This window comes from Diospyros lotus, chromosome 15, assembly GCF_014633365.1.
Source record: "Diospyros lotus cultivar Yz01 chromosome 15, ASM1463336v1, whole genome shotgun sequence".
NCBI lineage: Eukaryota > Viridiplantae > Streptophyta > Magnoliopsida > Ericales > Ebenaceae > Diospyros > Diospyros lotus.
The window spans coordinates 11578757-11650845 of record NC_068352.1 but is presented as its reverse complement, the minus strand read 5'-3'; the positions used below and the strand labels follow the sequence as shown (position 1 = coordinate 11650845).

The 72089-nt window shown below is 39.9% G+C and overlaps 2 protein-coding genes across 5 annotated transcripts; one reads left to right on the top strand and one right to left on the bottom strand.

The window, feature by feature from the left end:
- Window positions 1–31228: 31228 nt before the first annotated feature.
- On the bottom strand, window positions 31229–31684 carry LOC127791574 (uncharacterized). The gene has a single exon (XM_052321555.1). The coding sequence runs from the start codon at window positions 31682–31684 to the stop codon at window positions 31229–31231; it is 456 nt and encodes a 151-aa protein (XP_052177515.1).
- A 6922-nt stretch (window positions 31685–38606) lies between these two features.
- Window positions 38607–47124, top strand: LOC127792067 (uncharacterized). Of its 4 annotated transcripts, XM_052322392.1 has the most exons (5): window positions 38607–38931; window positions 39029–39124; window positions 39916–40350; window positions 40855–42007; window positions 43699–47124. In XM_052322392.1, exons 3-5 carry the CDS (start codon window positions 40151–40153, stop codon window positions 46645–46647), a joined length of 4302 nt encoding a protein of 1433 aa, XP_052178352.1. In that variant the 5' UTR covers window positions 38607–38931; window positions 39029–39124; window positions 39916–40150; the 3' UTR covers window positions 46648–47124. The 4 variants fall into 4 exon arrangements, with proteins under 4 accessions (XP_052178352.1, XP_052178353.1, XP_052178354.1 ...); XM_052322393.1 differs by lacking the exon at window positions 39029–39124 and having other exon boundaries at window positions 38607–38784; XM_052322394.1 differs by lacking the exon at window positions 39029–39124 and having other exon boundaries at window positions 38607–38816.
- Window positions 47125–72089: the final 24965 nt, after the last annotated feature.

Here is a 72089-nt window from a genome sequence, read left to right as displayed (position 1 = left end):
TTTTCTCTCAAGATTCTGACTTAAGCATCGGAGGGTTTACGCGGGGACCCCACCCGCATCCTAACGGTGCTCTCATTTTGTAGGCCACTCGGTCACCAAGGTCACTCGGTCACCAAGGCCACTCTTCACCCTCAGGTCACTCGGTCACCAAGGCCACTCGTCACCCTCAGGTCACTCGGTCGTCAAGGCCACTCGTCACCCCCAGGTCATTCGATCATCAAGGCCACTCGTCACCCTCAGGTCACTCGGTCACCAAGGCCACTCGTCACCCTCAGGTCACTCGGTCACCAAGGCCACTCGGTTATTTTGGGTCACCTGATCATTTTGGGCCACCAGATCATCAGCCCTATCAGACTATCAGATCTGGATCTTTATCAGATCCAATTGCTTGTCCAGATTTTCATCAGCAAAAATACGACTCCCAAGACTCTTGCGTCTCTCCTCAATTAAAAATAGATTGTTGTATTTTGGCAACAACATCAACACATCACACTTGAGAGACATAATTAATTTCCTTCCCATTTAATTTAATGGGACTAATTTCCACCATCACATGAGAGACCACTTGAAAGACATAAATCCCTCATTTTCCATTTAAATACATCACACCATTTCCAAGCATTAATGGGTGACCATTTTCCCATTTTCCATTTCATTTATTTAATTCACCATAATTTCAAACATTAATGGTGACTATTTTCCCATTTCATTTGGATTTTCTTTAATCCAACACCATAATGCCTCTCATTAAATGCTTGAAAGACCAATTATCCTTTCTTTTTGCATTTAATTTAATCATTCTCCAACTCATAAATCCATATATATATATACATGCTCCCACATTTCTAATATATATGATTTCTCTCAAATTTTCAAGATTATGCCAAGTGTCACTCTAAGACACAAACTTGGCTTCCAATTCTTGATCTTGGTCATCCATGTGGCAATACCACATTTATTCACTAACTTAGGGAAAATATAATTATTCTTCCTCAAATAATTCTATATCCACTATTTTCCCTATTTTCCATAATTAAATTCCTTTATGGAATTAAATTCCAAAATTCCCAAATACTCCTTGAATTTATTAATCCCATATATCTCCACATAAACACAACATTGGGATTTAATTCACTTATACACCCAATTCCACATAGGAATTATTTTTAATTTATCAAAATACCCTTTTATTGGATTTCTCTACCCAAATTACCAAAATACCCTTCTCATGGGCATTCCCAATCTCAAGGATCCATCACCTTCTCAAGGGCATTTTTGGAAGTTTTCTTACTTCCTTTCCTATTCTCTTAACACTGGTTACACCAGGTGTTACAATTTCTCACCTTTACCTCGAGCTATTCCCATCTCAGGCCTTTGCTTAGGCTTTTGGCCCTCCGACTCTCGAGGACATTCATTAACCGAATACCACTTTGGCATGCCGCCAAATCGCACCACTGGTCGCTGGTCATGCCTACTACAACAATGTTCATCTCCTGATAGATTTCCTCTACCTCGAAGCATCGTTTTGCATTCCACTTTCCATTTTCCCATCAACCAAAACAAACACTCGCTAACATTGCATCATTGATCAGTCTACCACAATTTTAAACCGATCATACACGGCAACGTTTCCCACTACCAATCACACATGGCCACGATTTTATGCTAGTCCAACCAGCAACGTCTTAGCACTGATCATCCACAGCAATGTCATTTCTAATGCCCATAAGACACTCTGACGCCCATTCCACCGTGGCATACCGCCATTAATCACATGCATGCATAGCTTGAGTTGATCTTCATGGAAACTTCTCATTACCGATCAACTAACCATGCTAGCACTACATGGGAAGCAACCATTTGGCCCATCCAGCCAAATTCGACCATTTCATACATGGTCTACTACCTTGCTTAACCGACTTTCATTTATCGATATGATTAAGCATAATCGACATACCCAACACCATGCCAGGCAATTTTACATTTCAACCATACATGCACTACCCGAGTCCACCTCGAGTTTAGCGATGCACGTACCATTACATTTTCACCTCGAGCTTAACCATGCTCTAGCCACAACCTTCTCCCAACCAAGAGTTCTTCGCATAAGCACACAGAGATACTTAGGCCTTTCTTACTAGCCGATACTACTCGCTAGTAAGGGTCTCATATCCATACTAGGGAACTCTTCATTGAGCAACCCTTTCAATTCTTCAACCAATTTTAGCTTTCACAATCATGTCCCACGCTAGGCCGTACCTTGGCTGTTAAACCCTACCACAAGTCAGGGATCCTACCATTGCGCTTAAGAGCGTGGAACCATTAACTGGCCCTCGTCATTGCCATATGCACAATCACTTAATGCATTGCACTTGTAGGATGACTCGTGCCTTTGGTCCCATACCATAACAAGCTAACATGGTTATATGCCCACCCTTATAGCGATTTTTTGGCCAAATTCACTCACCCAGCTTCAATTTCATTGGTACTTTTCAAATCCCACCATTTCTCGACAGAGCCTCTTACTCTAGAGGCACAAAACTTTTCATCCATCTTAAATCAATTTTATTCTCAATTCGCAATAGACACCTAACTTAAACCATGCATAATGGTTCCTCTTGTCCTCCTCTACAAGGACAATACCATGACAACAATGAATTTCCTTCCACAGTCATTGCATCTCAACTCTCACATGTTAACTTAACCCACACAACCTTAATCTTGGATTAGCTTTTCCCTACCACTTTGTCATTTCTCGTATGGCTTACTAATCCCCTAAAGAACTCCAACTTCTCCTAGATTCTTCTTATATCTTCTGCTTCAATTAGCTCACTTCACTCGGTGAGCAACCACATTGGCTCTAATGCCACAACAGCTCCACTAGCTGATTTCCTTTCACAACCATTAACCTTTAGCCACGAGGTTAATTTCCCATTAATTGGCCCTACACTAGGGCATCCCCCTAGCTGTATCAATCACAGCTATCAGGTGATCTCATCACCTAAACATCATTCCTGGGAACCAATCTCGTCCCATAAGCTCTTCTTTTGAGCTCTCGTCACCCGATGGCGACATCTCGAATTCGCCCTCAACTTTCATCTAACCAACTCGATTAGCTTTAGTCGAATCGCTCGGCTCACAACTAACACAACCTTCCTTCATGCACTACACCTGTAATCATCGACTATCGCTTGATTTAAGCTCCACCCACTAGAAATCACCCCTGTCATTTCTATGGAATTCACACTTACACTCGATGTCGTAGGACTCACCTTGTAATACTCGAAAATTATTTGAGGTTATAAATCGTATTTGATGAAGGGTATAAAAGGAATTTTTGGAATACTGAAGCTGTAGGGTACACTATCATGGTTTTAAGCGATCGAATTGACCAGAAGGAGTACCCTGGACTCTAGATAGACATGAAAAATGTAATGGTATCAACAGGTAATTCAAGGAATGATTTTAGGTATTAAAAGAAATTGGATTGGAAACAATTTTTGGTACAGCTATCGATCGGGCTGAGAAAACTCAATCAAAGTAGGGATCATTCAGAAAGTCAACAGAGCGTGTTAAGGACCAATATCTTATGTGTAGAACAACCCTTAAGCAATTTTGGGTTAAAATGGATGGATTTAAGGTCAAAATGAGTAACCGAGCCAAAGTGTAATTTTCTAATTTTACCTGAAAGAGGTCAAAACGGTAATTTTTCAGGAATTTCAAGGGAGAAATGAGAAGTGCTAAACTTGTGGGACTTAGTGGTATATTTGGATTTATCAGGGGTGTTATGGAGAGGGCAGAAATATCAATTGAAGAAACTAGGGGGTTAAAGTGCAATAAAATGAAAATAGAGGTGTGAACGCAGCAAGCCAAAGTCAGTCGCCGCCTTCCACTCACATGGTGTAACACCCGGTGTAACCGGTGTTAAGAGAATAGGAAAAGAAGTAAGTATACTTCCAAAAATGCCCTTGAGGAAGTGATGATCCTTGAGATTGAGAATGCCCATGAGAAGGGTATTTCGGTAATTTGGATAGAGAAATCCAATAAAGGGGTATTTTGGTAAATTAAAAATAATTCCTATGAAGAATTAGGTGTGTAAGTGAATAAAAGTCCCAATTTGGTATTTATGTGGAGATATATGGGATTAATAAATTCACAAAGAGTAATTGGGAATTTTGGAATTTAATTCCATAAAGGAAATTTAATTTTGAAATAGCGAAAATGGTGGATATTAAATTATTTGAGGAGAATAATTATATTTTCCCTAAGTTGTGAATTAATGTGGTAATGCCACTTGGAGAGATGAGATTAAACTTGGAAGCCAAGGTTAGTGTCTTGTTGTGACACTTGGCATTTTGTGGTTCAAGTATAATTGGGTGAATTAAATAAATGCAAAAGTTATGATAATTGGTCTTGTAAGCATTTAATGAGAGGCATAATTATATGGATTAAAGTAAATCCAAAAGAAAATGGTAAATGGTCACCATTAATGCCTTGAAAAATATGAGGGATTTATTTAAATGAGAAAGAAAGTATTATGTCTTTCAAGTGGTCTCTCATGTGATGGTTATGAAAATAGTCTCGTTTAAGTAAATGAGAAATAAATGAAAAATGCAAGTGATCTAAGGGCTTAGATGCATTCTTGAGAAGTAGAATGAATCCAAAGGTGAGGATTCAAAGAGAAGAAATGGCATGGATTGCCAAATATTAAGAGATGAGTGGTTGAGATTAAATCTTTCAAAAGCACTTGGATTGTGCTTTAAATTGAAGGTTGAGATCTTCTCTTATAAAGTGAATAAAATCCAATGAATGAGAGTAATCAAGACCAAAGCACATGGATTGTGCTTTCTTGTGTGGTTGGGATTTTCTTTCAAAAAGCAAATGGAAATCAAGGGCTAAGATCAAGTCTTGAAATTGAGATTTCAAGACAAGAGTAGTATTTAAAGGGAAAGTAAGCCCTTATCTCAAGTTTTGCCATTTCAAAGAGAGAAAGAAAATGAGAGGAAGGAAGAGTTGTCTTCCAAGGAGAAGAAAGGGAGAAAATGAAAGAATGGAGAAGAAAGGAAGATCAAATCAAGGTAAGTTCCATTCTTCTCTTCTCTACTTAGTGATCTTATATGCAAGGAAAGTGAGTTTTTGTTTTAATGCCATCCTAGATGGGAGAAGAGAATGGGGAAGCTCTCTTGAGAAGAAGATTTAAAGCTTCAAAGAGAAGATTGTTAAGGTAAGGGATGGCCCCAAGTGGTGGAGGCCTTGTATTGCATTGTAAGTAGGTTGCATAAGTCTTTATGTATCTTTTTGCATGCTTTACTTGTTCATGAGACCTATGGCCATGGGGGGGGGGGGGGGGGTGGGAAAGAAGTGGTAGGTTGATGCCTCAAACCATGTTGGGTTGTGAGGATGGAATGACCTAACCATACTTGCATGCATTTGTTATTACATAGACTTGTTATGCTTGTATTTACTTTGCATATGCACCCTTACTGAGCTTTTGAGCTCATGAGGTTTTATCCTCCCCTTGTAGGTTGTTCTTATGCCAAAGAAGAAAAGGGAATGTGTTGGAAGCTTGTGGTTGAAGCTCATGGTGTATCATTTTATTTTTGTTGTAAAGCTAAGGTTATGGCTTGAGAAGCCTAGGTTTGTGATGTTCAATTTGTGGTTTAATGGCTTAGGGAAGCCTATTATTGGTAAGTGCTTCATGTGATGTATGTTAAGGGTTGCAAGGGCTTGTGAAGGCCTAGAACCATGAATGTAATTTATTTTGGAATAAATTGTGAGTTTGGAGAAAAGAATTTTTGTTGTAAAAAATAGGCTTGGAAATTGGAAATGTGGAAATTTTCAATGCATTTTTTTTGGAGTGGAATTTCTGGAAAATTTGGGGTTTTATAGCCCAAAGAAAAGAAAAAAAAAAGAAGAGAAAAAGAGGGAAACCAGCAGCTGGAAGCTGCTGGAAATCAGCAGCAGCAGGCTGCAACCTGCGCGCGGGCTGGGCCGCGCGCGGGTGGCCGTGCCTGCACGCGGGCAGGCGCGCACGCAGGCGGCCGCGCCCGCGTGCGGGCGGGCACGGGCGGCCGCCCTGCATGCGCTGCCAGCCCGCGCAGCCAGCGCCCAGCGGGGCCCCGCGTGGGCCCCGGGCGTGCCAGTGGGCCCCGCCGGCGAATTTTTTTTAAAAAATTGGAATTTTGGGAGAAATTGGGGCATTTCTAAATCGATTTTGGGCCCCGGAGGAATTTTCAAAGCAAATGGATTTTCGGGCATTTTTGGAGAAAACACCGAAATTTTGGAAAATTGAAAATGATGAGTTTTTCCTCCAAAATTGGTGATCCATCAATGGATTGGTTTAAATGGTGATTTTTTTTGGAGCCCGGTAAAATTCTTCGATGAAAAAGAATTAACGAGAAAATGGCGATTGGGCGCCTGAAGGAGATTTTCCTTATAGCCAATGCAGTGTGGCTAAAGGCCAATTCTACTAGCGAATCCTGGGATTCCGCGAAGGGAAGGTCGAGCCTAGTTCCCACCTAGGGTGTTTCGTCTTGAAACATGGCCCACCCTTCGCCAAAGGCCGAGCAGGTGGACAATTCGGGTGATTGTTCACGAGTAACACCCGTAAGTGGGAGCGGGGCGTTACACATGGTCACCATTTTCGGCGATGGGATGGTCGAGGGTGGCTTGGGGGAGGTTGTATACGGCGGTAGGAGGCTTAGGGACCAAGCCAGGTCCAGTGATTGGCTGAGAGAAGGTCGATTTTTGGGTATAAATAGGGGCCAAGGGTTTCGAGTTTTTGGCATCAAATTGGCCTCGATTTTGAATGTGTTTGAGGGATTTGATAAGGGGGTTTTGATCATTGCATCAAGGAGAAGACTTTGGGAGCATTTTAAAGCATTTTGGTGTTCATTTAGTGGCAATTCGAGCAAGGCCGAAAAATGCGAGACAGTCCGCCACTGCCGACGTGCAACTCTACTTTCGGGGCACTTTCTGGTGGTGTTTCGGCCTGTAACCGATGCCATTAGGATCGACTCTTCAAGGGCTTTAAGGGGGTACCCTTTTCATGGCCATCAGAGCATTCATCGACAGTCAAAAAATTGAAGAAGACGGTGGCGCGTGGCTGCACACGCCAGCTTTCATGCACAGCCACGCCAGGGCGCATGGATAGGGGTATTTTGGTAATTTTTCTTCCAGTATTTTTATTGATTTATTTTAGGATTTATCATTTGAAAAAATTGGGAAAGAAGGTTGAGGAGATAATTATTTTAGAATTATCGAGGTGAAAATTGGGAGAAAACAAAGAAAAAATGTGGAAAAATGAAGGAAAATGGATTTTGATGCTTCCTTAATTAAATATGGTGTTTAGGGTGTATCGTGGCTCAAGGTTGAGTATAAGTTCTGTTAGTTCTATATAATGGCAAGTATATTCCAAGAGGGGGGTTGAATTGGGATTTGGGTAAATTTTTCAATAACGTGAAAACTTTGGCTTGCAGGATACTATGTTTTGAAACTTGAGGAAGTATGTTTCGAAACAAACCTTTCTATTAAGTATGTTTCAGAATATAGATGAGTATGTTTCGAAATCAAACTTACTGGCAAGTATGCTTCGAAACCTACTAAGGTGTGTTTCAAAATAGTGCTCACTAATTTGCAAAAAATAAAACTCCTTTAGATTTTCAAAAATGATTCTTTTAGACAAATTGACCATGAATAACAACAAGTAGGAACGAGAAATCAAGTACACGCAAGATTTATAGTGGTTCGGCACTTGCCTACTCCACCACCTTCAAGCTTACCCACTTGAAAGATTTGCAAACCACAATCACTTTTACTAGCGATCAATGACACCAAGGGTTTTACCACGGTTCACCCTAAAACCTTACACACTGAGTTTTAACGGGCTCAAATCAAACCTTACAATAAGATAAATAATATTTATCTTTTACAACCCAATAATTTTGAATATAATTAAAACACCTTACCAAATAGTTATAGCAAACCTATTGGTATGGAATGAGGAGAGCTTGAAGAAGTGAGAGCTTTGGATTTGACTTGCTTCTCCTGTTAGTACCACAATGCACACCAAGGAATGATTGAAAGGAACTTCTTTGAGAGTTCGTTAGAAAAGCTTTGTTCACTTGTGCTTGTGGAAAAAAATCTCTCGTAGATGTGTAAAAATTGTTTATACTTGGGAGATGAGAGCCTTCTAGTCTTCAAAGAGCTGATATATATATAATAAACAGATACACTTTTGGCTAATTATAACCGTTAGAGACAAGATAAGAAAGTAGGTTTTGAAATATACTTATAAGGTTTCGAAATAACACATTTTTACACAGAGGTTTCGAAACACACATAACATGTTTCGAAACATACAGCCTTTATAGCTAAACATGCACCAAGAGACAACATAAGTGGAAGACTTCTCTTTAAAAAACCAAATGATTTGGTTTTATTCTCCACTTAAAAACATATATGAGATTTGAACATCAGGGTATGGGTATAATTTCAAAAATAGATTATTAAAATAACTTTTCATATAACGTGCAAAGACATGACAGATTTTTTAAATTCTTCTGACAGAGACAAATGTTTCAAAATATGAAAAGTAGGTTTTGAAACATACTTCAGAAAGATGTTTCAAAACATGTTGAACAAGGATACACTACTGACAGAGGTTTCAAAATATACTAAATAGGTTTCGAAACATAAGCTTAGATTTCAAATAGATTTCGAAATACATCATATAGATTAAGCAAGGCTTGAACCCCTTTTTAATATACATCTTGAAACAAGTTTAGAAACATGGCAGACTGATGTTTCGAAGCATGGAAACTATGTTTCGAAACATGATGCATAAAATTGAATTTCTTCAATCATATTGAAGAGCATTTCGAATAAAAACATTACAGAACTATGTTTCGAAACATATAAACATAGTTTCGAAACAAGATATGATAAAAAAATGGATTTTTAAAATATTTGACCTTTAGCGCCAAAACACTAATCATACATGTTTCGAAATATGAGATTTTCATATGGTTTTTCATCGAACACATTTTCTCATATACCAAAAAATATGATACAACAAGTTCAAGTGTTTGTGATTTAGCACACAAATCGAAGCAATACACGAGGATCAAGGCAATCCGAATCGGTCGAGGTGAGTTTTCGCCTACAAAACTTGACTTATTGTGAGTGTTCTACCTGGAAACTTAGTTTTAAGTTGTGAGTGGTTCTCCCCCAAACTTGTTTACTGTGGGTGTTTTACCCTAAAAACTTGGTGTTTGTTTTATCTAAAAGTGTTGTGAATTCATGCAAAATAGTTTTGTTGCATGCAAACTATAACCGGTGACAGTTAGTTTTATGAGGGAGGTTTGTCCCTAAATGTTTCAAATTTGAGCATTGCATTTTACAAAACTGTTGTTTATATGATGCTTTGAATTGTGAAATGTGGCATTGTCTTGCATTTTGTGTGTTCGCATGGAATGCCAGCCTAAGATATTGTCTGGATAGTGTAGCCATAATTCTCTAAGGGCGTGACAGAATAATAAGGGTATCTTATGCTAATGTGCATGCCAGGATAGGCGCCTTGGTTTTCGTGCTGGGCCATTTGGTCAAGGAAGTTGTACTAGGATGACTAGGTGGTCCATATTGTGTTATTTATGTGGGATGTCATCCTAAGATGTTGTCTGGATAGTGTAGCCATAATTCTCCAAGGGCGTGACGAAATAGTAGGGGTATCTTGTGTTGGTGAGTATGCTGGGATAGCCGCCTTGGTTTTCGTGCCAGGCCATTTGGTCAGGGAAATTGCAATAGGATGATTAGGTGTTCCATGTGAAATTTCGGAGTTGGGATTGTGTGGTGATTCTTTGATGCTTAGAGTGGGAACGTAATCTCCGACCTAAATGTGGTGAGTGTTGGAAATGTATGCCCTAAAGACACGTTTTGTTTAATTTATGGTAATGATGTTTCTTTTATTCAGTTTATGGCACATATATTATTTGCATTTAATTGTTGGAAAGGTGTCCATGCTATTAAGTAAGTGATTCATGTGATGGGTCGTTCTTCACAGTTAGGCATGAATCATGGGTACTTAATAAGCAAGAAAATATAACTCTTGATCTTTTGATAGAACTGGGCATTCTATCATGATAAGATCATTGTGCAATAGATCCTAATGGAGGATGGCTTGCCTTAGCCAGTAAACAGTCCGTTTACTCTAATTGTACAAGCGCATTTGGAATGCGTAGAGTGGACCTGTGATAGAAGCTAATGACAAAGTGCTAATTATCATGGAGCTAGCCTATCACTGCTACTACGTGGACGAGTACTCTAATACTTGAGTATTAGTTGGTGGTCTAGTGAACCTAGAGCTATATTCTTAGATTCATTGCAGGTGAGGTCTATCAAAGATCAATATCCTTTTGAGTTGGGAGTATGGTTTCTAATTAGCTAAGACAGACTAATACAAGATAGTTTCTGTGATTCACCCCCTTGTGATTGTCCAAGAATAATCGAGTAATCCAGGGCCCTGGGAACGTGACTTATGAGTGTGTGCTTCTGGGTAGCTCCCAATGATAAGCAAGTACATTCGAGTAGTCACGGATTATTGGACTAGTGATCTAAGGATGGTAGAAGTCATTTAGAAAGGTGTTAGTACAATATTCCTTTCTAAATGATGGGTGTTACGCAGAGGGGTATTTTCGTCATTACACTAGTAGGTCAAAGACATGGCATATGCAAAATTATTCGTGGGGTCAGTGTTACCATATGGTGATAGTTGGAACACTTAGAATGACAAAATATAGCTACTAGGTAGCAGGGATATTTTGGTCATTTTAGTAGCCGTGAATAATTTGTCTTTTGGTCCCCGGGGTAGCTCGATGTAACTCATGTATTTTTAATACATTTGGCTTGTTGGATGAATTACATTAAGAGAGAATTATTTTATTTAGAATGGTCCATTGGGCTAAAATAAAATAATAGTTCATAAGGGTTTTAATTAATTAATTGGGCTAACCCAATTAGGAAATTAATTAAAAGATTTGGCCCATTAGGGTTTGGCCCACTAGGGTTTTAACCCTAGGGTTCTCCCTATATATATCTCTCTTTAGTTGTTTTTTAATCTATGTTGTTTTTCATTCTTCTTCACCGAAGAGAGGCCACGAGTTCGAGTCATACTCCGGAAGATCGAAAGGGGGCGTTTGTGTTCTGATGCGACGGAGCCGAAGGCTAGCAGGGCAGCCGTCGTCTCCTCCACACGAAGAAGCACCCATCGCTCCATTCCGTCCGGTAATCCGCCGAAAAAGTAAGTCTCCTAGACTCTAACCAATACGAGGATCGTTTTATTTTTAAAACGCTTCCGTTGCATGCTTTTGATCCTCGTTCATGATCCTTCAGTGAGATGGGTTCCTGCATTGATGTGACCCTCATGGGCCGAAAGTTGGTAATGATTGTTCCCGAGATGTTGGAGAGATGCGTTGCCTTTCCCCTCTTAAGCTATAATCGTGTCGTGTTGATGTGTTGGTATGGTGGCATAGCTTTTAGAGAGATTGCTCTTTTCCCATGGTAGGGTTAAGCGCTTGGGATTCTCTTGGGCTAGGGCTTACCGGGTGTATTGGTATTTCATGTCTTGCATTCATTCATGAAAAATGTGTTTTTGAACTTCACTTAGATGATTCATCATCTAATATGGACTTTGTCCCTAGAATATTCAAACGTTTTAGGTGAAGGCAACGGTGTGAAGGGAAAAGGGATTGCCGAGGAGTGACGGCGTTTAATGGATAGTTTACTTTATGTCATTTTCAATTATGTTGTTAATTTTGATGACGTCATGTAACCGTTAGTTTGACTTTATATTATGAATAAAGTGGCTTCGATTGTGTCTATTGAGGTTTCGATCTAGCTACCACTTTTGAGATGATGTACCTGTCTTAGTTTATTTATCACTCGGTGTTGATATACTGAGAAGGTGCAACAGGATCTTTGGGAACAGTTTTTGTGTTGGGTTTCCGTTGTTTAGAAAAAAAATATCCCCGGAATCTTACTTTACCTAACGCCCTAGGAAGGCGGGGTGTTACACACCTTCCTACTTAGGCACTTGCTATCATGCTAGTTTTCCCCGGGTGATCCATCCTGTTAGAGTTGTAGTGCCTTAGGAAGTTCATCCAATGTTGTTGCCCCATGTTCAACTTTTCTTGGGAGAACATCTCAAGTTCTACCCCGACCACATTTCAACACTACCATCTATAACCTACACTCCCTCAAGCGGCACAATTTTGCCCTATCTAGCCATCTTCTATAACCTTGGATCTCTTTCTCAAAATTCGCCTGGTCTAGCCACCAGGACCCGGTAAACCTTTATATTAAAGGCATACATGACAATCAACAAGGCTTTACATCACAGTTCTTGAGCCTCACACTCCCATCATTGCCATCAGGTGCTACTACCTAGCAACTGATCATGTGTCATCAACTGGAAACCCATCCAGTGCTACATGAGGATACTTCCTCATTTTCGCATTGACACATTCAAGACTAACACTAGACTGTGTAATTGTGAGCCTTCACGGATTCCGAACCATGCCTTAGCCACGTGTTCAGCCTGCCACAACTCACATCACAGGATTAGAGATCCCCTTACTTGAAACCTTCGCACGCTTCAGTATTCTCATCTCATGGTTGGCTTCCATCTCGTAAGTCTCACCCTCCACGGCACTTACTTAACATTCTGGAGCCATTTACCAACCCCATCGATCAACCCATCTTCCCGCATTACCGTAAGGTCACACTGGGTCCATCATCCCAATTTACTAGATCAATTTCAATCAAATTTAACCACAATTGTGTTAGCATCCTTTAGCAAGGGAGCATTGCCATGCATCTTGTTATCACACCACCAGATATCACCCAATCGATTCACAAACCTTCTAACTGCCATGACAAATTAAAGGCACTTCCACGATACTTTAACCCTCACGAAAATTTAGGTCTAGCCCAGACATAACCTACAGCACACCTCAGGTCTTCGGTGTCTAATCATCTCCACCCCAAATAGGTTACTCCACATAGAGGGCTACAGTCCCTCATGTGAACTAATCGTCTGTATCTAGTGGTCCCTAGTGTTAGACTCATCACTGGTAGGCATCAACTGTAGAGTTATTCCCACGCTAGACCCGTTTCTTTTCCACGGGTTTCTTTCTCAAAAATCTCGAGACTCTACAACACCTGAACAATCCCCAACCGTTTCGTCACTGTTATACCGAAATAAAGGGCTTAACCCCCACTTGGGTGTAACGCCCTAACAGCTCTTATTACTCACAGCTATGTTATGGGACTGACCACACCTTTCATCACCCCTATCGTGCATCTCACAGATCTTCAGTCCTTGACCATCTGCATAATCACTATGTTGCCCTATGCTTTAGGCGAGCCAACACCTAGTCATCATTACCGTGTTGCTCCCATACACTGGTCCAACACTGGTTCCCCATCGTGTTGCCCTATGCTTCAAAGAGTTAACACCTAGTCATCAATACTGTGTTGCTCCCTTACACTGGCCCAACAACAATTCCTAACAGCATGGCTCAGGTCCACTACTGATTTGCTTCTCACCCGTAGTATGGCTCCAAGCCTTCTGATCCCACCTCTGATATCAAACCCGACGTGGCTACCCCACCACACTTGTAGCCATTATCCCCACCAAGCTTCCTACTCAGCAACTAATCCATCGGAACATTACTGCATTCCGTGATTCCTCCATAGGACTACTCTAGATGTCATATCTTTTGTAGGAGACTATCAGTCTCACCTAACCAAATTTGCTAAGGTGCTACTTCAAATCTTCGGCATCTGATTGTCACCTGCAGTTCACTAAGTTGCTCTGGCCCATGGGCCACCTGCCCTCGTCGCGAGCCAACTTATTAGTCCTCTTCCACATGGTCTATAGCATCAGATCCGTCATGATGAGCCTTGCACCCGTAGTATTATGCTATTATAAAGCCTTCGCGAGCTATGATGGTTCCATCACCCTCGACCAAAAACAACCTCAAGCTTACCCCATGAGCCTCGCTCCTCAAGACTCTACATCTCTTGCCACCTAAGAGAATTTCATACCACTCCAACTCTTGAGGCCTCATGATCTTACCCCATAAGATCATACCTCACGGCTTCCAATCAACCTTTGAAAGTTCCAATTTTCCATAACAATGGATCCAAGTCCATCATGATTCACTTCACCACCCAGCTCATCCCAGAGCTTAATTGTCAACGATCCCTCAATCCACAATCGACAAGCTGAACCTACCTCAAGTTCTAGCACCCATAACCCAAGGCACCCACCATTACTCTCCGGGTGAATCGAGACCTCCCGTCTCTCCTTACACACCCACGAATGCATTCAGTCACTATGCCCAGCTCAGCCTTCCAACACACCTCACTCGGGCTTCCATGACTTGGAATTAAAAACCCGGGGCCTCTACATCACTCACCACGCCCTTGCCCACTCAGCATCTGAAGTTGGCATTTTCGGTGCACGCATAGCCCATGGATGTCCTGTTGCCACAAACTCATTACCCTCGGCCCACATACCCGTTCATACCTCTCATTGGGTGACCTCCTCGTCTTCCCAACAAGGGTCTCATGACCTTCGGCGTCATCCCAGACCCCAAGCATCACAATGAGAGTCTAATCACCTCTCATCTCTCGACCTTAGGCGTCCCGCCTGACCCCAAGCGTCACCATGAGAGTTTAATTAGCCCCTTATCCATTAATCACATGAACAGTCACTTAGCCTTTCACAACTAGGACTTCTAATCCAATGGCTCCCACATGCATATCAACGCATGCCCAACTCCTTTATCCCTAATTTGGATTCCCCTGGATTCCAGCTTAACCCACTAGGGATTTTCCATCTCATTAACACGCCCGCTAGGGTCCATTTGCCACACACCTATCCTTCTTTAGGATAAATCTCGTTTCATCACGAAACCAACTAAGGTCCACCCATACCCTAAGCACATCCCCTTTGGAATCGCCATAACAATACGATCACCTTGTACCATATACATTTATGATGCATACCTCACACTCGACTCCCCCCTCCCGAAGTCCTTCCGAAAGCTACTAATGTCATGCCTACCCTGGCCATGACATGAATATGCATTATATGCACACTCCTTTCCTGGAACTCGTCACACAACCCGTTGACAACTCCTTTCCTTGAGCTTCGAGCTAATTTCCACTTTAGCTCACTCTATCTCAAGCACACAACCCTTATCACACCACCTCTAAGGGAACAACTCTATTCCCTCATACCTGCTTGCCTATCTCCCCAACATAGGGATGCTCTACTAATCCCTTCCTGGATTAGCTATACCTCGGGCTCTCCTTGCCCCTTCATTACTCTTATAATGACTCAGTTTCGTGTCCCCACATGAGCCTTAACACTTCAATCACAAGGAACTCTCATCCTTAGAACGCTTCATATTCCCCCAAATTTTCACATTCGGGTTCTTGACACCAACACCCATACTTGGGCTTTTGATTCTTCTTTGCTCGACCTGTATACCTCTTACGGAATATCATCTCGACCCATAATATTTTCCTATTCCTATAGCAGGAATATTCGAGCACTCCATTCACATTACCGTAGACCTCAATGCCTCGACCTAACTCTTAGGGTCCTCGAACATGTGATCCTACTTCCAAGGTCTTCAAGTCAACCTTCTTCCATTTTATGCCAAGCATCCTTCACTCGGCATTCTAACCACCACTCTGATACCAACTGTGATGCCCCGCTGGCCAGCGATTGTCGAACCGCTCCAGAATTAGAGATCTATGAATCTCTTCTCTAGTTTGCAGCAAAGTGCACCCTAGGTCATCTCTCACAAGGAGCCTCACCTTCTTCTACCAACAAGGAGAACCAATACAAATAACAGTTTGTTTGGGGGGGGGGGGGGTTTTGACAGAAAACTAATTAACAAAACAGAAAGATAAAGATGATGAAAAATCAGTAAAAGATATGCAACCGGCTGTGTATTTGTCTCCTATGTGGAATCTTCCTTGTCCAACCTATATGTCTTGGCTTGCTAGATGTTTTGATCTCCGGAAAACAAACTCAAAGCATCCCCAACAACCGTCCAAGGATTAGAATGATTGGAAATAACAAAATGAATGCAGAAATCTCTTGCAAACAAAATGCAACCATTCACTCTCTATTCAACCTATCCGGACCTATGCAAGAACAACCGTTCAAGCACACAATATTCATTTCCGAGATGTTATACCAACCGGCTATAACATTCTGTTCTCTTAAGCATTTAACAGAAAGTGAAACCATGCAAGTTCACACAAACCTGCCATGAACTCCATGCATTCACAAATCTGCTCAAACTAAACCAAATAGAAATGAATAAGAAACAAACAACAAACCAGATTCTTGTAGCTCATCCGGGACTCAAATTCCACATGGATTCAAGACACACAACCGGTTACAAAATGTTCTAGCCTATCATTACAGCAAGGAAAACAGAATGGAACAAAAGATGTAGAAAACAGAAAAATGCTACAATAACAAAAACGGGCAGAATCCTCCCTCTTTTCTCCTCCCCTTCTATCTCATGATCTTCTGAAAATTAATGCTAAGAGGCCTTAAATACATGGCCAAGAAAGGAAAGGCTAGGGAGGCTAGGGTTGGGCCTAGCCCAACAGAAAACAAGTGAGCCCAAAACAGCACAATGAGTAGCCCAAGCTCCTTGAAAGTAGGCCCAAGCTCCTTTAGTTGAGCCACTTCTCTAGCCCATCCAATATTCCCTAAAGCCTGGATCCATAGAGTAGAGGTAAGATAGAAAATAGTGCAAGGACAATTTGAAGCATAATAAAATAGAAACAATGAAATATCAGCAAAATTTGCTTCAAATGGCCTAATAAGAATGAGGTGAAATGCCAAAATATGGTATAAATATGCATGCTATCACCCGCTCCCACTTAGGGGTGCCACTCGTGAACAATCATCTGAATTGCTCACATGCCCAGCCATTTGTGAAGGGCGAACTATGTTTAAACATGAAATGCGCTAGGTGGGAACTAGGCTTTGTTCTTCCCTTCCCTCAACCCTAGGATCAACTAGCAAATTTGGGCTTTAACCATACCACACTTGGCTAATTAATTTTCATTTTCCCAAGAATTCGACATTTATCCCCAAAATTCCCCAAAAATCCATTTATTTTTGAAAATTCCTCTAGGGCCCAAATCAATCAAGAAATGCCCCCAAATCCCCATTTTATGAAGTTCTTTAAAAAAAAATGGCCGATCGGGCCTGCTGGCACGCCCGAGGCTCGCAAAGGGTCCCGTAGTGCATTGGCCACGTGGGCTAGCCACAAGCTGCATGTAGCCGCACGCCTGTGCCCCCGCCTACTCCCACTCGCCCTCGCCCGCGCTCGTGAGCCCTGAGGCACTTGCGCCCCCCACGCCCCAACACTTGTGGCCACTGTGGCCCTGTTGCTGCCTTCCACCACTCTTTTTTTTTCTTTTTTTCTTTTGGGCTTTCTAACCCAAAATTTCCAGAATACAAATACAATGAATATTCTTCACAATTAAATAATTTTGACTCCATTTTTCCATAAATAAGGCTTAGATAAAACTCTTGATGACTCCGCAACATACATCAAAAGTACCCATTTTCTTCTACCACAAAGCTTACACAACTAAAAGAAAAATAATATTTCTTACACCTACTCATAGTGCTTATTACAACACAAATCAATACAACAAAAATAGGCTTTCATAAGCCATATAATGGTCTTGAACCTTCATTCCCATGCATCCACATGCTATCCCATCTTTGCCTTGACTTTCCTATGCCTTGACAACCTATATGTGAGGGTAAAACCTCATGAGCTATTAAGCTCAGTAAGGGTGCAATGACAATAAGCATGAACATGAATATAAAATGTGATGCCAATAAATGCAATGCAACAAAGTTAAGGCTTCCACATCCTCACCACCACCTTGGTTTGAGGCTTAAACCTACCCTACCCCACACAACTTCATGGCTGTATGTCCTTGAACAGAAACAACATGCCAATGCACATATAAAAATTCATGAAGCATACTTACAACCTTCTTAGCCACCATCCCATAGGGCTATCCTTTACCTTAGCATTTTTTGAAGCTCTTAAACCCTTCCTAGCTTGATTCCATCCCTTCTACCCAAGAGATCCTTACACACAAAATAAATCCATATTACAAGAGAGGAAATAGAGAGAAAAGATCTAGCCTTTATGTGACTAAAACACAAAGATCTTACCTTATTCTCCATCTTCCTCCTTGGAAGACATTCTTCCTTTCTCTATTCTTCTTCATCCTCTCCACAAGATAGGAGACTTCTTCCATTTCTCTTACTAACTTTGACAAAAAATATTAGGGTTTCCATATACTTGCCCATTTATACTAGCACCCAATCCTTCAAGAATAAATCATAGCCATTGGATTTATTTGGTGAGAATAAATCCTCACCCTTCAAAGTAACACAATCCATGGCATTAGGTCTTGCTTAATATCCACCCTTGGATCTCTTTCACTTTCCAAGATAAGATCTTAGCCACACAAGAAAGCACAATCCATGTGCTCTTCTCATCTTAAATCCAAGCCTTTGGATTTTTCAAGAACCATCCACCACCCTTGGATCAAGTCTTCCAATCCCAAAATTAGTTATTTTCCCCATGTATTTAATTTGACTAATTTCACCCCATCACACTTGAGAGACATATATCATTTCTTTCCCATTTAATTTAATGAGACCATTTTCCACCATTAATGCTTAACCATTTTCCATTTCTTTTTGAATTTTCTTTTAATTCAACACCATCATGCCTTTCATTAAATGCAAGAATGATAGTATGCATATTTATGCTATATTTTGACATTTCACCTCAGTCTTATTACGCCATTTGAAGTAATTTTTGCTGATCTTTCATTGTTTCTATTTTATTATACTTCAAATCATCCTTACACTATTTTCTATCTTACTTCTATGGATCCAAGCTTGCTTAGCTTTAGGGAATATTGGATGATCTAGAGAAGCAGTTGGAAAAGACTTGAAGTGGCTCATTTCGGACTTCATGAGGGTAGGCCGGCTTTGGGCAATTGTGGGACTCATCTAAAGGAGCTTGGGCTCACTTTCAAGAAGCAGATTTGGGCTACTCGATTTTGCTGTTTTGGGCTCACTTATATCTCTTCTGTTTCTTTTCTTTTCTGTTGGACTAGGCCCAACCCTAGCCTTCCTAGCTCTTCCTTTCTTAGCCATGTATTTAAGGCCTCTTAGCACTTATTTCCAAATGGAGGGGGAGGAGAAAAGAGAGGAGATTCTGGCCGTTTTTCTTGTTGTTAGCATTTTTCTGTTTTCTCCATTTTTTCTCCATTTTGTCTTCCTTGTTGTAATGGAAGGCTAGAGCTATTGTAACTGGTTGTGTATCTTGAACCCGTGTGGAATCTGAGTCCCGAATGAGCTGCAAAAACCTGGTTTGTTTGTTTTAATCTTATTCATTTCCATTTGGTTTAGTTTGAGCAGATTTTCGAATGCATGGAGTTCATGGCAGGTTTGTGTGAATTTGCATGGATTCATTTTCTGTTAAATGCTTAAGAGAGCAGAGTGTTGTAGCCGGTTGGTATAACATCTCAGAAATGAATATAATGTGCTTGAATGGTTGTTCTTGCATAGCTCCGGATGGGTTGAATAGAGAGTGAATGGTTGCATTTTGTTTATAAGAGATTTCTGTATTCATTTTGTTGTTCCAATCATTCTAATCCTTGGACGGTTGTTGGGGATGCTTTAAGTTTGACATCCGGAGATTAAAACATCTAACAAGCCAAGATTTATAGGTTGGACGAGGAAGATTTCACAGAGGGGACAAATACACAGCTGGTTGCATTTCGTTTACTGATTTTCATCTATCCTTGTTTTTCTGTTTTGTTACTTAGTTTTCTGTCAAAACCCCCCCTAAACAAACTATTGTTTATATTGGTTCTCCTTGTTGGTAGAAGAAGGTGAGGCTCCTTGCGAGAGACGACCTAGGGTGCACTTTGCTGCAAACTAGAGAAGAGAAGAGATATATAGATATCTAATTCTGGAGTGGTTCGACAGCCGCTGGCTAAAGAATGATCATTTATCATTTCTTTTTATATTTATTTAATTCCTTTTATCTTGGACCACACATTGCCATGTGTCACTCTAAGACACCATACTTGGCTTCTAAGATTTAATCTAAGCCATCCATGTGGCATCACCACATTATTCACCAATTTAGGGAAAAATTAATTATTTTCTTACATAATTGAATATTCACTATTTTCCCTATTTTCCATAATCTAATTCCTTTATGGAATTTCACTTCAAATTACTAAAATGCCCTTTGTGAATTATTAATCCCATTTATCTCCACATAAATACAAAAATAGAAAATTAATTCACCCATACTTAATTCCACCTAGGAATTATTTCCAATTTACCAAATTACCCTTTATTGGACTTCATTATCCAAATTACCAAAATGTCCCTCTTATAAGGCACCATTATTCTCAAAGATCCATCACCTTCTTAAGGACATTTTTCAAAGTTTCTCACTTCCTTTCTCATTCTCCTAACACCAGTAACACTGGGTATTACACACTCACCCTAGTGTGCGCAAGTGTGTGGCCAACCAAGTTTTTTGAATTTTTTTAATACTTTCCTAATTTAATTTTAGGAATTTTTATGTAAAAATATTTGGAAAAATATGGATATAGGCATTTATTTTGAAATGCTAGAGAAGAAAATTGGAGAAAAAGGCAAGAAAATTATGGAAAAAATAGGTTTTGATGATTATTTAAATAAATATCTTAGATAGGGTGCTTTGGGACTTGAGGTGAAGTAGTTTGTGCTATTTTCAAAATTTGGCATGAAAACTGAGGTGGTGCATGCTTTTTGAGACATTCCAAACTTTGTAAAAGGTAAGTGGTACTACTCAACTGGATTTAGTTTATGAAAAGGGCTTGTAAGTGTTTCAACACCCCCCTCCCCAAAAAAAAAAAAAACCCAATATCATGGTATGCTATGCATCACGTAGAGTGCATTTACATTTCTAATGATGCAATATGCATATGAGCACAATGAGATTCATGGTCATACGATGTATGGGTTTGGGATTAGGGACTGGGGTCGTTGCTTTGCTAAGGGTGCACACATACACCTCGATCTGGTAGGGAGACTATAAAAATGGCGGGTAATAGTTGGGTGCCTTATGGTCGACCCAAACATGAGAGTAATGATGTTATGTGCATTGCATTCATACACGTGCATTAAATGATGTACTCTTACTTAGATAATTCAGCATTTAATGTGGGCCTTGCCCCTAGAACATTCAAACGTTTCAGATGGGGTTTGTAGCGAAGGCATAGAAATGGATGAGATGTAATAACTCAAGGCGTTATGGATGTGTAATACCCCAAGAGCCCAGAGAAGGGTGGTATATATCGAGGATAAGTAAGGAAGGAAACAACACCAACTGGATACCTTTTGGTCTGAATGTAGGCAATGAACTCCCGGGTTAAGCATGCTTGAGCTAGGGAAACTCAAGGATGGGTGACCCCTTGGGAAGTTCACGTAGGCCCATCAGGGTAGGTTGTTCTGGTCCTTCCTATCACTCGATGCGGGATGTTACAGGTGGTATCAGAGCCAACCCCCAAGCCTCTGAGCGTGGTGGTGGGGCAAACCTCAACGAGGATGCTGAATCCCTAAGAGGGGTGCGTGTAGGTACCTTAGTCGAATCCCACATCAGCCATACAAGGGGGGAGATCTGGGACTGGTTGTAAGGTCGCATGACGAGGACGTCATGTGCTCAAGAGGGGGATAATGTAATACCCCAAGAGCCCAAAGAAGGGTGATATATATCGAGGATAAGTAAGGAAGAAAACAACACCAGCTAGATACCTTTTGGGCTGAATGTAGGCAAAGAACTCCCGGGTTAAGTGTGCTTGAGCTGAGGAAACTCAAGAATGGGTGATCCCCTAGGAAGTTCGCGTAGACCCATCAGGGTAAGTTGTTCTGGTCCTTCCTATCACTCGATGCGGGATGTTACAGGATGTAATAAAGTTAATTATGCATTTAAATTTCTATATGAGATTCCAATTATGTATCAATCATGTTATGTTATGTTTCAAGTCATGTTGAGAAACTTATGTTATGTTTCAAGTCATGTTGAAAAGCTTATGTTATATTTTCAAGTCATGTTGAAAAACTTATGTTCTGATGAAGAATAGTCATGTATTATGGATTATGTTTGAAACAATCCTGTAATATTAATAGGGTTCAAGGTATGTTGAGGTTCGATTCTTGCTTCCGCATTTGATGTTTATAATGATTCTCGTTCGAGATGGATGTATGAAAATTTTGGGATGGATATGAGGAATGATATGGTTTAGCAATAGTTTTTAAGAAAAAAAAAATTATTATCTCAGAATTGTTCTAAGTTATAACACGCCTGATGAAGGATTTTCGGAAGTGGTAGCCGCACGTTCCCTTCTTGCCTCTCTGAATGCACCTGCAATGGAGACGGGGCTTGCTCCCCCGGTCAATCTCCGATGATTAAGTTAGTTCTTTGATCTAGGGTTCCTTGTCCCTTTTAAACTATGTTAATTGATGGAAAATAAGGAGAATCCCCCACCTTCTTCGCTTACCTTTTCTCGGGATAGGGATCATGAGGGATCTTCGGGATCTTCCTCCCGCCTTCTTCGGGACTTTCCCGATAAGGGTTTCGCGATAGCCTTCGTCTCCGAGGAGTTCGGGATAACTGTTGCCTCCGTGATCTTCGGTGGGATAGCCGGTTCCTAAGGTCTCGGGGGTTTCTCTATTGAGTGCTTATCTGATTGACGTGGCAATGCTTGTCTGCTGTGTATCTTTTGACCGCTGTTAGGTATTCGTTTCGGCGTAATTATGGGATCGAGGGCGCTCCCCTCATCACTTGCCCCCCCACTCCTTGATCTCTTCGGCTTGAAGGGCCCGAGGAGTAGTAAGGCCCCTGAGGCTCTTTACTTTAACTCCTTTTTTTTTTTTTTTTTTTTTTTTTTCGTCTGGCAGACGCGAAAATCAATCGGTTTTGACGGCGGTATCCCTTCCCTATGCGCTGTCCGAGGCCGTTTCGTCTTTCGAGCTCTGTCAGTGCGGGGTGATCAATGCTCATTATTGCTCGTCCTTTGGTCTCTTATCCCCGCAGTTTAATCTTTTAAAATGGGAACCCTTCAGTCCCTCTACTTCTCTTTCCGTGCGACTTTCCTTCAGTTTTAGCTTTTCTTGTGCCCGCAAGCGTTTTCCTCCTCTTTCGCCTCTCTTTCTTCTAGCTTTTTGCCATGGCGATAATCGGTTCTGGGAGGTTTAATCCCACTGGTGCAGAGCTTATTGAGTGGGAAAAACATCCTGCTGCGTCGATTCCATGTCAATGGATGAGCCAAGAGGAATGTCAACAGTTTAGAGAAAAGTACAACGTCCCCGAAGAGTGGGAGGTAGAGTTCAACAGCCATCTACGAGCATGTCATCCCGTCGCCGGCCGCCTTTGCATTTATAAGTGTGCTTTTGACAGGGGCTTTCGGCTCCCTCCCCGGAGAAGAGTGATGACCTTACTTCAACATCTTACTATCGCTCCCGCCCAACTGTCTCCCTTCGGATGGCGATACTTGATGGGGTTCCTCCTTATTTGTCATTCTGGCAAAATTGAGCCAACTGGAGACCTCTTCGACTATTTCTTCACGACCAACCGCGACCCCGGAGGGTGGATCTCCATCTCCCCTCGGATCGTGAAAGATAGCCGTCTTCTCGCCTGCAAGGGATACTCTAATCTTGAGATTTCTGCTTCGACTCTCATGCAATCCGGCGGGTCGAAAGATTCTGATGATTGGAAGGAGCGTTTTGTCTTCGTCCGCCCCAGGCCATCCGGCTCTTCTCAAGAGATCTGGTATGTCAGTAACGAGTGGACTCTGGACACTAAGCACAAGCGTCCGAGTGTCAAGACCATTGAAGATTTCGCCTGCCGACTTATGAAGAACAGTCGGAACTGGGAAGAAGGATGGCTCTCCAATCCCAGCCTTTCCCAAGCGGGTTTGGACGGCGAGAACTATGAGCTCTTTTTCCTTCATCTTTTTCTTTTTCTCTCTCTTTTTCCTTTGTCTGTATTTGATTTTCGTTGTTGTCTCTTTCTTAGATGAAGAGGTCTGGGAAATATCTTATTCTGCTATCACCAAAGGAATGATTTTGGACTTCCCTGGGAGTAAAGGCCCTTCGGCACCTTCCGGCAACCAGAGGGTGTTGGAGAGGACTGCGCCTTCCGAGCGAATTCCAAAGAGCAAGAAGAGTAACAAGAAGAACTCATTACCGTCCAGGTCGCGAAGGGCGGTGGAGGAAGACCCCGGGACCTTCCAAGAGGCTTCCAAGGGGAGCATTGCTGGGGGTTCGGGGGACCCATCTTCCCGTTCGGGGGACCCATCTTCCCCGCTTCTCCTTTCTCAAACCAGAGGCTCTCCGACCGCCTGGCGAGAAGCCTCCACCATGCCTGCGCGTTTGCCGATCTCTCCCGAAGACGATTCGGCGACCATCGCTCAGGTGCTTGCTGTAGCTCGCGCAGAGGCCCAGAAAAGGAAAACCATGGCAGGTACGGAGTCCAGTGCTACGCCTCCCAGCATCCCTATCAGTTCGATTTTTAAACGAATTTTAACGCCATTGGCACCAGCGGGGCGTTCGGAGCTGACGGGAGAGGCTTCGTTGGAGGAGGCTTCGGTGTTGTCGGCGAAGGAGATTTTAGCGCGCCGAACGAAGCGTCGCAGGATGGAAACCGCCTCCCCAGCTGCTGCTCCCTCCGAGCCTTCGGCTCCTGAAGCCACCAATGCTCCTTCAACGGCTTTAGTCTTACCGGAGACTCTACGAACTCCGAACGAGATCGACTATTGCGCTGAAATTCTAAGGGTGCGACCGTACTCCTTCTTCTTTTGACTTTTCGCTTTTTCTATGCGAGTAGGTCTTAATCTGTACTCTGTTTTTACTTCCTCAGAACCTTACGGAGTTCCAAGGTCTGGTCTCTCGACGAGAGTCCGAACTTCAAACTCGGATCATCTCCCTGGAGTCTGAAGTGGAAAGGCTTCGAGGGTTGGAATCTCTTTCTTCCCAACTGTCGGGTTTCGAGCACCGTGTTCATATTTTAACCAAGTCTGTGGAGCTGGCGCAAGAAGATGCTCGACTTGCCAACGAAGCCGAAGCTCAAGCTCGGGAGGATTTGGAGTTGGTCCAGAAGAACATGCTTGAGGCTAATCAGGCCAATTCCCGACTTGGGGAGGAGCTGGATTCCACTAAGGTTGTTAATCGCCAGCTTCAGGAGGATATAAAAAGACTCACTCTAGAGCTGAAGGAGGCCAAGAAGGGACAGGTCGAAGCGTTGGAGTCTTATTCCCGGTGCAAAGAAGACCTTCGTACTGCTCATGCCCAACTTCAATCTGCCCTCAAGGATGCCCAAGTGGCTTTTCAGAATGGTCGAGAGGATTTCCGAAGCTCTGAAGCTTATGCCGCGGAATTAGAAGGAGTTGTTCGGGGTGGGTTTGAGCATATGAGAAAACTCATCAAAGAGCGCTTCCCGAACTTGGATGTAGACTCCATCCCCTTCGATGTTGTCGCCGCCTTGTCTTCTTTAGAGTAGTCATTTTTTGTATTAAAACCTGTTGTCGTAATAATAAAAGTGTTTAGATTTTTCACACAATTTTCTTTTGAAAAACAAGAAAAAGAAGGCCGCTTGGGATCAGGCTTGATTCTTCCCTTTTTTTCTCTTTTTTTTTTTTTACCCTTCCTGCCCATCGCAAGACTTGGTCTTCGTCGCTTGCTCAAAAGGGTTCGGCTCCGGCCCCCCAAGGATCGCGCCTGATCCTCGCAATCTTAAGCCTTTCGAGGATTCGGGATCCTCCAAGGATCACATCTGATCTTTTGCTTTTGCCGGAGGTTCGGGCCTCCCAGGATCATATTGGATCCTTTGTTTTTGTCGGGATCATATTTGATCCCTTGTTTTTGTCGGGGGTTCGGGCCCCCCGAGGATCATATCTGATCCTTTGTTTTTGTCGGGGGTTCGGGCCCCCCGAGGATCATATTTGATCCTTTGTTTTTGTCGAGAGTTCGGGCCCCCCGAGGATCATATTTGATCCTTTGTTATAGTTGAGGGGTCTAGCCCCGTTGAAGGTATGTCAATTCTTTCCCTTCGCGCTGATGTGCCTTCCCAGATCTTTGGAAATGATGAGTTTTTACGCATAGGAGAAAAAATGAATTTATTCCTGGATAGCATACGCAAAGCAATAAAAAAGAAAAGATGCCAAGACATATAATGTAAAATTATTACGAACAGATCATATGAAGATAATAAAGAGCTATCACTGATAGAACTTCCTCAAGTTCTGCACGTTCCATGCGTTTTTCACCGGTGTACCTTCGAGGGTCTGTATTTTGTATGCCCCAGGGCTGAGGACTTCTGTTACTTTGTAAGGGCCTTCCCAATTTGGTGTTAACTTATCTGTTTCTCGGGCTCCCTGAACGCCTGCTCGCCTTAGTACCAAATCTCCTGGTAGAAAGTTTCGTGCTCTTACTCGTCGATTGTAGTATCTCTCTATGCGCTGATTATAAGCAGCTTGTCGAATCTTCGCCTGGTCACGAAATTCATCAAGGAAATCTAGGTTGTCCCTCAAACTCTGCTCATTGGATTCAGGGTCGAATAGCTCTACTCGTAGCGTAGGTACTCCAATTTCAACTGGGATTAATGCTTCCGAGCCGTAGCATAGACTGAAAGGAGTCTCTCCCGTGGAGACCTTCGCCGTGGTCCGGTAAGACCACAGAATGCTCGATAGTTCTTCTACCCAGCTACCCTTCGCCTTATCTACTCTTGTTTTTAACCCACGCAACAGAGTTCTATTAGCGAGTTCGATTTGGCCATTAGCTTGGGGGTGAGCTACCGAGGTGAATTGTTGCTTGATTCCCAACTCCTGGCACCATTCCCGAACGGATCGATCAGAAAATTGAGTGCCGTTGTCTGAGATCAGCACCCGAGGAACTCCGAAGCGACAGACTACATTCTTCCATAGAAACTGTTTCACCCGGCGAGAAGTAATAGAGGCCACTGCTTCAGCTTCAACCCACTTTGTGAAGTAATCGATAGCAGCCATGATGTACTTGACCTGTCCAGCTGCTGGGGGAAAAGGTCCCAGGATGTCTATACCCCATTGGGCGAAGGGGCATGCTGTGGCGAGATGAGTTAGCGCGACTGCCGGCACATGGACCAAGTTAGACGTTTTCTGGCACCGGTCGCAAGTTCTAACTAGCTGCTCGGAATCTCGTACCATCGTTGGCCAATAATACCCCTGTTGCAGGGCCTTTTGACTAAGCGCCCGAGCCCCGATGTGGTTTCCACATATTCCTTCATGAATCTCCCGTAGGATGTAGTCTGCTTCGCGAGGTCGGATACACTTGAGCAGCGGTTGTGAAAAAGACCTTCTGTATAGTTCCCCCCCGACTAACACGAAATTTCGGGCTTTTCGTTTGACCTCCCGTGCCTCCGAGTCGTCTTCCGGGAGCTTTTCCTCTCTTAAATATGACAACAGGGGGTCCATCCAGCTAGGCTCGTCATCGATACAAAATTGGTCTGCGGCTTCTTCGATACTCTTTTGCGGAAGAGATTCGATCCGAATTTCCCGAGAGCTTGTAGGGAAAGAGGAAGAGGCGATTCGGGATAGCAAGTCCGCCTCTGTATTCATGGTTCGAGGGACGTATTCCACCTTTACGTGTTGGAAACGCGCCATCAGCTTTTTGGCTAGGGTCAAGTATTGCGCCATGTGACTTTCTCGGGCTTCATATTCTCCATTCACCTGCTGCACCACTAAGTTAGAATCTGAACTCACCTCGACGTTTTGAGCCCCCAACTGTTCAGCCAACCTCAGCCCAGCCAATAAGGCCTCATATTCTGCTTCGTTGTTAGATGCTCGGAATTCAAAATGTAGCGCGTAAGGCCATATTTGCCCTTCGGGACTCTTTATCATTAATCCTGCCCCACCGCCGCCCGAGGTCGAGCTTCCGTCTACCGCCACTAACCATGGTTTCTGGTTTTCTTTGGGACCTTCAGGAGCTCCTATCCCTTCGGCGATGAAGTCTGCTAGCGACTGCGCCTTAATGGCCGGTCGCGGCCTATATTCAATGTCAAAGGCGGTGAGCTCTACTGCCCACTTCAACATCCGGCCTGAAAGCTCTGGCTTGCTAAGAACCTGCTTCAAGGGTTGGTTAGTAAGCACTATAATCGTATGAGCTTGAAAGTAGGGTCGGAGTTTCCTCGCCGATGTTATTAAGGTGAACGCCAGTTTTTCCATAGGAAGATACCGAACCTCGGCTCCCGATAATCGTTTACTCGCATAATAAACGGGCCTCTGGATCCTATTTTCTTCTCGGATCAATACCGAGCTGACGGCCTCGTTGGCCACCGCCAGATATATGTATAATGGTTCTCCGGGCTTCGGTTTGGTAAGAACCGGAGGCGTGGCTAGGTGCTCCTTAAGCTTTTCGAAAGCTCGCTGGCATTCAGAATTCCATTCGAAGTTGTTTGCTTTCGATAAGACCTTGTAGAAAGGAAGGCCTTTTTCTGCCAAACGAGAGAGGAATCTGCCCAGGGCTGTCATCCTACCCGTAAGGCTCTGTACCTCTTTCACATTCCTCGGGGCCGGCATATCCATGATAGCTTTGACCTTCGCAGGGTTTACCTCGATCACTCGGTGGTGTACTATGTAGCCTAGGAACTTTCCTACAGAAACGCCGAAAGCACATTTGACAGGATTAAGTTTCATATGGAACTTACGAAGGGTTTTGAAGCATTCCTCCAGGTCCTCCGGATGACATTCGGCTACCATACTTTTTACCAGCATGTCGTCGACGTAAGCCTCCATATTTCTCCCGAGTTGTTGGTGAAAAAGCTTATTTACCAGGCGCTGGTAAGTGGCTCCTGCGTTCTTTAATCCGAAAGGCATTACGGTGTAGCAGTAGGTTGCCTTGTTGGTGATGAATGTCGTTTTCTCCTGGTCCTCCGGGTGCAATGGAATCTGGTGATATCCCTGAAAAGCATCTAGGAAACTCATGAGCGAACATCCAGCAGTTCCATCAATTAGGGCGTCAATCCTCGGGAGTGGGTAGCTATCTTTTGGGCAGGCTTTGTTAAGATCGGTGAAATCGATGCAAAGTCTCCACTTGCTCTGCCCTTTGGGAACCAGCACAACATTCGCTAGCCAATCTGGATAATCCACCTCCCGAATGTGGCGCGCAGCTGCTAACTTTGCGATCTCCTCCTCGATCGCCCTTGCCCTATCAGGGGCGAAGCTTCGTTTTTTCTGTCTGACAGGCTGAAAACCTGATCGGACCCCCAGCCTGTGTGTCATTACTTCTGGATTTACTCCTGGCATATCCCGGGCTGTCCACGCGAAGATATCTGCATACTGTCTAAGGAGTGATATTATTTGACTCCTTAGCGGATCTTTTAACTCCATACTCACTCTTACACATCGACTTGGGCAATTTTCTTCCAGAGGTACTTCTTCCAATTCATCCACCGGCTCCGCTGTTTTGGGATCTTCAGGTCCTTCTAGCAGAAAACTGACCTCCTTCGGGGGGTCAGCATCCTTCTGCAACCCTGCTTCTTTACTCTTCGCCATGCCTATAGAGGCCATGTAACATTCACGGGCTAAGCGCAAATCTCCCCGCACTTCGCCCGTCCCCCTATCCGTGGGAAACTTCATCATCATATGATATGTGCTTGGGATGGCTCGAAGGGCATTGAGACCCGATCTTCCCAGAATCATGTTGTAAGCCGAAGGCACGTCTGCTACCAGGATATCTAGCATAACACGAGAAGTTCGGGAACCTCTCCCTACCGTCATCGGGAGTCGAATAATCCCTTCTGAATATACGGCCTCACCATCAAATCCCACCAAAGGGACCCTCGCTGCCCTTAGCTGTGTCATTTCATACCCCATGCCTAAGAAGGCTTGCCGATACAAGATTTCTGAAGAGCTTCCTGGATCCACAAGGATCCGCCAAAGTTCCCACTTCCCGAGTTCAGCTGTTATCACCAGTGGGTCATTTTGAGTCGGGTACCCCGGGAGGTCGCTATCTGAAAAAGAGATTGGATCCACGTTCCTCGATCTTTTCAGCCGGGTCGCATTACTTTTTTCGTCCTTCATGACTGGGACCTCCCCCGCCGCGAGGGTGTGGAATATCGGAGGCTGAGGATGATCATCTTCTCTTCGATGTGATCTCTCCCGCTGGGCCCGATTTCGATCCTCCGCGCGGTCTCTCTTGGGGGGGCTTCTTGATCGCGACCGTCGATCCTTTCTCCCCTGAGAATCACCTGTTTTTGCCACGTAGCTCCTCAGGAAACCCCGATTGATAAGTTCCTGAATCTCCTCCTTTAATTGGTGACACTCTTCCGTGTCATGACCATGATCTCGGTGGAATCGGCAATATTTACTTCTGTTCCTTTTGTCAGATGGTGCCTTCATCGGTCGAGGCTTTTTCAAGTAATCTTTTCCCTCAATAGTAGCCAGGATTTCTGCCCTCGGGGCGTTCAGAGGAGTGAAACCCGCCGAATCCCACCGAGGGCGATGCTTTTCTCTTCGGTCGTCACTCCTCCTTTCCTCGGGATGCTTCTTTTTATCCTTCTTCTCCACATGCTCCGCCCTCTTAGCCTGCATGACCTCTTCGGCATTTATGTACTTCGTGGCCCGGCCCAATATGTCCGTGAACGCGCTGGGAGGCGTTTTGGCTAATGATTGGGCGAAAGGGCCGGGCCTCAGGGCATTCTGGAATGCCACCATAGCAACATTGTGGTCAAAGTTCTCGATGCTCAGGGCTTCCATATTAAATCGTGAAACGAAATCCTTCAAGGGCTCTCCTTGGTTTTGCTTCATACTCACCAAGGCCATGGTGGACCTTCGGTGTCTTCGGAGAGGTGCAAAGTGCGCCAGAAAGCTGCTCCGGAGTTGCGCAAAACTTATGATGGAATGATGAGCCAGGTTTGAGTACCACGCCCGTGCGTGCCCCTCCAGAGTGGCCAAGAAAACTCTACACCACATCGCGTCTGAGGCGTCCTGTACCATCATATGCGAGGTAAAGAGATCCAGGTGATCCATCGGCTCGGTGGTCCCTGCGTAGGGCTTAATGGCCGGGATACGGAGACGTTCTGGTGGTATGGCCGCCATGATCTCTGGGCCAAGGGGCTGATTTATCCTTGGTCCCTGAGCCTCTCCGGTCCTTGGCTTTAGGGCGACCATCTCCTCCTCCAACTGCCGCAATCTGCTGCTGCAATCTTCTCTCTGGCCCTGGCCTCTGCGGATTCTCGTCTCGTCGATAAGATTCCTCTTCTCTTGGGGGCTCGCGCCTTTCCTCCGCCCGAGAGTGCTGGGCTTGCTGATGCTGTCCATCTAGAAAACCCATGAGTAACTCCGTCAATCGTTGTACTTGACCCTCCAGAAGTGCTATCCGATCAGGAGGAGGCGGAGGGCCCTCCGGACTCCGAGCCCTCCCCGGCGGGCTTCGGGGAGGGTTCTGCTGACTCGGTTCCGGAACGGGGTTGCTCCCCACGGCCCTAGACGGCTGTCTTCTGGTCGCCATTCACGGTTGAGAAGATTGTCCGCTGCACTGGAAAGACAGAAGAGAAGAATGTCGGCCCCACGATGGGCGCCAATTGATGAAGGATTTTCGGAAGTGGTAGCCGCACGTTCCCTTCTTGCCTCTCTGAATGCACCTGCAATGGAGACGGGGCTTGCTCCCCCGGTCAATCTCCGATGATTAAGTTAGTTCTTTGATCTAGGGTTCCTTGTCCCTTTTAAACTATGTTAATTGATGGAAAATAAGAAGAATCCCCCACCTTCTTCGCTTACCTTTTCTCGGGATAGGGATCATGAGGGATCTTCGGGATCTTCCTCCCGCCTTATTCGGGACTTTCCCGATAAGGGTTTCGCGATAGCCTCCGTCTCCGAGGAGTTCGGGATAACTGTTGCCTCCGTGATCTTCGGTGGGATAGCCGGTTCCTGAGGTCTCGGGGGTTTCTCTATTGAGTGCTTATCTGATTGACGTGGCAATGCTTGTCTGCTGTGTGTCTTTTGACCGCTGTTAGGTATTCGTTTCGGCGTAATTATGGGATCGAGGGCGCTCCCCTCATCAACGCCCGAGAAAGTGGAGTGTTACATATAGTATCAAAATTATTTTCAAATTTTATGCTTTGATCAAGGGGGAAAATAAATCTTTTGATATGTGTTATTAAGGGGGAGTTTGTAAAATTTTATTTTTCACCAATGTATTCTTTCTCCATTGATGTTTTGCTAAATCCCCTCTTACTCTTGTGTTAAAATTCTTTCAAATATATCATTTTTTATTTATGACAAAAAGGGGGAGACTTTTGGGTATTTCATAAAATGTTTTGTCATCATCAAAAAGGGTGAGATTGATGTTTTATCTTTGATATAGTTTTGATGATGAAAAATCATTGTATTTTGATGATGTTTATTATCTTAATGCTCCAAATTAATTTATGCTTTAAGCAATCTCAAATGTTTGTGGTCAAAGTATTTTCCAATATATATGTGTTGTTTATGATTTAGGAGATTGGAAAAATAATGCATTAAATCTTAAAAAATTGGAAAATGAAGTTAAAAGCTTTTTTGTAGCATCTGTCGACTAAGTGTAAGTTTTTCTAAGAGAATAGTCGACTATGCCTTGCATCTGTCGACTATATGCCTTGTATCTGTCGATTATGCCTTGTTTCTATCGATTATGTTTTTTTATCTGTCGACTATCCTCATGTTTCTATCAACAGAATAATTTGATCTGTCGACTATTAGTGTGTATTTTAAAAGGTGTTTTATTCATATTTTTGTTCTATCGACTATCCCATCTCTTCTATCGACTATGTTTTGTTTTGTTTATAAATTTGTTGACTATCTATTGTCTTCTATCAACTAACTCTTTGCGCAGAAAGCCATAACGACTAGTTTTTCAAATTTCAACGGTCTCAAACGGCTAGTTTTCTCTTGAAGCTTTCAAGATGCTTATAAATACAAATCAAGGAGATCAAGAAGAGGCTAATGAATGGAAAATAAATTGATTTGAGCTTACATCTTGTACTTATCTGTATTTACATTAATTGTGCTTCAATTTTCTCTCTTCAAGGCTTTGATCTTCATTTGTAATTATTTACTTCAAGCTTTGTATCATTTTGAGAGACATTGTAACTAAGAAATTCATCTCTTAGATTCTCATTTCTTGTATTTCCTAGCTTGTGTAACTAGAGGGCCTACTTGTATAAGTGGGAGGTTGTAATTGTAATATCTCAAAATTTTGAAAATAAATAATAGTTATTAATTTCGATGTTTGATGACATCATTGAGTATTTGAGGATTTAAGAGAAAATATTAATTTATGTCATTTTTTAGGAAATGAGAAATTAAGGTAATTAATTAAATTATCTAGGGGTATTTATGGAAATAATGATGGAATTAAATTGGTGAATTTTTGAGAATGTTCGAGGTATAAGTGTAATAAAGAGAAATGGGGAGTGGGGTGTGTGTGTGAATTTTGGAAGTGTTGGGGGGTGCTGGTGTAATTTTGGAAAGAGCCAAGAGGTCTCCTTATAATTAATTTGGGGTGCATATTTAATGAGGGAGAGCAGGCGTGCGCGAGCGAAAGAATTGTTGATTTTATCAGCAAGGCCAGCCTGAAACGACATTGTTTCGGGCTGGAGGCAGTGGCAGCCATGTGCAGCTGCAAGCGCTCCACGTGGCGCGCGCAAGGAGCTCCTCCCACCTTGGTCACCAAGCTTCTTTTTTAGGCCAAGTTAAGGCCAATTTCAGCCATTTCGAAGACAGTTGAGAGAAGGAAAGCTAGGGAAGAGGAAGGAGCCACACACAAAGGAAGAAAATGGGAGAAATTATGGGGAAAATAGGGAATTGTGGCATTATTTGGTGTTTAAAATATTCAAGTAAATAGGTAAAATTACTAGAAATATTGTACATTTAAATTATAGATTTTGTACAGTTAGTTTATGCAGTTTACGCTGTTAGATTTTATTAATATAGGTCATAATCTTAATATTCTCTGTATAACATTTTACTTCAGAACGGGAGCACAAAAGGAGCAAGAAGTGGCTGTCTAAAGGTAAGCTCCTAACGCTCTCCCTATATCCTTTATTTCTTATGAAAGTTTTCATGGTTTCTTGTATTTTAAACCCTCCCTCACCGTGACTCGATTCCACGCATTAATAACCATAATCCACGTGGCAACCACCCTATGGTTTATACTTTATTAATAAGTTTATTCTTAATGGAATGAGCTGAGTGGTGATGTATTGGTGTCTTTCATTTCGTCCGTCCCGAAGTTTCGTATCACTCCGCTTTATTTGGGAATGATGTCGTAACCATTGGGGTAGGTTCTTAGAAGAGTTGATTATGGTTTAATGGGGTTATGTTAATAATTTACTATGAATGTGGAGATGGTTCCTTGTGTATGAGGATAGATGAGAACATGGATGACATAATGGTGTCTATGTTGTCATGGATTAAGTTTGCGGAAAGATAAGCTTAAGTGACTAAGTTTAATGTCATCTATGGGTGTCTAAGGGTATGGGGTACAAAGCTACTGACTGTCGACTGTGGGTCGTGGTAGTTGATGGCTAGATGTATGGGCGTCAGTCATCGACTGTTGTGATAAGCGCTAGATGGGCTAGGAGAGCTAGTACTACCATATTCCCGCCTTAATTTTGTGCATATCATGATGTGTGTCCTGCATAGGGGATGGGTTGCATTCATTTGGGGAACATGCTTTGTGTGTGATGGGATGTGTGGGCATTTGCATGACTCGGTTGGTCTAAGAGGCAATTTGGGTTCCCTAAGTGAGCCGGTGCATTTAAAGCATATCGCATGTGTGAATTATTATGTGGGTGTAGCATGGCCTGATGCTTGGTTTATGGGGGCCTTGTCATCACGTTAATGCTACAAAAGCCATTGCATTTTCTAATTGTTGCATTGTATGGTGAGGATGTGTGGCTATGATAAGTATGGGTGATGAGTGGCGCCCACCACGGATCATAGGCCGTGGCAGTAGACCACAATAGCAGTAGGGTATGATGATGTATTATGTTAAGGTTGATGACTTGTGGGGATTGATCTGGTGTATACTCCACGGGTGTTAGATTAGGGCTGATGACTCTTGGGGATTGATCTGGTGTATACCTTAAGAGTCTATGGTAGCCTCTATTGGGCTGCTACAAGTTTGTATGCGGGACTTGGGCACCAGTGTGTATCTTATGTGGGCCCTAAGAACCCTTTGTGTACAGTTGATTTTATGCTATGCATTTGGAGTTATGACATATATTGATCATGAAATGATGTGTTGTTGCATTGGCATGAATTGCATGGGGTGTTATGGGAAGAGTTATGTCTTTAACCTATATCCTTTCTTTCTAGAGCTTGCTAAGTCTTGTGACTCATGTTTGCTTTCCATCATTTCAAGTTAGGGATTTATCTGAGTTGCCAGATTTGTTCAGCAGGGTTTGGGTCCAAAGGATAGCAAGTGCAAAGTTCTCCCGAAACCAGATCGTGGGTGTCATGGTGTTTGTATTAAGGTTAATGTTTTATGTTTTTGAGATGGATGTATGTCTTGAAAGCCTAGGTGGGCTCAAGTTGTGAATGACTATGTAAAGACAGTTATGAAATGTTATAGGATGTAAAAGGTTATGATTTCTAAATAGTTGTGTGTGAGTTTTAGTTTGTGTTTTTGTTCGATGTCATTCAAATAATGACCCTCTCACAGATCCTTTATGTGCAGTAGGGGCTCCGGGAGGCGGATCGTTACAGTAATTCCTAGTCTTGGATTAGAAGACCTACTTGGTTTAAAGTATGGGGGTTTTACTAGATTATTTGAAAAATCTTTAGTAAGGAGTTAAAGTAGTGGATTAGGCTTGAGTTAAGCTGAACCACTATAAATCATTTGTGTTCTTCTCTTGTGCTCGTGTTATTTAGTTTGTTTATCATTGCTAGCATTTTCATCAAAAGGATTTTAAGTTCTATTAAATTTTTAAATTACCCAATTCACCTCCCCTTTTAGTGTGTGCCATAACATTTTAAATCTAACATATATGATGTGGTGAAGCATAACATGGGTGCATCTGATGTAATGAGTAATTCTATATTGCGTTGATTCTTATTGCTTCACGTTTTCTTGATTCTTATTGTTTCACGTTCCTTTCAAATTATACTTACTGAGCTTTGTGACTCATACTTGTTTTTGCATAATTCCAAGTAAGGGGAAAACTATGGATGAGGGCGAGCCTAGTGAAGTTTGATCCTTAATAGGGTAAATTTGTGTACAAAGCCTTCCTAACTAAGAGATCTTTAGGGGACTTTTTTTTTTCTTTTTCCTTTTTCTTAGAGTCTAGAAGGAAACAGTTTTGTTTTGTTATGCCAGATTTTATGGCATCTTTTGAGGATGATGGGTGGTTAAACTCAAATGTGACTGTTAGATGAATTATGTTTTAATTAATATTTATTTTGCTTTCTCTATTGAATGAGAAAAGTTTTGAGAATCTTTTATTTAAGTTTATATTTGTATCAACCTTTTTGGTGCTTCCTCTCGGATTCCTTGGTATTGGGATCTTTGAGAGTGGGGTCATCACAAAATATGCTTTTGTAATCAAGTAGTTTTGTCATATCTCTGGTGTAACAAATACAATCGAGTTCTCATGGTTATAATCAAGTAAATGTCTATATATACTCAAGTAATCTTCTTTTATAATTGAGTATTTATTACAAGCTTCAACTAGATAAAAAAGTAATCGATGATCAAATTTATAATCGAGAATTACTCTTTTATAATTGAGTAATTTTCATTTATAATCAAGTAAAAGTTTATGTATAATCGACTATATTTGAGTGATAATCGAGTATTTAATTCATGTCTCTGTAGAACAAAAATAATCGAGTACATGTTAAGAATAATCGAATGCAAACAAAAAATACTTAATTACAAACTATGTTTACTAGAGTAGGGATAAAAACACTCAATTACAAACTCTTTATATTGGAGTAAATAGTGTGATGAAGCTTAAAAAATTAGTCGTTGCAAATGTATTTAATGCATAATTTTAACCATTAAGATTTAAAAATTGCTATAAATTTTTCCTCATTTTTTATCTTTATTTTTAAATATTCTAATAATTATTTTGAGGAGAGATAAAAGATATTTCTTACAGATTTTATTCTCTTAGTAGCAAGTATAAAAGGAGAAGAGGATGAAAAAACAAATGCTGATATTTGAGTTCTTCCTACTCCAACCTCAAGAAAAAAAATCCTCAAAGCATATATCTTCTACTAACAAAAGAGAGAGAGAATATTTTAGCTTTCATATTCTTTTCATGTCTCTTTTATTTGTAAGAAACTAGTTTCATCATTTGATTTCAATCTTGTAAAAACTTCTCAAAGTGCTCATTTTATATACTTCACTTATCTTGTTATGGTAAGTGCTTGAGCCCATAAAAAACATAGTATAAAAGGTTTCAGGTAATCTTTACTAAAATTGTGTATTCAGTTATTGTTGAACCATTAAAAAATAAAGATTTTGGCTTATCCTATAAAAATTATAGTGAGTAGTTAAAATCTTTAGTGAAAAGTCAATAGAGTAGAGTAGATTAGTTGAACTAAACCACAATAAAATTCTTTGTGTACTGCATTGTTCATTTCTTTCTTTCATTTCATGCAGTCAAGTGTTATTTTTAGTTTTTATAGTTTGCAATATTTGCTTTGAAATTAATCTTGGAAATTTTATTTTCTTTCAAACATTCTCACATAATTATTTTCGTAACCAACTAAAACTAAATCTTTCAATAAGTACTCTTATCACTATATTTCAGAACCTTTAAAAAAATTGGTTAATTAATTTTTTGTGCATAAAGTTGATTTAAATAAAAAAATTTTAAAAACTCAATTCAACTCCTTCTTTGGTGTCTATTATTTTTAAGAATATAAAATAATTAATTAACATGTTCTCTTTGTTGGAAAGAGTGGTCAATGTTATTTTCAATAACACAAAAGTGATTAATTTATTTGATCAAGCCTCATAGATCGATATTACTCGAAATTTACTCTTAAAAATAATAAAATTATATTTGGGAGAAACTCAACTTTATTATGCCTAAAAATAAAGGAAAAGAAATAGGCAGGTTGACGATAGCAACAGCTGGCCGAGGCCGCTAAACATAACATGTGTACAACATTCAAATTTCAAGATTGTCAACATTTTCAATCTTGTCGTCTTGCCTAGGTTCAGGAACAGGACGAGCCGAGGGAGCAGCGCTTCAATTACCCTGTAATTTGCGAGAGGGAGCAGGGTCAGAACTGGAATTTAACACATGCATGATAAGAATCGACATTAAATAATAATAATAATAATAATAAAAACAAAAAAACAAAAAAAAAAAAGAACCGTAGGGTTGGTACAGGAGGATGGATAGATCGATAGATAGATAGATAGGACACCCCCCCCCTTTCTCTCTCCCCCTCTCTCCCTCCCATATCTTCTTTCTTTCTCTTTCTTTTTTCTCACTATTTTCTTTCACGCATATTCACAGATTGGGGGAGGTGAATCGTGGTGGTTTTTAATGGTACAAAACTGCTTTTTGGTGGTGAGAAAGAAAGAAAGAACCTGATGCCCTCTTTTGATGTGTGAGTGGGTGGTGCTGCTCTCTTCTTCTGCTGTACCTCTCTCTCACTCTTCTCACTCTCTCTCTCTCTCTCTCTCTCTCTCTCTCTCTCATTTTCTATTCTTCTTGGCCTCACTTTCTTCCCGGAGAGAATTTTCCCAAGATGAAGGTCTGTACCCTTGTGGGTTCTGCTGATTTATTTGATTTCTGGGTCCAAGATGTTTTATTTGCTTTTCTTTCTTCTAATTTCCGACTTTTTTTTTTAGAGGAATCGCTGGTTCTTGCAGTTAAGTTGCTTCTGATGATACTGAGTTTTCCTCCAGACCCAATCCGATTACAGTGACGATTTGCTTAATCTTGAGGTTTTCTTCTTGATTTTGTGTGTTTTGAAGTCCGTCTCCGTAGTACGCTTTGAGAGCTTGAACACATACTGAGGAAGCTGCGTGTGATTTCATGAGATCGCTCTCCACCGCGTTTCTCGAGTTTCTGTTCAATTTCTTTTGGCGGACTTGAGGAATCCTTTTTCTGTTTTTTTCATCACAAATAAACAAAGATCTGGTATTTGGGTTACGTCAGATTTCGCTTGAGTCGGTCGTTTCCACTGTTCACCAGGACGACCAAAGCTTTGATTTTGAGCTTTTTAACTCGTCAATCACTTTCTGGTTCGCAAATTCCTCGCGGGTAGTTGTGATTTTTGAGCTTAATTTCTTCCTTATCCATGGGTCTGAGAACTTCTTATTCGTGTTCATCTTTTGATTCCACGCTTGTTGTTTTCCAACCATTTTTTTTTAATTTCTCACGGTTTATAGATTCGATTTTGTCCGATGAAGGAAGTAAGCAAGTGAACAGTGGCTTTTGATCTGCTTAATCTCCCTTAATCCTGTGCTTTTTCTGAGTTTTGCCCACATAAAATAACGCTTCCGGGACTTAGGTTCCAGTCACATCTTGCTTGTTGCTTTAATTCTTTCCCAAATTTGTTCTTTCCTTGTTCACTCAGGCTCTCCAAGAGCCTCTGATGATTCAACACGGCTATATATCTATAGATGCTTCAATTTACTCGTCCACCATCACATAAAATAACGTTATTCTGGAGGGGTCGAGCGAGAATCTTTCTAATTTGTCTGCTTTATTTCTTGCTCTTGTAATTATGCAGGTTGAAGAGTGAAGAAGAATAAGAAGAAAAGGGGCCATATTTGAAGTGGGTATTGTTTGATCTTACTACTACTACTGTTGAGTGGTGGGGCTTAGGGATTTGTTATGCTGAAGGCTAAGAAGGCTAAGACAAGGCGGCCTAGTTTTGGAGATAGAGCAAGTTCAGGTTCTTGTGGCTGTTGTCCAGACAGCACAAGAAGGAAGAAGCTTATCATCTCCATCATCATCATCAACAGATGTTATCCATAACAAACCCTCCATCAGATCCACCATGTCCTCATCAAATTCAAGCTCCACAGCTGAAAAGCTCCAGTCACTGTAATGAGAGGGCTTCTGGTTCTGATAAGGTCGCCTTGCAAGAAGAAGAGGTAGTAGAAGCAGATCTGCCAAAGTCTGGCCTTGATGACAACAACCCACCCCCAAAATTCTCCATAAGGTACTATCTATCCATATATCTGCATAAAATCTTTCTTCTTCTGCTTTTACTTTTGCTTGCTTTGTCACGGCTCTCTGTCTCTCCCAGCCCTTTCATGGTCAGATCCACTGTTTCTCGTTATTGATGTTGATTTGGTTCTTGCTTTTCTGGCAGATTCTGGTTTTGAATGCCTAATTAGAGATGTTATTTGTTTGTAACTGGCTTAATTTGATCTCCTCTTCTTGATCATCCCTTCTCTTTTGATCTCATCTCTTGCTTTGCCCGTATCTGATTTCATTAGATTATGGGTTAATCTTGTTAATAATACCATGCTATTTTCAGTTAACTTACAGCATGAGGGTCTTTATTGATCTTTCACATGCTTTAATTTTCTTCTACATTTTTGTATTTTTCTTCACCGGAGTGAATCTTTGTTGAGTTGAAGGGGTTTATTGTTTGCTTTTGACTCGTAAGCAATTGGTTGATTGATATAATTCATCTGAGATTTGGTGGCATCTGATGCAGAGATTATGTGTCTGGTGCACGGAGCAAGGACATTCAAACAAACTGGCCTTTTGCTCAGAAAAATTTGCAACTTTGTTTGAAGCATGGAGTAGGAGATTTATTGCCTCCTTTTCAGCCTCTTGATTCTGTACGAAACCGATCTGTCAAAAGATGCACTGTCGAAACTAGCCTGATTCGAAAAGAAAACATAAGAAATGTGGAACGGGAGCCTTTTGGGCCGAGCAATTATTGTGTTTCTCCCTCTTCTGGTGATGCTGGTTGTAACAGGAAGCTAGCTGTGAATTGCTTAAATACGGGTCAGACTTCATCTGAAGAAGAACACGAACTTCCATTGACTACAAATAATCGATCGAATTCTGTGGTTGATTCAGTTCCTGCTGATAGGAACACTTCTGTGGTAGTAGAAACTAACAATATATTGGAAGTTTCGGCAGAAAAATTTGAGCCAACAGTTTCTCCTCCGTCTCAGAAATCTGATAGCTCAAACCAACTTCAGATTAAGAAGTCTAGACTGATACTGAAAGTGGGGAGTGGAATTGATCCTACTTCAAACGAAGATACTTTGGCAAATTGTGTGGCATTTTCCGACACGATGGCTTCAAAAGTGTGCCCAGTTTGCAAGACTTTCTCATCCTCTTCCAACACCACTTTGAACGCACACATTGATCAGTGCCTTTCTGTGGAGTCAACTGTTAAGTGGACAGCCAATTCTAGGGTGATTAAGCATAGAATAAAGCCGAGGAAGACAAGGTTGATGGTGGATATCTATGCAACGGCCTTACATTGCACACTGGAGGAGCTTGATAGAAGAAACGGGACAAGCTGGGCCGTGAATTCTAGCTTGCCCACTCAACAGGCTTTAGAGAATGTTGAAGAGGAAAAGCAAAGAGTGTTAAAGGACAATGGTGAAGATGGTGCAGTCTATATTGATGCCAATGGAACAAAGCTTCGTATTTTGTCAAAGTTCAATGATAGATCAATACCAAATCTAGAAGTGGGTCCTGGGCTCAAGAAAACTTTCAGAAGAGGTAGAGGAAAACAATTGCTCACAACCTGCAAAAGGAAGGATCGTGCTCAAAAAAATCAGAAATACCTGAAACTTGATGCTCAGAGCATAAAAAATTGCTCTCTGAACTGTCAACCTTCTTCTGAGGTATGTCACTTTCCTACTCGTGGCTTCCTTCTTTTACTAATAAGATAGATTTATTTTTCCTTCTCTCTAATTTGTCCATTACTGATAGGTATCAAAATTAGTATAGATATTAGTTTTATGTGATTAGAAGATCTTGATTTTATCTAAATGTGTTGGCCAAAAGACCAATTTGGTCCCTGTACAATACAGCAATGTCCAATTTAGTACTTGAAATTTCAAACTGTCCTAATTTACTACCTGCCATTAGCGAACCGTTAGCTGCAAATAACTGATGTTAGTGAAACAAATGGTAGACTAACGACAAGCATGAAATTGGCCTATTTTTCAAAAGTTAAAGAATTAACCCAATATTTTATTTTTACAAAAATTTGGATTATTTAGCACTTAATTTTTACCTAACAATTAAGTAACTGGAACATGCCATGTTTAAATTATAAAGCTATAAAACCAAACTTAAATCTAGGGGTGTGCAATTCCAAAGGCAATTTGCATACCTTATGTCGGTCAATGGACCAAGTGTAGGCTTGAATCTAATCCGTTTAATCAAGTCTAGTATTAAACATGGGTGAGATTACTAAAACCCAGATCCGATCCGATTATATATATCATGAATGATTCAAATATAGATAACAGATTAAATATAATTCGTATTTAATATTATATATTGAATCTTAAATATATATTTAATATTTATATAATGTAATATTTTTCAGCAAAAAATATTTATATTACACTAAATATAAAATATATTATGTAGTTTTTAATATTTAAATATGTTTACTGTTATACATATTTAATTTAATATGATGTTAAATATATTTAGTTTTATCTATTTAATCCATTATCAATATTTATACCGTTTAAGATATATATAATCGGATTTGGATCTTGGTTTGGGTAGTTAGATCTATGTTTAATACAAAACCTGTTAAATGAACTAAATATAGGTCCGAACCTAGTCTATTAACAGGCCTAAGCTTGATAGATAGGCTCTAGAATTGCGTGCTATAGATTTAGGTTTAGTTTTATGCCTATGTAATTTAAACATGTCATGTTTACATTACTTAACTATAAAGAAAAGAGAAAAATAGAAAAGATAAAAATATAGTGTTAAATAAGCCAAATTTTTGTATAAGTAAAAAAACTAGGCCAAATTAATGCTTAAACTTTTGAAAATAGGCCAATTTCATACTCGTCAGTCAATCATTTGGCTAATGGTTGGCTGATGATGGGTACTAACTTGAAATGATTTAGAAACTTTAAGTACTAAACTAGTCTAAAAAAAAAAAAAGATAGGTACTAAACTAGACATTAGCGTATGGACCAAATTGGCCTTTTGGGCAAATGTATTTTAGTTTTATTTGGACTTTTAGTGGATTGTGTGATAGAATTTAAGTGGTATTAAACTTCTTCATCTTCTCTTCTTTTCTTCTTCACTAATTCTCTTCTTCTCCAGTCTTTCTCAATTTTCTGGCTGTCCCACATCAATTACCCTTTGACTATGAGAATAATTTGAAATTTCCACTATCAAGTTAAAGAAACAGTTGTCTAGGTTTTATAATGCTTGCAGTTTCTGAGATTAGGTTTCTGGCATAATCTATGTAGCTCTTAAAAAGTCTTTTGAGTTGCAGATATTTCAGTTTACTAGCATGAGATTGCATCCACATGGTAATTAAACTGTTGTTATACAGGTTTGTGAAGAGGAAGAAAGAAATCTTGCACTGAAAGATAGCTTCAGAAAAGAGGAAAGCCTGGCACAGACCTTCAAAGATCTACAGGTGATCAAGCCCAATGAATCAGGAAATATAGCAAATTGGACAAGCTCTAAACGAACTGGTCTCTTAAAAAGGCGAAAGTGTAAGGAGGGTCTTCAGCATTTGGGACTTAACTTTAGACGGGAATTGACTGTTGAAAGTGCTCATTCATCTTTATGTGATTTGGACATGGAGAGAAGTTGCATTCAGAAAACTCCAAACTCATATGACAGTCCACTTTCATCTCCTGGAAGCAGCAAGGGAATGGAGGATTCATCATCTGGAGAGCCCATTAATGAATATACTGAACACCCTCCTATGCAAAAGCAAGTTTCAGTTTCCTCATTTACGACTCATATCGGTGGTAACTTGGAGAGATTACGCAATGTCAAGCAGTTGAGAAAAGACGGCACAATTGTCGATGGAAACGAGGGTTTTGTAAGTTATAGAGAAAACTGTGTTCCTTCTCCTGGTAAGGGACCATTTAAGCTAATTGCTGGTCCAGTCAAAAGTAGTTCTTGTGCTGCTCGCTCAAATACATCACTTGGTCATCAAGTACTCTTATCAAAATCCACAAAGTTCTCCTCTTTGAATAGGCACATGATGTCGATCAATGAGTCATCTCGAACTGAATTCAACCATAAGGTGAACAGAAAGTTTTCAGTGAAAAAGAAGCTTCCATCCTGTAAGAAGTCTGGAGTTTGTTGCATGGAAAAATTGGGTAAAAAGTTTGTGACACTGCCTTCCGAAAGTATTGGAAAACATGTTTACAAGGAGAAGCATCGAGGAAACAAATCTAGAAGAGAAGAAATATGTCACAAAATCTCCCTTGACCAATGCAATGTTTTGAAAATAAAAAAGAAGAGGACATCGGTTCGTATCTCTCAGAATGAGCAGTCTATGGTTCTGAAATCTGCATCAGGATGTCACAGTCTTGAAGTTGGCAATGACATAGATTATTCTGCTAGAGTTTGTGGAGATTTGGCAGGTAAACTTGATGACACAGGATCTGGCAGAAAAGGGATTGATTCTCATGGATACAGCAGAGTAGTGGTTGAACCATCTTCAGGAGTGGATATTGGAGGAAATGCTATGAGATCGGGAAAATCTCTAGATTCAGAGTTCCAGAAGCTGTCTAGCCCTTGCAATATGTTAGCTGATTCATTGCATTCCGCTGTGTTTAAGAGTTCTTTGAGTGGAGCGGAAACACAGTCATGTCCTAGCGACCCTAGTTTGAGTGATGAACCAGAGATGTTTCATGTCAATAAAGTTGGCAGCGGTACATTAGCTCAAAGTACTGGTGCGTGGAAGGAAATCGATTCTATGGATGGGCAAGGAAATTACTTTAATGAGGTTGACCCAATATCTATTCCAGGACCACCTGGATCATATTTGCCAAGTCCTAGGGATATGGGCTCGGAAGATCTCCAAGGAAGTGCCTCATTAACTACAAGCCGAGTTCAGTCCTCTGAAGATCAGTATGATCTGGTTGATAGAGATTTATCGGATTCTCCTATTTCTGCTATGTCAACCATATCTCACTCTCCAACTGGAAGACCTGATGATTTGAAATCCCCTGGTGAGTCTGGAGAACTGCATGTTGCACCAGGTGAGATTAGGTTAGGCTCCTCTGGTGATAGCCATGGTGCCCTAACACAAATTGCTGCCTCAATTCCACTGGGAAAGACGATTCAGGAGGAAAGAACCAATCTGGAAGAGTTGAAAGTCGGCATGATTGGCTCTGAGAAGGGACCTATCAATTTCCGAAATGATCAGCCGTGCTGCTGCTCAAGAAAGGAGGGAATGTCACAGGAGTTTTCATTAAATTATCAAGACTCGCAAGTTCTATGGAGACAGACCATGGATTCAGTTCCAGTTCCTGCCATGGGGAAACCAATGAGTTGTTATCCACCCAGGAAACCAAATGGTTTGTACTCCTTGCCTGAAGCAATTTCTCTTGGCAATTTCCCAGGTTCAGGACCAGAAAAGTTGGCTCTCCCTGTCACAAAGATGGATATGGGTCCTGTTTCGATAAAAGTTTTTGCTGATTCCGATTTCAAGTCCCCAGTTTATGGTGAGTGTGATTCTGCTAGTCCATCTTCATCCAATCCTGTTCTCAGGTTAATGGGGAAAGATGTAATGGTGGTTAGTAAAGATGAAAATGTATCCCAGCAATATAGAAAAGCCAATTCAAGTATCTTGAATGGTCATCTGAATCAACAATCCCAAATGCTTTCTGGGGTCTCTCTGGGCAATACTCAAAAAGAAAACTCCCGTTTCTTTCATCATATGGTCCATCAACACCCTCTCACGGGCAAGGATCAAAGCAACACTGGTTTCAACATCAAGCTTTCAAACAGTTTCAGAAGCAATGTCAATTGTTGCACTCCACAAACAACCTCTCGTGTTTCTGCAGCTGCAGTTTTAAACAGGAATATGAATAGTGGTTTCAGACCAGCCCTTGAATCGCATGAAGATGGTGTTTGGTATGGCTTGCCTAATGATCAGAATAGATCCAGAAACAGACCGTATTTTCCTTTGGCATATAATGTGGCGAGAGTTGCAACTGCTTCAGACACCCTGCATGAGGATAAAGATTTGAAAGCAAACCCTGAGAAAGAGATCATCGTCATTGAGGATGGCCCCGAAAGGGAAGCTGAAGCACCGTATTCTGGAAGTAGTGTGAGGGAGGGTCGGGTAGCTGCTCCAGGTGGCATGTCTATTCCAGTGGTTTCAAGTTACAACTCAAGGCACGGGAGTAATCATTTTTATGGATATCAGCCACAGGTTTCTTTGCCTTATAGCGGACAACACAAGGTACAAAGTGGTAGCTTTCAAATGCCCCCTCAGAGTAGTGCAAGTCCAGTTACGTGGAATTGCTCTTGAGAAGAAGGATCGAGCGTCATGTCTCTTGGCTCTTCTAGGCTGAACCAAGTGCGAGTTGGAGATGTTCGTCAATACTTTTGATCGATGACCATAATGACACATCCATTTCATCTTGAAAGCCTAGCCTGCCTTTGGAAGCTCAACCGCAGCAGATAAGTTCTTAAACTGCGTTTGTGATCTTTTGATAATTGCTGCTAATTAATTATTATATATGTAATTAGAAGACCTAGCAGTTTTCGAGGCTTTTGCACAGATAGTGTTAAGGCTACCTAATTAGAGACTAAACCTGTACAAGGGTCAAGGGATCTTTTTAATAATAGGTTACCCTCAGAAGCTTTTTTCCTACACACAGACAGTGCCAGTGTTGATACTACTAAGCTCTCCTACATCTTACAACAATCTAAATTTGTTTGTTATTAATCTCGTGTTGAATCGTGTTTCTTTTATCTGAAAACACTAAAAGATTAAGTACGCATAAATCTAAATTAGCGAAGTTGTTGGTGCTGTCATTTGCATTGTAATTGAGGGCACGACCGGTTGGCTCTCCTGACATCAGCCAGCCGGCAGGCCGACTGCCCTAGTTATTTCCTCGCAGTAAATCTTGTCGCCAGTAAGTCCCGTATGAGTTTTGCTAAATAAACAGGGAAAAAAAAAAAAAGGAAAAAAGAGATTCCCAGTGCACGCAATTCTTTAACTCTTACATACGATCATCAACTTACGCATGCATGTTGAACTCTTACCACCCAAGCTACTGCTTCTTGATCTTCTTCTTTCATGCTATTGACAGAAAGATTTGTATTATCGTATGCAGTGAAAAAAGGTGACAAGTAGAGCCTCAACCAACCCCATTAGTCCATCGATGCAAAAGCTTTGCATATAGAATCATGATATTCGGTCTGAAAACTCAAATTAAATCATGCAGTCACATGAGCGTACGTAAGGGTGGACCCATAATTTGATCCGAGTTTTCAAACTGAATATCAGCTTGAACTTGCATGTATGAACTCATTAGATTATACGGCTCCGGCCCTTCATTCGATTAGGATCCTTCAAAATTAACCATCTACTAACATTTCTCTCAACTTTTTCCTCGTACAGTTTGTCTTTCCCCATTTCGTTTCAACATCAAGCTGACCTTTTTGCCATCCATGAAATATAGCCGTTAGAAGATGACATTGCAAGTTAACGTGTGTTTCGAGTGTTTGTACAGTAGAGTGTTTCGAGTGTTTGTACAGTGGAGAGAGAGAGAGAGAGTTGGTCAGCCAAGAAAAGAGAGATGGATGATGGGCGGGGGGGGGTACAAACGTAGGCCGTTGGATTGTCAAAATCTTTTCGTACACGACAAAGTGGGGTTCGTACTATTTTTGTTCGGTTCATGCTTTTGAACCCTTCAGGCTTTTCTTTTTATTCAAATTAATATAGTTAAGACTTAGGAAAATAATTTTCTTAAAAATTTTTAATCATAATTATGAATTTTATTCATTTTAAATATATGAATATTAAACCACTCATGTATTCTTAAATAAAAGTTTTTTATATATATTATTATTAAGATTTTTTGTCCTTAGAAGAGAGAGAGAGAGAGAGAGTGAGTTGGTGATGGGGAAGTGTGTAGTGGAGTTTGCGTGGTAGCCGAAAAAATTTAGGCTTTGAAAAGGACTTAGAATTGAATCATCCCAACCATCCAGAGTGGGTCCCCCTTTGTCTTCCATGTTATCCCTCATCTTTTATTATTTTAATAAAAAAATCACAGTTTGATACTAATCCAAAACTAATTTCAAATCTGGCATTCTCCTGCCCAATTAGAATATGACATCACGCTAGTAGGTCTGCGCGCGTGACACGAAACACGTTTTTCATTATGCTTAGAAATTTAATTAACTATTCTAGTTTGTGTCGCCCACTATTGAAGTTCGCCTTTCTAAGTGTTTGGTCGAAACACATCGATTAATTATTTTTTAATTTCTTTTAATAGTCCATAAAACCATTAAAGGTAATTTTTCTTTTTTTAATAAGATGAGAAACTCAAGGGATCTTTCAATCATAATCAATCTTCGATTTAGACTTATCTTATATTTTTTTTAAAACTTATAGTTCACATTGTTTACGGTTTTAAGTGGATGAATAGATTTGTCACAAATTAAGGTTGGAGATATAGTCTTTCAAATAGATGTAATTAATTGCATATTCTTACATGAAAATATAATCGAATTTATGATTCTAAGTTCCCAAAAGCAAAGCGTGCAGGGTTCAATGGTAAATTTTGATGTTTATTTAGAAAAATAAAAAAATTCTATATGAATAGTTTGAAATGATAATTAAAAATTTTGAAAAAAATAGATTTATCAAGATTTAAATAGAATTTATATTAAAAACATTCTCATAGTTTAGAAGGGAAAGTATTAGATTTGAAAATATTTGGGAGTAGTACTAATTTGAGAATTTTAAAAAAATAATTTGACCTTAGTCAAAGAAATACTCTTTTCCTTGCAACCAACCAAACATTGAAATTAAAATTAATCATAACTTTCTTTGCTTCTTTCTTTCTTAATATCATGTTCCACCCACCCAAGTAAAATATTCGGAAGATGCCCCCATTAAAATTCATCATTTCCATTCTTGCCCCCTTTTAATTCCTTCTCTTGCAAAAAAAAAAAAAAAAAAAGGAAAGTTGATGTAATAATAATCATTGGTTTAAAGTTTGATTGATACTTCTCCACTGGATGTTGTAAAGTGTAAAATTAGAGTCAATGCAGAGTTGATTGTGGGCGACAAATAATTATGCTTGTTTTGCATAACTCAAAATATAATTTTGTTACTGATGAAAATGTAAATTGATAATTAATTGAAAAAATTCAGTTTGGTTTATCACTAAAAATAAATTATTTTTTTTACAAAAATTGTAGTTAAACATGTGAACTAGTCGACTCGGCCTATTTGAATCAGTTAAGTTTTTATTTTTTTTATTTTTATTTGTTTCTTTTTTATTTATTTTACTTTTAAATAGTAAGAAATATAATAATAATTTGATAGTTGATATTTACTATTTAAATGCTATATATCACTCTGTTAATATATAGATAATTTTTTGTTTAATTCTTGATTTGTAATTTAAATATTTCACTATGAGTTTTCTTTTACTCTGTCATAAATTTGTGTTAATTTTTTTAATTTTAGTATAATTAATGTCACTTAATACAGTCTTAAATCTATTAAAATTTATTTTTTATATTTTATATTATGATTTTAATTTTTATATATTTTATTATTTTATAAAAATATATCGAAGGAACATCTCACAGCATCTCATATGGTCTTATCTCAAGCAATACAACATCGTCACATGTCCTCTTATCTTAAGGACAAGTAAATAAAATTCAATTTCGAATCTCAACCTAAAAGAATGGATAGTTAGCAAATTTTTAATTCTTGAATCTCAATCTTAAACGATCTTATAGTTATATAAGAATATTTGAAGTTATTTTTATTCAACTTAATAAATTCTCTTTTAACTCGTTATAATTAAGTTTGAAAGTCTAAGATATAATTTTAAATATCTCGATTCACTTCACTCTAAAAATAAATCAACCTTTATTGACATAGCTTGGTGGTGTCAACTTAATTTAACTCAACGAATTATTTGTTAGTTCAATAAAATTTAGTTTAAATATTCTAAAATAATCTCAAGTATCTTAACTTATTATATATCATTTTATTTGTGTCATTTCACTAATTTAAATATTAAAGAAAGACTATACTAAAATAATTAACCTCATCCTTCCTATAAGTACTCATATGGGGAAGAGATTTGATATTCGGCCGCCCGGCAATCATCAAAATTTTTCTACTTTTCTGTTTAATAACTCATCCCAATTTTTTAAACATTGATAGGATGGGTGGTTGTGTGGTTGTAAACTCAGTAATATTTTTGTACCAGTAAATAATTGTTGGGATGTGTTGTTATGATTGATGTGTCCAATGATGTGTATCGATTCATGTTGTACCTTTTGTAAAGAAATAAATTCTCTATGTACTGAGGAATAATGCACAACTTGTTTGCAGTTGATAAACAAGGACAATAAGTGTAATAATAATACAAACAGTTCCACCACTGATGTACAGGCGTGAACAAATTTTTTATTAGGCCAAATAATCCTATAAACTTGGTTTAATTTTGGTTCCATTTAGTTGAGTTAAGGGTTGGTTCGATTTTATTATTGTCAAAATATAATAATAATTTTATTTGATAAAAAACATCATTATCAAGTCGCTTGAATTTACAAAAAAAGAAAACAATCAGAGGGTACGAAAAGATTCCTGAACAAATACCTTGATACTTAAATAAGACATTGAAAATAATAAAAACTTGAGAGTAGTATTTACACTAATATCAGAGACGTATCTTTTTTAAAATGAATGCCTACCTATTTATAAAGGAGTATGGAGTAATTTGAAATAATACAAAATTATAATTCTTATAGATAATGTTTATTTTGATTTTTTCTAATTCGACTAATATTAGGATTTTTATGGATGACGTTTATCTTGCCTTTTGGGGGATAGTAATTTTTATAGATGATTGTCTATCATTTCTTGGAAGGATTTTCTACTGTTGAAATTATCTAGTTTTCGCGTTATGTGAGACTCCCCTCATATTTGGAAAAATGTTTTGGTGATGGTGTCGCTGTTTTAGGGATGGGAGGTGTCGTGGGAGTTCCCTGCGAGCATTGAGAGGTCGAGGGGTCACCGGTCCTCTTGCATGCCTCTTAAGGTCATGGGATCACTCGCGTGCCCTCTAGGGCTGCAAGGGCTCCTATGCGCTTCTTAAGGCCACGAGGTCGCTCGCAAGCCTTTTGGGGCTACATGGTCGCCCCGTGGGCCTCTTGAGGTTGGGGGGGTCAACCTTCATGCATTCTGGGTCGTGGGTCTTCCCTCATGTTTCTTGGGCTCGTGCGGTCACCTACGGGCCCTTTGAGTGACTTTGGGGCCCTCCTCCTATGGCTATCTTCCTTCATTCTAGTTTGACCCATTTGACTTGGGTTGGCCTTCTTTATTAATTAATTTATTTTTTCATTTTACTTTGTCTTCTTTTTATATTACGACATATCAATTGCTCTCTACTCTTTTTTCTTGGTTTCATAGGTGGATTAGCTAAGCTAAGCATGCGTTTCCCTCTGTCTGGAGGTTAATTAGGGGTGCTCAAGAGGAGGAGATGTAGCGTGGACTAGAGCAAGGACAAGATCGCATCACAGTGGAGACGGTTCAAGAGTATCACCTTTCTCGAGATTGCTTCTAGAAGAAGGAAAAGTATGCTGAGGGCTTCGTGAATGTAACGACCCACCTTCTGGAGCATCTGCTAGCATAGGAGATCCATGAAAGGGTTGCTAAAAGATGGAGCAGAACAAATTTAACTTAAACATCCACATGCATGCTCATAAATCTTAAAGGCCAATAGAATAACATATTTTACATTATTATACAAAATCAGTTGTTATCCTCTCACTTTTTAAACATCACAAAAATTAAGGGCAAAAGTGAATAAAATTTACAAAGACAACTGCACTCTTTCTACCCCACCAAAACATACTTCCCATGATCTTGTAGTTAGGGGTGACTTGTACACATGCTATCCCGACTCATAAGCTGCTAGTCTCACTCTTCTCCTTGGCCTTACCCTTATCCTTACCTGAAATGATGTAAGAAACCATATGAACCACAAGACTCAACAAATGTATATGGAAACAATAATGTGAACAATAGGAGGCATATTGTATGACCAACAAATATAGAAAACCAAAATGATCATAAGGAACTTCAACCCAAAAGAAAATTTTCCAAAGAAATTCAAGAACAAGATTTATCTAACATTTTCCTCACTCCTTAACTAGGACATCATTAGCCATGCCTTCAAACCAAGCCATATTCCAATGGAAAATGCATGATGATATGCTAGAGATTTATATATCATAATTATGGTGGATCGCCATCCACCCCCCACACCTAGTCTATGCTAGGTGAAAATTTGAGTCGTACCTCCCTTGGTCAGGCAAATGCCCATCAAGGTTGGTTTGGGATGTCCTTCTATCATGCTGGCCAATCACCACACAATATATAACTTGCACGCATATGACACCCTTAACTTGTATGAGCATGAAAACATAGGGTAGGCGGTGAAATTTCTTCATATTCTTTTTTATATACATATTTATGTGATGGAAATAACTTAAAAAAAAAAAAAAAAGAGGTATAGGTACTTATATATCTTTAGATATGAAAATACAAGAAGTTTAACACTTTGTTTGAGAATCTTAGATGAAAATTTCAAAAAAACACACCCTTGTAATCCCACAGATTCAATTGATTGCAAAATTAGAATTTAGAGTCAAATGAAGCGAGGTTTTTCATTCATAAAGGGATAGTAAGGATATCTGAATTTGTTAAGACAGAAAACGTAACATAAATCACAAAAAAAAAATCTTTTAAACAAGCTTTCTCATAACATTTAGATATTAACCTTGAAAACTTGTTTTGATAAAGGAAAGAAAGACTAATTTTAGATTTATGAGAATCCTTTTTTTTTTAAAGCGGCCACCACGATCCACGTCCATCATCCAATCTCCTCATTCGCTATCACCTGGGGGAAAAATATAGGATGAGATTCATGCGAGTCTCAGTAAGTACAAGAGAACCATCATATGTATTTAAACAAGTCATGACATAACATAACATAACATATCATATGGAGACACGAGAGGTTCCACCAACTACGGGGGCACGAACCCTCGTGCGTAGCACTACCGAGTTCCGGTCTCGAAACTTGCGTGAACATAACATAACATGAGGGACCACATAACATAATTCATGGGCATGCTTAAACATCATAAATAGTTCATAATGTACTTACTTCAACTTGGTTTGATGAGATTCGAATGGTTAAGGCTTCGCACCTTACCTGATTTGTTTTTCTACAGATAAAAATACGTACTTTTGTGAACTAAACCTCAAACTCTCTTACATTCTACTGTAGATAATTAAATAAGGGGTCGATATGTGAAATATGAGGGAAAAAGGAGCTTCCACGCGCCCCGAGAAGAGGTGGCGCGTATTTGGTGGCAGATTCGACACCCTTTTGTATTTTTGTTATATCTTCCTTATTTTAACTCCGAATCGACTTCCGTTTGAACCTACGGACTCCTATTTAATCACTCTACAGGAATATCAAATTAAACAGAACTTACCTTGCTGGTTCGATCACTGGTTTTCAGCGATTCTGGCCCAAACTCCGACGATGTGTAGCTTTTCCGACAAAACTCGTATCTCCTTTGGTTTTCTTTCGGCAAAATTTTCCTCCTTCTTTGGAAAAGTTTCCTCTCTCAAAATATCCTTACTTCTCTCTTGTTTTGGTGCCCAAAATCATTCTCCAAAGCCTTATATTTATAGGTAATTTCAACGAATCCAATCTCGCCACGTGTCGCGTTGGGATAAGGAATCATCATGAGATTTTTCATATTAAGCCACGTATTCATGGAGATTTGTGCTCCATCATTACACCCTTTACCATTAAGCCACATATGCATAGAGATTTGGGCATTTTCATGAGATTTATGCTAATCATTACACCCATAATCATTACACCCTTAATCATTATAGGATTTCAACCAATCCAATTGTGACACCTAGGGGGGGCACTTGTCCATTCATGATTAGCCCATGGCTGATATTTTGGGCTAATATTTTGTTACTTTTGTGGTTATTACAGTTTGGTCCTTCAAAGTTTCATAAATTGCACTTTTACCCCTCGTAACTTTGATAATCCCACTTTTGGCCTTCAAAAATGCTATTCCTCCATTTCCAATAATTCTTACAATGCTCCTTTACTTTTGGGTACTATTCTTGGCTCTGAAATGATCTCCAATTATTTTTTGAGAATTTACACTTTTGCCCAAACTTAGTAATTACGATTTTACCACTAGTTTAAAAACTAAATTTTTGTCTTAGGACTTTTGTAACCCCTTGCAAATGTCTCATTTCTTCGTATATCTGGACTCAAAGATCCTTGGTACATATCACAATTTAAAGTTCTTGGATATTACATATTTGAACTGAGAAAGAAAAGAAACAAAAATCTCGTGTGTTACAATGCATATGCCAATACAGGAAATATGCATTCTCATTTCCAACCTAACATATCCAAACTATGTGTTCTCATGATATTGTTGACCATTATCTCATTCAATGATGTTTTTATAAGAGTATCCTCATCTAATATGTTTACTTTTATGCATTTATTGCACCCAAGTCCCCTATGTGTGATGCCCCGACCCTAACCTTCGGGTGTCACTGTAACCTAAGGTTACCCCAAAAGTCTTCGTTGAAGGTTGACTATGCCCTCACAACAAGGGAATAAATTAATGTGGGTGCCCTGGGTGGGGTCCAGGCTTCATTGCCTTCGGCCATCAAGAACTTGAGGTCTAAAATTCGTAAGTAGCGGAAGGACACTCAAGTCTTGCATCTGATTGGGTCTTATAAGCAAATTAATAAGCTACAATTTAAATATATTTCTGGTTTACACACATAAAGTGCTCATTATTATACAAACAAGTCCAACTGACAAGAATAATTTACTAGTAATGCTGACATACACAAACAGTGTTCAACACAATTAGTAAATGTAATAATTACAAGCCACTTAACCCGCACCCCATCATGGATAGCCATCCTCATCAACTGGCTAGTCGTCTACACACACCGTCTTTTCCTTACTGGACCCCGAGCCATCTGTGTGGTTAGTGGGGATAGAGGGGTGAGTTTTGGGACTCAGTAAAGGTAATATGTAATGCAGTTGATGTACCCGGGAAAGTCAAGCTGATACCTGATCAAAGGTGGGCCCCAATACGGTTGAAGAAAACAAGGGTAAGGCACCATGAGGAGGAAGAAGACCCACTCGGCAATGGAGTGAGGAAAAACAAGTACTGAACATGAATATCCGGCACTTGGAGTCTGATAGTTCGAACCTTCACATGCAAGTCGAAGGCCTCCAAACCCAGCTTCTGGGTCTCACTACAAGGTGCCAATCAGCAGAATCAGAAGCCCAAAAATGGAAGGAGAAATCCGTGGAGCAAGGCCAAGCGTATGAAAATATGGCGTCTTCATTTTCTAGTGCTCGGGAGGAGATTGTTCAACTTCGAAGGTCTCTTGCCAACTCTGAGGATCAGGTGGCGTAGGCTTGCCAAGAGATATCCAGTCTTGGTGAAAGCAGGCATCGAGAGATCAATGAGGCCGCTCGAGAGGCGGTGAAAGAGTATCGGCTTTCTAATGATTGCTTTCAACGAAAGGAAGCCTACTTCAGTTGCTTCTCCAACCTAGGCTTTTACCTTGGCTGTAGTCTCTTGGAGTCCCGGGATCCTGGGGAGTCATTTCCTGAAATGGTGTTTTCAGAAACAGCTTCGCTTGATCCTCCTGATTGGCGAAAATATGAACCTAACTCATGTGACCCCGATAAGTATATAAGGGTAGCCATGACAGATGACCTGGCCAACTTGTCTGGTCCGTGGAGTCCTTATGTACCTGATCTGGAGGATACTTCCGGGATTATAGAGGCTCTGCAAATGATTAGGCATGGGTTGGATGAACCTGATGGCGCCCCCCTGAGTCCGCTTCCTTCGGAGTTGGAGCACCTCTATTCTTGCAGAGATGATTAGGCCATGCTTTTTTATTTTGTTGAATTCTTATCTCGGTTATGTAAAATGTGCTTGTTTGTCATGTTTACAAATGGGCTGTTATCGCTTATTATATACAAATATATATATTTCCTTCTAGTATCTTTTGCACCTATCTGCTTGTCATGGCATTTTTAAATTTTTCTTTGACTATTCTCGTGTCAGGACGTGTTTTGCTCTTTCTCACGTTTCGTGTTTACGAATCATAGATTACAAGAATTGTGGGGAGCCTTCTTGGGGACGCATGTCTTTTCTCTTACGGATTCGTCTGCCATAGGCAATCTAGGTTTGACCCCGGGTTCGATACATGATCCTTATCAGGCATCCAAGTTTGCCGGGAGGCCTAGGCGTCTAATCGACCAAGGAGTCGAGTCTAGCTTAGGGTCATAGATCGGACTCAAACGAGGGATCCAGGTGAGCCTGCAGGCATCGATGTCGGAATACTTGAAGAAACTATGCCGATCCGGGGTCATAGGCACCAGATTGTCTCTAGGTGACCAGGCCCTCAAAAATAAGGCTCGTTGCGGGATTCCTACCAAGCGCCCAAATTTACCAGGAGGCCTAGGCGTTGGATCAGTCGAGGAGTCGAGCCTAGCTTAGAGGCATAGTGCTGAACTCGAGCGAAGGATCTAGGTGAGCCTCCGGTCGTGGGTTTCGGGGCATTTGGTGATCCCGGGATGGATCGTAGCACATTTGCTGTTGTGTCCTCCGTCTCTGTCTTTCAGGGTCTGTCCATCTCAGGGAATCTTGGTTTGACCAGCGATCTAGCACGAGATTCTAACCAGACATTCGAGTTTGCCAGAAGACCTAGGCGCCAGATCAACCAAGGAGTCGGGTCTAGCCAAAAAAGTATAGCACCGAACTCAAATGAGGGATTCGGGTGAGTCTGCGAGTATAGACATCGGATTTTCTGGTGATCCCGGGCCAATTCGTGGTCATTGGCACCAGATTGCAATTGGGCGACTCAACTCTGGTAAGAAGAATCATGCCAGAATGGCCTATTTCTTTTTTCTTTTTTTTTTGCGCCTCCCTAGGGTCGGTCTACCTTAGGGGATCCGGGTTTGTCCCGTGATCCAGCGCGGGATTCCTGCCAGACATCCGAGTTTGTTGGGAGAACTAGGCGCCAGATTAACCAAGGAGTCGGGTCTAGCAAAAAAGGCATAGTACTGAACTCAAACGAGAGATCCAGGTGAGTTGATAGGGCTCAATTATATATATATATTTTTATCTAATTTTTATCTTAACCTTGTGTTAATTTTCCTACATAAATGTGTATTTATATGGATTTTATATTATTTCAATCTCTTTTTGTAGGAACTCGGCAAAGGAAATTAATTTGAAGATTTGGGCGTAAAAGGAAAAAAAAAAAATATATATTATAAAATTAATTTTAAAATAAATAAATAAATATTTTATATAATTAATATTATAATATAATTAAAGTTATTATATTTAATAGTATATTAAATATTATATATATTTTATTATATATTAAACTATAATATTCATATATATATATTATATTTTATCTTATATTATTTATATATATAATATTATAATAAAATAACTATTATATATATATATATGTTAATGGTGGCAGTGGCGTGGGAAAGGCCTTAGGGTTCCATGCGCCACATATATATATATATATATAATAATATGTTTGAGGGAAGGAATTGGAGGAGGCTTGGAAGCGGCACACAATGAAGGGAAGATTAAATTGAAGTAGTAGCCAAGCACTTAGGGACAGTGAGGAAAGATTGGAGGCTGTTGGGGACGACACACGGAAGGAGAAATTGAAGAAACGTCTCATGCATAACTCGCGCACAGGGACGCCTCACATCCAGCAATAGTCGCACCCAGATCTGTTTCAGATCTGGGCAGGGAACTTCTTTCTCCATTCAATTTCAGTTTTTATTTTTATTTTAATAATGTCTAGTTAAATTGTTTTAGCTAGGGTTTGGATGGATTTTAATTTTGGGATTATGTGATTATTTGTTTAATTTGATTCAAAACCCGATTATTATTTGCGTGAGGAATTTATATTGTTGCGTTTAATGCTTTAAAAGATTGGCCACCTTTTAATGGTTTAATGATTTATGCATGACTGACTAAAGGATTGTTATAAATTAGATTTATAGGCAATAAAAATCACATGTTTGACTATGAGATCGAAAGATGATTAGCTCATGTGTGGGAATCAAGGAAGCTTAGTGAGTCAAATCCCCTTCCGAGATTAGAGGTTTCCAAAGAACTTAATGCTTATTTATTTCGTTGATATCTGCTCAGAAATCTAACAGTGAAATTGAATTAATAAAGGATTAATATGACTTGAGAGAGCTTATTAATTAATTGAGGGAAATCCACCATCACATGCAAATAATTATAAAATACTGTAAGGGTATTTGTGGTTTTGAATCGGGTTGAATAGATAATTACATAACCTAGATTAAATGAAATCTAAACCCTAGTGCATTTATTAATTAATCTTTCTCCCAAAGAATTCAGTTTTCTATTTGTTCTTCTTTTTATTTATCCGATTAATTAATTAGTTCAACTTAGGTTAAATTAAAATTGTTTTGGTATTGTGATCTAATTCTCGTGGGATCGACATCTTTTCATCACTATATGCAGATTTGACTAGGGTACACTTGCCCGAATTAATTGTGCATAAAATCACACATCATGAGTCTACGGGCATAGGCATCGGATTTTCTGGCGATCCAGGGCCAGCTCGCGGTCATTGACGCCAGATTGCCATTAGGCGACTTGGCCTTTGGGAGCTGGCGGTGCTTGAGCCGTTGTACCTGCATTACATTCCATGACACACAAACAGTCGGGCACACAGAGATTTTACGTGGTTCGACTTATAGTTTTGCCTACTCCACGAGAATACAGGGGGTATATTCTTTTATTCGTTTGGGGAACATTATTAAATGAGAAGTTAGAGAAAATCCCGACCCTTGGCTGGATCGGGCAGTGCCTTTAATGACAGGCTTGGTCTTGCCTCTCGTGCTTCGCCTTCTTCACTGGACTTCATGGCCGGTAGGACCGAAAAGTACCTTTTGAGGTTCATGGTGTTCCAAGTTTTGCCCATTGTCTTGCCTTGTAGCATCTACAGTGTAACGACCCATCAGAGGGTTTAGTATTTGTTTAGCATTGATTAATTTATTTAATTAATTTTCAGTTTAAGATTTTGCGAGTTAATTATTTAATGCGGCAATTGAGATTTTATTTGAGAAAATAGTATTTAAATAGCATTAGATTCTTATTAATTTGTGAGAATTGAATATAAGGACATGACAGTCTTTTAGAGGTTTGTTAATTAGAATTAAATTATTTAATTAAGAGTTATTATGTTGGAAGAATCCTTGCGAGAAGAGGGATTAAATTATAGTCTCCTAATTTCAAAAGAAGTATGAGTTATGGGATTTAGGGTTGTATTTTCTACTTATATATACATATATATAAGTCTTTAGAGTCTAGCATGGAGTCACACCGTGAAGAACAAGAGAAAAGAAATTGAAGAAGCCTAGAGTTCATTCAAGTTTCATCCATTTTGGTTTTCATCGGTTGATTAATCAAATCAAAGGCAAGTTCTTCTCCTCGTAAACTTTTCTTACGCGAGCATGTGTAGCAATCAAACTCAATTTTGTAGGATTTAGATTGAGTTCCAGATCAGTTTTCCAGCCATATAAAGAGTTATATATATGTATACATGAATGACAGTAAGTGGAATCAAGTTGTGTGATAGTTTTATTATTGATTCTTCAAGTTGTCCTTGTAAAGCTTTGTTTTAGGATCCGATTAAGCCCTTGATATCAGTTTTCTTGGTAATCCATTGTTGATTTTCAGATTCATTTGGTTACAGTCAATTGTATAATTATACATACATATATATTAGCATAACAGTGTGCATGATTGATAGCATGCATATTTATACCATATTTTGGCATTTCACCTCATTCTTATTAGGCCATTTGAAGTAATTTTTGCTGATATTTCATTGTTTCTATTTTATTATGCTTCAAATTGTCCTTACACTATTTTCTATCTTACCTCTACTCTATGGATCCAGGCTTTAGGGAATATTGGATGGACTAGAGAAGTGGCTCAACTAAAGGAGCTTGGGCCTACTTTCAAGGAGCAGGCTTGGGCTACTCATTGTGCTGTTTTTGGGCTCACTTGTTTTCTGTTGGGCTAGGCCCAACCCTAGCCTCCCCAGCCTTTCCTTTCTTAGCCATGTATTTAAGGCCTCTTAGCATTAATTTCCAGAATATCATGAGATAGAAATAGAGGAGAAAATAGAGAGGATTCTGCCCGTTTTTGTTGTTGTAGCATTTTTCTGTTTTCTACATCTTTTGTTCCATTTTGTTTTCCTTGCTGTAATGATAGGCTAGAGCATTTGTAACCGGTTGTGTGTCTTGAATCCATGTGGAATTTGAGTCCCGGATGAGCTACAAGAATCTGGTTTGTTGTTTGTTTCTTATTCATTTCTATTTGGTTTAGTTTGGGCAGATTTGTGAATGCATGGAGTTCATGGCAGGTTTGTGTGAATTTGCATGGTTTCATTTTCTGTTAAATGCTTAAGAGAGCAGAATGTTACAGCCGGTTGGTATAACATCTAGGAAATGAATATTATGTGCTTGAACGGTTGTTCTTGCATAGGTCCGGATAGGTTGAATAGAGAGTGAATGGCTGCATTTTGTTTACAAGAGATTTCTATATTCATTTTGTTGTTCCAATCCTTCTAATCCTTGGACGGTTGTTGGGGATGCTTTGAGTTTGTTATCCGGATCTCAAAACATCTAGGAAGCCAAGGTATATAGGTTGGATGAGGAAGATTTCACATAGGAGACAAATACACAGCCGGTTGCATATCTTTTACTGATTTTTCATCCATCTTTATCTTTCTGTTTTGTTAATTAGTTTTCTGTCAAAACCCCCCCCCCCAAACGAACTGTTGTTTATATTGGTTCTTCTTGTTATTAGAGGAAAGTGAGGCTCCTTGTGAGAGATGACCTAGGGTGCACTTTGCTGCAAACTAGAGAAGAGATTCGTAGATCTCTAATTCTGGAGTGGTTCGACAATCGCTGGCCAATGATCAGATTCATTCGTTGGATTTTTATCTGTGATTCTTCAAGCTTTTATCCGTTGTTGATTCATATGATTGATTCTTATCAATTAGGACTTGGTTTCCCAAGATTTCATTCAGAATGGTGTTGTTATTAAGTTTTGAATTAAACCCATGGCGTCTCTGTCCGTGTTTCATTTCTAGGCTTGGAAGATGAAGGTATCCTGATACTAGTATTCAGTATTCAGATACCCAGCATTCCAGAAAGTTTTTGTTCTCTTGCGGGCCAATTTTGACCTTGATGGAGTCCGAATCTTGGAAAACACAAAACATGAAAATTGTAGGTAATCCTCTTTTCTTTCCATATAAATTTGAATCAGCTCAATCGGAGTTCAGAACAGAGAGTTATGGCCAAAATATAAAAGGGTAACAATCTATCTCGAATTCCATGTTTTCTTAAAGTTGTCTCTTTGAGTTTTGTTCTCTTACGGGCCAATTTTGACCTTGATAGAGCCTGAATCTTGAAAAATGTAAAACATGAAGGTTGTAGGTATTTCTCTTTTCTTTCAATAGAAATTTGAATCATCTCAATCTGAGTTTAGAACAGAGAGGTATGGCCAAAATACGAAAGGGTAACAATCTGTCCCGAATTCCGTGTTTTCTTAAAGTTGTCTCTTTTAGTATTCGAAAGCCTTTATCCCAGACTATCTAAATACCCTTCAGAGTATCCGTATGCCCTTTTTCTAGTATCTGGATGGGTCTTCTCAGAATTTCAAGTAGGCTTCTAGAAAGTCCAATTCAAGTTTAATTTCGATAAAATAGTCAATACACCTATTGAATTCAAATGCCAAATTATATTGAGCTAATATTGCCCATGCCATAATACATAGTTCATAGAATCTTTGTATTCTAATACATTGAAGATTAGATTACATGTTTAGTATTTATTATGACATGGTCAGCATTACTTGTGAGATTATGTGCATACACTTTTGGTATGAGCATTTGGCACTATTTTATATGGAGCACTACATATTGTGTGCCAGCATATATATGTGCACAGCATTGCATTAAGCGTGCCAGGCGGCTTATCCGTGGGGATCCCACCAGTTTAGTTTTTAGTTTTGTTTTGCTCACCTGTTGTCGACTAGGGAGCTAGGGGCATATTGCCCACAGTATGTGCTTATAGTTTTTTCTATTTGCAGGATTCAGATCAGGCAGGTATGATTTTTCAGTTATGTGGGCTTATGAGCTAAAGTTGCATACTTGCATCTAATTTACAGTTTATGCGCATTACATTATTATGAATGCAACCAGTTAGTAACTATACTCAGTACAAGTTAAATCAGTATTTATTCTTAGCACCAGTTCAGTAAGTTTTAATCAGTATCGATATTTCTTCGATTCAGCTACAGTTATTTCTTTCTAGCTTATTACTTGCTGAGCTTTGTAGCTCACGTTATACTCTTCACCATTCCAGGTCCTAGTGAGGGAGTATCAGATGTAAGGCCTAGCAGCAATGTCCAGTAATGTGAGTACGTGGAGCCGTTCAAGACCAATGGTGTCTGAGAGTTTATTAGTTGGTGTCTTATCAATTTATGTTTATTTGATATCTCAGTTTAGGGATTTCCCTTAGATGTAGTTAATGGTTTTCAGTTGATGTTGACTCAAAGTTTTATTTCAGTTGATTAAGATATTCAATATTGGTATTAGATTTCAGTTTATTAGTCAGTTTTATTTTTATTTTCCCCGTAGCAGCTCTTCTCGGGCAGTTCTAGGAGAGGGGGTGTTACAGTATTGGTATCAGAGTGGTGTTTTGAGAAGTCTCCCATACACACATAGGATGTTAGGTAGAGTTAGGACTTGTGTCCGTTAGTTAGATAAGTTGGCCTAATTAATGGTATTCTAACCCTAAGTGGTGATGTAAAAAGATGAGTAATAGAGGTGGACGACCCTGTACTCGCAGTCAGACTGCTTCTATGCAAGGCGAGGTTCCAGTATCCACACCAGGCTCACCAGAACAGTCTAGTCGCGATCTACGACAGGGAATGGCCGAGATGTGAAGTATGTTTGCAGGATTGATGAGGGTGGTAGATACCCTAGTTACTAATCAGGCAAGGGAATCACAAGTTCCCTAAAAAGTAGGAGATAGTAGAGGCGATAAGCCAGTCGCTCCAATAACTCCAGTTATGGAGGCAAATATAGAGAGTCACCTATTAAAGGATTTCATGGCCTTTCAACCCTCAGCATTCCATGGAGGCACAGATGTAGCAACGGTTGAAAATTGGATGCTATCAATTGTCCAGACTATCGCCAAGTGTGACTTAGCACATTCTTATTTAGAGGCGATGCTGAGAGATGGTGGGAGATTGCCACTAGAGGTTTGGTAATCGAGAGCCACATGGGTCAAATTTCAGCAAGTATTCTATGATGCTTATTACCCAGCATGGGTTAAGGACCAGAAAGTTTTTGAGTTCGTTGAGTTGGTGTAAGGTATCAAGACAATGGCCCAAGGTGAGGTAGAGTTTATAGCCTTGACTAGATAGGCCTTAGAGTTGGTGTCCACTAAAGCTAAGAAGGCTGTTAAATTTCAGAGAGGATTGCGTGCTGATATTTTTCACGCTTTTGGAGGAACTCAGAGTGTGGATTATGCCACGGTAGTTCAGCAAGCATATGCTATCAAGAGAAATGCTTGAGAATTATAAGGTCGAGGTACATAATAAAAAGCTATTTAGGAGACTTAGAAATTCTTGATGTTAGGGATTTTGATTTGATCCTTGGCATGGATTGGTTGTCACGGTATTATGAAAGAGTTGACCATCGACAGAAGATTATTGACTTTGACTTACCTCGACAGCCAGTTCAGATATATAAATGAGTCAAGCCTATAGTTACAATTCCTATGATCTCAGTAATGAAAGTAGAGAAGCTGATGCATGATGGATGTGAAGTTTACCTAGCTTTTGTTACCTCAGATGAGGGAAGTAAGAGGAAGTTATTTGAGTGCCAGTAATATGAGATTTCTCAGATGTTTTCCTTGATGAATTACTAGGATTACCTCCTCGGAGAGGAGCAGAGTTTACTATTGAGTTGTTGCTTGGTACGCAGCCTATCTCTAAGGCTCCATATCGAATGGCACCTAATGAGCTAAAGGAGTTGAAAGCCTAGTTAGAAGAATTTATAGAAAAGGGTTTCATCTGACCCAGTTCATCCCCGTGGGGTGTACCAGTATTATTCGTGAGGAAGAAAAATGGATCTTTAAGGTTGTGCATAGATTATTGCCAGTTGAATCAGGAGACAGTGAAGAACGACTATACCATCTAGAAAAGGCTAACGTAGTAGCCGATGCTTTGAGTAGACAAAGAGCTTCTATGGCTATGATGATGGTTCAAGAATGGAATTTATTGAGGAAATTATGTGCTTTATATATTTCAGCCCTAGAGGATAGATTAGTTTGTGAGTTGTGCTTATATAGAATACAACCTGAGTTATTTGACTGACTTAAGAAACAGCAATCAAAAGATGAGAAGTTGGCACAGATTTTAACAAATATCGAGAAACATTCTCTTTTGGGATATACTCTATGGAGTGATGGTATACTCTTATTTCAAGGAAGTATTTGTATACCCGATGATGAAAGTCTTAACCAGGATATTTTGAATGAAGCACACAAAAGTCGTTACACTACTTATCCAGGTGTTGCGAAGATGTACCACGACCTAAAGTGATAGTATTGGTGGAGTGGTATGAAGAAAGATGTACCATATTTGTTTCACAGTGTTTAGTATGTCAGTAAGTTAAAGCAAAACATCAGAAACCTGTAGGCTTATTAGTTCCATTACCTATTCCAGAGTAGAAATGGGATAATGTTGCTATGGATTTTTGTGATGGGTTTACCCAGAATGACTAGGGGCTATGATGCTATATGGGTGATTGTTGATCGTTTAACTAAATCAACCTATTTTCTACCTATTAAGAAGACTTACCGATTGAATAGATTTGCAAGATTTATATTGTGGAGATTATGAAATTACACGGTGTTCCATCCAGCATTGTATTAGATCAAGATCCTCATTTTACTTCTCATTTTTTGGGAGTTTTGCATGATGCATAAGGATCTCAGCTAAAATTTAGTACATAATTTCATCCGCAGACAGATGGTCAATTAGAATGGACTATTAGGACTCTCGAGAACATGTTGAGGGCTTATGTTCTAGATTTTCAAGGTAGTTGGGATGAGCATCTACCTTTGGTAGAATTTTCCTACAATAATAGTTTCCATTCAAGTATTGGAATGTCCGTATGAGGCTTTGTATGGGCAACCGTGTCGATTGCTGATATGTTGGGAAGAGATTGGTGATAGGGCTTTATTAGGTCTTAAAATTGTTGAGCAGACGTTAGAAAAGATTCGAGTGATCAAAGCTAGGATAAAAGCAGCCCAAGACAGACGAAAAAGTTATGTAGATAAGAGACGATGAGACATCAAGTTTGAGGTAGGTGACCATGTTTGGTTGAAAGTCATGCTTATTAAAGGAGTTTGAAGATTTGGCATAATAGGGAAGCTTAGTTCATATTACATTGGTCCGTTTGAGATTTTGAGATGGATAGGGACTTTAGCATATGAGTTAGCTTTGCCACCTCAGTTGTCCCATGTTCATAGGGTGTTTCATGTTTTGATGTTGAGGAAATATTTTTTTTAGACTCTTGAAGTTAGAAAATACGTATCTTATGAAGAGATGCATATCAGTATTCTAGAGCGTATAGAGAAGATTTTGAGGAATCGATCAATTCCTCTTGTGAAAGAGCAATAGCAGCGACACTCGTCAGAAGAGGCGACGTGGGAATTAGAAGAAGACATGAGGCGTCTTTACCCCTCATTGTTTGAGTAATCAGATACGAATTTGGAGGACCAAATTCTTTTAAGGAGATGAGAAATTGTAACGACCCATCAGAGGGTTTAGTATTTATTTAGTATTGATTAATTTATTTAATTAATTTTCAGTTTAAGATTTTGCTAGTTAATTATTTAATGTGGCAATTGATATTTTATTTGAGAAAATAGTATTTAAATATCATTAGATTCTTATTAATTTGAGAGAATTGAATATAAGGACATGACAGTCTTTTAGAGGTTTGTTAATTAGAATTAAATTATTTAATTAAGAGTTATTATGTTGGAAGAATCCTTGCGAGAAGAGGGATTAAATTATAGTCTCCTAATTTCAAAAGGAGTATGAGTTATGGGATTTAGGGTTGTATTTTCTACTTATATATACATATATATAAGTCTTTAGAGTCTAGCATGGAGTCACGCCGTGAAGAACAAAAGAAAATAAATTGAAGAAGCCTAGAGTTCATTCAAGTTTCATCCGTTGTGGTTTTCATCGGTTGATTGATCAAATCAAAGGTAAGTTCTTCTCCTCGTAAACTTTTCTTACGCGAGCATGTGTAGCAATCAAACTCAATTTTGTAGGATTTACATTGAGTTCCAGATCAGTTTTCTAGCCATATAAAGAGTTATATATATGTATACATGAATGACAGTAAGTGGAATCAAGTTGTGTGATAGTTTTATCATTGATTCTTCAAGTTGTCCTTGTAAAGATTTCTTTTAGGATCCGATTAAGCCCTTGATATTAGTTTTCTTGGTAATCCATTATTGATTTTCAGATTCATTTGGTTACAGTCAATTGTATAATTATACATACATATATATTAGCGTAACAATGTGCATGATTAGATTCATTCGTTGTAATTTTATCTGTGATTCTTTAAGCTTTAATCTGTTGTTGATTCATATGATTGGTTCTTATCAATTAGGACTTGGTTTCCAAAGATTTCACTCAGAATGGTGTTGTTATTAAGTTTTGAATTAAACCCATGGCGTCTCTGTCCGTGTTTCATTTCTGGGCTTGGAAGATGAAGGTATCCGGATACTAGTATTCAGTATTCGGATACCCAGCATTCCAGAAAGTTTTTGTTCTCTTGCGGGCCAATTTTGGCCTTGATGGAGCCCGAATATTGGAAAACACAAAACATGAAAATTGTAAGTAATCCTATTTTCTTTCCATATCAATTTGAATCAGCTCAATCGGAGTTCATAAAAGAGAGTTATGGCCAAAATACGAAAGGGTAACAATCTGTCCCAAATTTCGTGTTTTCTTAAAGTTGTCTCTTTGAGTTTTGTTCTCTTGCGGGCCAATTTTGACCTTGATGGAGTCATAATCTTGAAAAATGTAAAACATGAAGGTTGTAGGTATTTCTCTTGGATTTCAATAACAATTTGAATCAGCTCAATCTGAGTTTAGAACAAAGAGTTATGGCCAAAATACGAAAGGGTAACAATCTGTCCCGAATTCTGTGTTTTCTTAAAGTTGTCTCTTTTAGTATCCGAAAGCCTTTATCCCAGACTATCTAAATACCCTTTAGAGTATTCGTATGCCCTTTTTCTAGAATCTGGATGGGTCTTCTCAGAATTTCAAGTAGGCTTTCAAAAAGTCCAATTCAAGTTTAATTTCGATAAAATAGTCAATACACCTATTGAATTCAAATGCCAGATTATATTGAGCTAATCATGCCCATTTCATAATACATAGTTCATAGAATCTTTGTATTCTAATACATTGAAGATTAGATTACATGTTTAGTATTTATTATGACATGGTCAGCATTACTTGTGAGATTATGTGCATACACTTTTGGTATGAGCATTTGGCATGATTTTATATGGAGCACTACATATTGTGTGCCAGCATATATATGTGCACAGCATTGCATTAAACGCGCCAGACGGCTTGTCCGTGGGGATCCCACCAGTTTAGTTTTTAGTTTTGTTTTGCTCGCCTGTTGTCGACTAGGGAGCTAGGGGCATATTGTCCACAGTATATGCTTACAGTTTTTTCTGTTTGCAGGATTTAGATCAGGCAGGTATGATTTTTCAGTTATGTGGGCCTATGAGCCAAAGTTGCATACTTGCATCTAATTTACAGTTTATGTGCATTACATTATTATGAATGCAACCAGTTAGTAACTATACTCAGTACAAGTTAAATTAGTATTTATTCTCAACACCAGTTCAGTAAGTTTTAATCAGTATTGATATTTCTTCGATTCAGCTACAGTTATTTCTTTCTAGCTTATTACTTGCTGAGCTTTGTAGCTCACGTTGTACTCTTCACCATTCCAGGTCCTTGCAAGGGAGTACCAGATGTGGGGCCTAGCAGCAATGTCCAGTAGTGTGAGTACGTGGAGCCGCTCAAGACCAAAGGTATCTGGGAGTTTATTAGCTGGTGTCTTATCAATTTATGTTTATTTGATATCTCAGTTTAGGGATTTTCCCTTAGATGTAGTTAATGGTTTTCAGTTGATGTTGACTCAAAGTTTTATTTTAGTTGATTGAGATATTTAGTATTGGTATTAGATTTCAGTTTATTAGTCAGTTTTATTTTTATTTTCCCCGTAGCAGCTCTTCTCGGGCAGTTCTAGGAAAGGGGGTGTTACATGCAGTATGCACGTGTTAGGTCCCAACATTTTTTGAATTCTGTAAGGTCCTTCCCAATTAGGTCTGAGTTTCCCTTCCTCTCTAAGAGCATCGGTGATGGCTGTCTTCCTGAGTACCAGATCTCTTTCTTCAAGTTTACGAGGGCAAACCCTCTCATTGTAGTAGTTGGAGACTCTTCTTTGATAAGCTACCAACTGTATCGCTGCCTTTTCCCTCAATTCGCAGGGATGAGTGCGTCAGTTCCATATGTTAAGCTGAAAGGTGTTTCCCCGGTGGGTACTATAACACCCTATATTTTCATGAAATTGCCACATATTATAAGTGAGTTAAAATACTAAAAAATATGTTTGAAATGGCAACAAGTGACCGAATCAGTCGCAGGGAGTGCCCTAGAGCTTAGATACCTAAGGACAAAGGTATAATTTTAACGAGCGTCTCGAGGTGAGACTTATTGCACTGAAAGAAATCAAATCAGAAATGGTTTTCAGTTAAGCTAAGTTATAACCTAAAAATACCGAATGATGGTAAGGGGCTTCCGAAAAATCGTATATATTGAGTAATTTTGAGTTAATAATTTTGGGATTTTAAGTATCTCGATAAATTTGATATTTGAGGGTATAAGTCTAATTAGAGAAATTATCCAAATGAAAAAATGATGAAATTATGAGCTTAGGTGGTGAAATGTTAAAGTTGAAAACTTGAAATATGGGCCAAAGTGTTATTTGAAAGAAGTTTAGGGTTTTAGCTTGGATTTCAAAAGATGGATTAATTCTAATTTTTGGATTTCAAAAGCCACTCAATTATGGCTTTGAGTCTTTGGAGTCCATGGCTAAGATTGTGACAAGTGGCATAACACCATTGGTTGAAGGATTCTATAAATAGGCACCTTGAGTTGCTCTCAAACCATTCCAAACAAATTTGAGGAGTGAAGCACTCTAAGAGGAGGAGCTTACTCTAGAGAGAGAGAAGGAGGTTCGGCAAGAAGGCAGGAAGAAAGCGGCAAAGAAGCGGCGGAGAACGAGCCTCGTCGGAGTTGCGGGCCTTCGCCGGAATTTACCAAAATCAGTCAGCAAAAAAGCAAGGTAAGTCCAATTTTTTTTGATAATCTTGTAGAGGGAGAAGAGAGGGTCGCGTAGGTTCAAACGGGGGTCGAATCGGAGTTAAAACGAGGGAGATATGGCCGAAATACCAAACCAACACGTTGTTGTTCGGAATCTGGTGCCTGAGCGTGAGTTACACGCGCCGGATAATGGCTGCTCGTGGGGGCGCGTGGCCAACTTTCTTGGGGCGTGTGAGGGCGCGTGAGAGGTCCTTTTTACATATAATTTTCCAGTTATGCCCCTACTTTAATACCCTTCAACTATATGTAAAAATATTTGAGGTTAGATTTACCAAAACACATATTTTCTGTAGAAACCTAGGCCGTTTGCTGTAAATTATATCGTCGAAGAGATAACTCAACAAGGTGAGACTCCGCGAGACTCCTATACTCCAAATCCTATTTTTTATTCTCTTATGGGAGACTTCTATTGCATGAGACGTGTTTCGTGAAGTTCTTACACATAAAACGCTTGTTATTCTCTTACGTGAAATCATGATGCATATACGAAATGTATTTTTCTGAAAATTATATGCTATTGGCTTTTTAACTGTTGCATTTATAAAATTCGTGTGGCCATACTGTTGTACCTATCTGTTGTTGGCCGAGGGCAAAAGTCGGATATCCCCCGAGAGGCGCTATGCGTGCGCCATCGAGAAAGCTCTCGTGGGGAAGACCGTGAGCTTAAGGAACAACGGATGTGGTGCTTGCATGAGTGCTATGAAGTCGGGCCAAAGTGACATGGTTAGGGACCTCCTGAGAGGCGCTATGCGTGCGCCATTGAGAAAGCTCTCGTTGGAGGAGGCTAACGTGTTCACGAGGCACTTCGGAGTAGTTCTCGTTGTTTTTTCATACATTTTATACCTGATCATGCATCGATATAAACTGTTTTTGGAGTTTCTCACTAGAATATTCATCTTCTAATTGGACTATGTCCCTGGAATATTCAAACGTTCCAGGTTCGACGAGCGGCTCTAAGGGAAAGGAGGTAGCTAAAGAATAAGTTTAATTTGCTATCTATAGCATGTTTAGAATATTTTCATTTATATGCGAACCTATGTATGTCTTGGATATGTTTAAGACGTTCAGTTATATCTTGCGAGAGATGATGTCCATGTAATTCATTTTGTAAACGTCTTGAACAATTTTATGATAAATAAAGTATTATGGTTGTGAACCATATCAGGTTCGATCTAGCTTCCGCATTCAAGATTTTAACGCCTGTCTTAGCTATTCGATTATTGGGTTTGTTAAGCTGAGAAGGTGTAAATTTGGATTTTTGGGATATTGTGTGATGTATGACAACTATTGTTATATGAAAAAATTTTATATTCTTGAAATCCTAAGTTATAACACGCTCAAGAAATTTGGGGTGTTACAGGTACCCGACTAGTTGTGCGATATGCCCACAAGATGCTGGGGAGCTCATCGGCCCATCCACCTTTTGCCTTCTCTAATCGGGTCTTTAAGCCGTGTAGTATGGTCTTGTTGCTTGCTTTAGCTTGGGGGTATGCTACGAATGCCATTCTTAGACTGATTCTCCATCGATGACAAAAAGCTCTGAACGCATCTGAGTCGAATTGTGTTCCATGATCTGTATTGAGTATACGTGGCATGCCAAAATGACAAATAATATTTTTCCATACCATCCCTTCCACTTTCTTTTCCGTGATGGTTGCCAAAGGTTCTGGTTCTACCCACTCTGTGAAGTAATCTATAGCTACCAACAAGAATTTTCGTTGAGCAGATGCCATTGGGAATGACCCCAGTATGTCTAGACCCCATTGTGTGAACGACAGAGGTTGGAATATCGGCTGGATGGGGGCCATAGGCTTTACTATCAAGGGAGCATGTTTCTGGCACTTGTCACAGGTTCGCACTTTCGTGGCGGTGTCTTGCCGTATTGTGGGCTAAAAGAAATTGGCTCGCAGGATTTTCCCAACTAATGCCCTTCCTCCGAGGTGTTCACCACAGTCCCCCTCATGCACTTCTTCCAGTGCCTGTTGTGCTTCCCCTGGCCCAAGACATTTTAACAATGGTATGGAATAC

Excerpts from the sequence above, each read along its gene's own strand:
- LOC127791574 (XM_052321555.1), bottom strand. The coding sequence starts at position 31,684 with ATGGCGACCAGAAGACAGCCGTCTAGGGCCGTGGGGAGCAACCCCGTT.
- LOC127792067 (XM_052322393.1), top strand. The coding sequence starts at position 40,151 with ATGTTATCCATAACAAACCCTCCATCAGATCCACCATGTCCTCATCAA. Across the intron at positions 40,351-40,854 it reads CCCCCAAAATTCTCCATAAG|AGATTATGTGTCTGGTGCAC; the intron begins GTACTATCTATC and ends CATCTGATGCAG. Across the intron at positions 42,008-43,698 it reads ACTGTCAACCTTCTTCTGAG|GTTTGTGAAGAGGAAGAAAG; the intron begins GTATGTCACTTT and ends GTTGTTATACAG.